Source organism: Nicotiana tabacum, chromosome 21 (assembly GCF_000715075.1).
Source record: "Nicotiana tabacum cultivar K326 chromosome 21, ASM71507v2, whole genome shotgun sequence".
Taxonomy (NCBI): domain Eukaryota; kingdom Viridiplantae; phylum Streptophyta; class Magnoliopsida; order Solanales; family Solanaceae; genus Nicotiana; species Nicotiana tabacum.
Window position 1 is genome coordinate 15,975,901 of NC_134100.1, and position 72,089 is coordinate 16,047,989.

Genomic DNA, 72,089 nt, shown 5'->3' on the forward strand with positions numbered 1-72,089 from the left:
AGAAAAATCTAGTTTAGAGTAGTAGACTTAAAACAAACGAAAATATAAAAGAAAAAAAATAAAAATGGCTTGAACTTTTCCCAACGATGGATCCTTTGGACAGTTTTCTTCAGGGATTAAGGTCCGGTTAAAAATACCAAAAAGATTTTTTTTTGGATAGTTAGGTAGTATCCTATTGTTTTTCTTTGGATGCCGGTTCTTTTCCAAGGGTGTAGCTTGAACCGGGTATTTTTTTTTAATATTTCTTTTAGGAGTATGATAGGAAGAAAACTGAGTTGCTCTAAGATACCTTTTGACATGTTTGGTGCTGACACATTAGGCTATGGAATGCGTTTTATCTTCATGTATATTTGATGTGAATTGTGATGCCTAAAATGAAAGAAATAGCCTACTCTGCGATGCCTTTTTCTCAGTTGTTTGACTTGTATGTCACCTAGTACAATATTGCCTAAAATTTTTCAATTATATGTGCTTGCTTGACTTGAGAGTTGAATAGAACCATCTTGATTAAGTCATGTGCAATGTGTGTATAAGGATTCGTGGTATTTTGTGTTATCCTCTTACTAATTTGTGCTAGTGGAGATGTAGAGTGCTTAATTGATAAAAGGGCTATGTTTTGTATGGTTTGTGGTGAGTGAATTGGTTGAGAAGAAAAAGTGCTCGATTCTTGAGTATAGTATATTAAAGTGCTTAAGAGAGTTAATTATTATTCCTAAATGTATCCTACTCGTCCCTTAGCCTACATTATAGCCTTAAAGTCCTAAGTGATCCTAGATTTGGCTAGCTTAGATTAGTAGAAATATACACTATGGGCAAGCTTATGATATGACCACGGGATGCACATGAAATTCTTTATGAGTGTGAGTGAATTTTGTTCAATTGTGTGATGTCCTTAATTAATGTTCAATGTCATATTTGAACGTATGTATTATTTCTATATTCACTCTTTTATTTGTGGGTGAGTGCACTTGATCTCATGACAGGATTGGTAATATCGTAAACTTCTCTTGTTTGGTGAGTGTGCGAGTTGAAGGTGCTTATTTGTAACAAGTCGGCTCTTGAGGTAGGGTGGTTGTGGATAAGTTGTTTGAATTAGTTGAATTGCATTGTGTATACTTGGTCATGTGTAAAATGGGAAGAATGTGAAATTCGTATGTTCATGCTTGATTGCCTGTATCAACCATAGTCAAAGGTAGAGTGTATGATTGAAAGAAATTTGAATCACTCTTTCCTAGTGAGATGTACGTTGTTGGGGTGTAATTATAGTTCCATTGTTCGAGGAAAAGCAAGAGTTTAAGTGTGGGGTATTGTTATTCGGCTTAAAGTATGTATATTTATATGCATATTGCTTTGCAATTTACTCATGTTTCGTAAATTTTGGATGTGTAATGTAATAATTTATGCTAATTAGTGATATTTTTATGTGCAACAATCATTCTAAGGCTATTTGGGATGAAGGTGCATGAATTGAAGTGAAAATGGGAAGAAACAAGAAAAAGCCACAAAGTAGCGCCACAGGTAGCAAGGAGCGCTACATGTGGCGTAGTTTCCAGAACCTCCAAATTTCCAACGCCAGGGCTAGCGCCCCATTCTATCCTGGGCTCTAGTGACGTGAATTTGTCCTATCCCGGGACTTGGTTATTTTGACCCCAAGAGCACCCAAATCGTATAAAGCAAACCTAAGCCTATTTTGGCGAAAGAGACACGACTTTGAGAGAGAAATACAAGTACAAAACACTTGGGAGCACAAAATTCATCCATTCTTCCATTCTCCTTCTAGTATTCATAGTTTTTATGTTTAAAAATAATATTTTTATGATTGTTATGAACATGAGTGGCTAAGAACCTCATTATTCTGGGTTATAGTTTGTTCTTGACTATTGTAAATTGACGGTTGATTGTTTTGCTTGATTTTATAATATTAATTTGTTTATTTAATCTTGCACTTAATTATTCTATTGTGTAGCTAACAATAGAGTACTATCTACGAATTTATAGATGAACTCGAAAGTGGGAACTATAAATTACATATAGGATTGAATAGAGTAAGTTCCTGAATTAGGGCATCGGAGAATAGATTCGTGATTAGGATATACATATTCTAGTTGCCTTACTTGGATATTTTTGCAGGAAATATACATGCGTTCTTGTCAAGTTAGATTCTATAGACATATAGTCTTAGGTTGGCTTGAATAGGAGAACGAAGCGTCGAAAGAACTTCACGAGCATAATAAACCCTGCTAATCAACAAATTAGATAAGTCAAGTGATTACATCAACATGAAAAATGCAATAGGAGAGATGTCAGTCCCATAACCTTGGAATATCTCCATCTTATTGAATTCTTTATAAGTGTTTGTTTGCTCTATTTGCGATCTTATTTTCTTTCTTCCTTATTAGTTTGTAGTAATTTAATTAGTTCTAAAAATTACAATCATCTTCTTCACACTCACTTGAGCATTAAATATATAAATAGCTTAGATTGGAGAATAATTGATCATAAATCCTTGTGGGAACGATAGAACGATACTTTCATATCACTTTATTATTTATCGAGCGCATATACTTGCATGTGCGTTTGGACCCAATATATATTAGTATTATGTTTTAAAAGAAATTGATATATAAACACACAAACACAAACGAGAATTATTAGTTTCAATGATGTAATCAAGTTTATTGTTTGCTGGGATAAAATGATAGGACCCAACATATATTAATATTATGTTTTAAAAGAAATTGATATATAAGCACACAAACACAAACGAGAATTATTAGTTTCAATGATGTAATCAAGTTTATTGTTTGATAGGATAAAATGATAGTAGTCTTATAAGATGAGAGGAATTGTTGAACACAATATTCTTTTGGGCACATGCTAGTAGGACCCCTATGACTATATTACTTTCCAATCAATAAAATGAATTAGACTTTCCAAATAAAATAATCATTGTCCATTCTCTGTTTAGTTGTCAAGTCTGAGACGCAATACTTAATTAGTTGAAGACAAAAGTTAAATTGGAATGGGAAGAAAGCCAAACATCATGTGAGTGATGTATCTATTTGACGTAAGAGAGATAACGATCTCTCACATTAAATCTTATCATAATAAGTGTGTAAAATTATATAAATAAACTTATATGCCTGCAACACCAACAAACCCAGTATATTGTGTATACAAATTTTATTCTTATCTTGTGAGGGTACATAAACTGTTTAAGAAAAGCATAATCACAACAATTGAGATGAGAAAATACGGTAAAGGAGAATCCACGTAAAGAGAAGCAATAACCCTATCCAGAGAAAAGATAATCAAACCAAAAGAAATAACATGTAGTATCAGAAACCAAAGAATAGGAAATACGAGAATACACTAGCACTACAGGTATAGAAAAGTAATACTGGTACGAAAAAAATTGTGTTCAACTACTTACTAACTTACTTTCCTAATCGTCGATCTCCACACATGCTATCAAATGTCATGTTCTCGGCAAGCTGAAAATGTGCAATATCCTATCTAATCACCTCTACGGACAAATATATATTATGTATATATACAGAAGCGGATCTAGGATTTCTAGTACATAAGTGCTCTACGAAAAAAAAAGGAGACAAAAATATATTTGGTCTCCACGAACTTTTCCAAAATTACTCATCAGGTAATAAGATTGTAAATGAATACAATCAACATGGAACAACTTCAGTACCACCGTACGTACTAAGAACAGTTAGATTGCTATTTGTTAGTTTGTAGTAGTAACATTTAATATGGGGACAACAATGTTGCATTTACCAGCTACTGATTATCACTAGTCATGAATTAACAACCTCAAGTTTTAGATATTAAAAGACAATATCATATGTTTAAACCCTTTTTAATTTCCAGTTTGAAGATTGAGATGAACAGACTTCAAAAAGATATATATCTGAACTCAAAGAAATATCTCCAGAGATATCAGACAAAATGCAATGGTACGTAACTTTTTGTATGGATGATACTGTACAACACTGTTATTAGTCTCTTCTAGTTTAGTGTATGTCTTTCTTTGTAGAGGCAAATCCAACGATAACAACAACAAAGTATCCGGATTGATATTCATTTTTTCCCTATAATATTTTTTGAAATGCATATATGCCTTTAAAACTATGCATTAGCATCAATGAGTATTTTTCCATAATTTTTACATTTTAAAATTAATTTCTAATTACAAATAATTATAAAATTATTGATGCTAATACATCTTTTGATTTATGTTAAAACTCCAACTGTCTGGTGTTTTGCGTTGATTCTGAACTTTTCAAAGTTACTAGTCGTGTTGGTTCATTCTATATTCTAATTTAGATGTCTTTCCTTAGTCAGATTCCTTACTTTGTGACTTTTTATCCTAATTAACCTTTATCAGGGTTTTGAATTATTTTCCGCCTAATTTCTCTGTGTCCCTAAAGTTTATTTTAGCCTATTTTATTTATGGAAATTGATATATTCTTTCCAGAATTGTTGAGTGATTTGCTCTGTTAACGTTCATATGTATGATTCTTGATTGTTACCTTGTTGATGACTTTAATTGATTTTCTTGCCTTATTTAGTTGCCTATAGTATCTACTAATTCTTGGCATGATTATTTCCTTAATTAGATTCTTAATTATTCACTCTTTGCCTAAGTCTGATTTGAATTTCTTTCCTTAAATATTTCTTGTCCTTACCGTTGGTTAATTACCCTTAATTAGGGGAAGATTATGTTGATTTTTTGTGTAATTGGTTCTGTGATCTTCCCTTGATTAACTGAAGTTGATTCTTTTACCTTATTGGCTCTACTCTTGAACTAATATATAGACTCCTCTATTTTACTTCTCAACACACGAACATCAGTTCACAACACACACATACACTCAAACTCTTCTCCTTCTTTGTTACTTGTGCTATTGTAGGTCTAGCCAGCTGAAAGTCAAGGCTAGATAGTGAGACTACACTTGCTCTATATTCTGCACTCTTTTTTCTTCAACTGGTTTGTCTCTAGCTAAATTTAAAACCCAAACTCTATGTGTTTTATTCCTACATTAGTTCATTGACTATGAATTTAACCTATCCTCTTATTTACTTCCTTGCTTGGCATGCCTAAATTCTGCCGTGTTAAATATATAATTAGTATGTCTACACTTCACCAGTTATCTGATGCTTGACCAGCCTGTTTTTGATTTATGTTTAATCCCTTAACTATATGATCATTGTCGCGCCCCCTTTTTTTCCTTTTTGACGGGGAAGCCCGGGTTTCGACATTCATGGGGGAATAACTCATTTCCTTTTGGGAATTGGGTATTTGAAGAGTCGCCACCTAACGGATTATGGTGCGTTAGGGCACCTAGAGCGATTAACTCATGGACTAGTTTGCATTACCAGAGATATAGGGTAAGGGCTTAAAATAACCTTGAGGGGAAGGTCTTAGGCACCCCTCGCGGTCCACAACAGTGGGTCCCACCCGAACTTAAACTATGTGAATTAGTCATTTTAATAGATAAACAGTTTTAACACGTACTTGCAAGTAAAGACATGTTTTGAGCTTCTAAGCACATGTGTGATTCAAGTAATGAAACAAGGGAAAAGACTTGAACAAGTTGCACATATATAAAGAAAAGTAAATATATTTAAACAACGGAAGTTGGGAAAGAGAGGTCCTAGTTTGGTTATCCTACAGGATCATACCCACACAATGCCCGGTAATCACTTCTCAATGAGGGGATACACGTGATATTAGCGCGTAGTCATCATATCCTTACTAGCCAATTCCCTCCCATTTGGTCATGGCCTAAAGTGTTCTAGCAACCTTGAAAGATACCCTATGCGGGCACTACCCATCCCTTCTGGCCCTGGAGGTAGTTAGGACCTCTAATTTAGGTAGTTCTAGACCATCCTGAGGTACTTAAAGGAGACAAATCTAGGGGCCAATCAAAAACAGTTAGGACTGCATTAGAAAGAACAATTAAAGGCTCACATTTTTACCTCCACAGACAGAACAAGTAAGTGCACGTCTCAAACAATAGTTTCAGGCATTTAAAAACCTTACATCATGATATCTAGGTGAGCAGAAAGTATAAAGCATTGAATTAGAACCAGAGTGTCAATGACTGTTTAGTTGCCTACTGTTTTTAGATAGTTGAATATGAGCAGTCATAGATAACAGAGCATAGTTTTATAGTTGCAGGATTTTAATCGCCCTACAAGCTTGCCTAGGCATATAATAGTGATATCCTATAAGCATGGTATCTATTTTTGATTAGGAATGCAGTAAATCTGTAAACGATTTTTAAATGGACAACTTGGATCCTATAGGCATGCTTTCTAGCAATATTAATTAAGGCAGCATTTGAAAACTTATTAAGGAAGCAGACAAATTAGTAAATTAAACCGATTCAGAATAAACAAACACGAATTAAACTGTTTTTCTAGCTAAACTGGTTTTAAGTCCTATAGGCATGATTTCTAGTTAAGCATAAGGTGAAATAAACAACATTCATTTAACCAAAGTGAAACCCCTAGAGGCATGATTTCTATTAAAACTGATTTTAACTCCTATAGGAATGATATCTAATTATTAAAAAGCTGATTTAGATCCTATAGGCATGGCCTCTAATTGTGTGGAAGTAAAGCAAACCGAACTTATTATAAACCAAAGTAGATCCTATAGGCATGTTATCTAACAAACACATTTGAATCAATAAAGACCTTATAGGCATGGTATCTACCCAATTTTTACCTACAATATATAACTACCCTCCCTTTTCACTAATCACCCTACTGTTTGTTTATAATTAATTATTACAGACCGATGAATTGAATAAAAATTACATAAATAGAACATAAACTAATCTATAGGGAGCCTAAAGTAGGCCCAAATGATTTCCAAGCCTCCATTAGTCTCAAATGCCCAAAGTTCCATAGCCAATTTCATGTCTAGGTGTGTCAGAGTTCCCTAAGAACCTCAAGGATCCCGGGCAGTGCTCACACCTAGACCTTTCTCAAATAACAACTGATTTAGGTACAGTGTGAAAGTGCTAGCCCTGATATACCAGAGTTCAAAGAGATCTCAAGGGTCTCTAAGCAGTACACATACTAGAGGGGCAGGACCTAGTATTCTAAGAGTAAGTGAAAGTGCATAATAATTTGAAAGAAAGGTTTTAGGACTGAAAAGAACTTCTGAAAAAACATTAATGATAAAACAGTTTGAGGAAAATGTAAGAAACCATTTGCAATCAGAACACAAGTCATAGAACAAACAAGCTTTAGGAAGCACTTTCGCAAACAACTTTCACACAAGGGAAGAGGGATTGGGAGCATCGAGAGTACACCTTAATGGAGCACACAAACAACAGGATACATAGAGTTTGAGGGGGTTCTATAGAACTAGTAGATTAGATAGAAGCAGGCCATGCAACAAAGGATCACAGCAGAAACATGTTGAAGCCACTCTAGAGAGAGTAACTAACTTAGCAGGAGTAAGGCAGAACAAACAAAGGTTTAAATGGACATGCTAGGCAAGTGTTAACAATTACAGACATGCTAGTTGCACAAAAAGCAGAGTTTAGGCATGCTAGAGAAACAATAGTTAGTAAAACAAGCTAGTTATATATGTAGACATATTAATCAAGATAGCAGACAAGCAAGTAAAGTAGAAACATGTTAATCATAGATTTCAATAGGCAGTATTTGGTATGCTAGTAACCAGTAAACAGAAGCAAGAATGGACTCAAGCCACATGAACTAAGGCACATAGGTTTGGATTCTTAAAATTAATTAGAAGCATACCTAGTTAAGAAACAAAACACAAGATGTGAGAAAGGTATTGTGCAATTTCCAGCCTTGGCTTGCAGCCGGCTAGAATAACAGGGATCACAAGTAGCAAAGAGAGCAGAGACAGAGCCTTTTAGAGTGTAAAGTGATAGTTTCTAAACTATTGTTCGTGTCAGAAGTGAGAATAGGAGGGAGTTTATATAGTAATCAAGAGTTAAACAAAATAAGGTAAGGGATCAATTAAGTAGCAATTAGGGAAATTCACAGAATCAATCACACACGTAAAATCAGTAAGTCTTCCCCTTAATCAAGGGATAATCAATCAATAGTAAAAGCATGATAGATATTTACGGAAAGGAATCAAGTAAGGTTTGGGTATTGAGTAGGTAATTAGGGGTAAATGAACAAAAATTTCAATTAAGGAAACAATCAATAAGAATCAGCAAATAACTAATAAGGCAAGGGAAAAACTAATTAAGTCAAGGAGTTCAATCAAATCCAGTAGAGAAATAAGAATCATAAGAACTTTGTTAGGGAAAAGGGCTCAATTCAAACTGAAAATAAGAACTTCAAAATAATCAAGGGTTTAACTAAGGAGAATCACGTAAAGAGTCAGCAAATATCGCAAACAACTTAAATAAAGCAAGAAAAGAATAGTCAGAATGAACATAGACATATAGAATTAGTATAAAAGTTGAACCAAGAACATAGTAGAGGCATATTAGGATAAGAAAATCACGACACATCTAAATGGCTAAAGAAAAATCACAAGAACCAAGGCAAGAACAAAGGCAATACACAAGTAACTCAAAAACCAAACAAAAAAGTCGAAAAAATTAGGGTTTTAGTATAAATGAGTTGAAGTTAGAGAAAACATAACGAAATCGGTTAAAAAATATAGGAGACAAAAGATTAAAAAGCCAAATCATCAAATGTTTTGGAAAAAGAAATTTCCTAAAACCCTAGTTTAGAGAAAGATGAAAAATCATTTGAAAATCAGACGATTCGTGTAAAGAATCAAAAGGTTATTGTAAAACTCATATGAAATAGGTCCAAACCATCTCAGATCTGTACAGATCTACAAAGTTTAGAATGAAGAAAATAGGGTTTCGAGAAGAACAATCACATAAATGAAGAAGCAAGCTTAGAAACCCCTAGATTCATGACGATATAAGAAGATCTTACTCGGAACCAAATCGAAACAGCCTGAAATCAGCGAGAAAGGGCCAGAGATGCAAACGGACTGACCATGGTCCCTCAAGGACCTTAGAGATGGCAATACCAGCGTGAGGGAGGCCATTAGAGGCCTGGTGGTGGTGGGGAAATACTATGAAAGACAGTAGATGACCGGCGATGTGGGTAAATTAGGGTTAGGGTTTGAGAGCTTTTGAGAGGAAAGGGATTTCAAGGTGACTGTGTGGTGAGTAATGAGAGGGTTTGGGGGGGGGGGGGGTCTTTTAGTTTAATGGTGAATCCGGACCGTTGATCAAAATGATCAACGACTAGGATTTGGCCGGGTATTGGGTTGGGGCAGATGAGTATTGGGCCTGAGATTTCTGGGCTATTTTAAGGGGTTAAAATTGAGCTGAGTGTTGGGCTGGTTTGGGTAGCTTTAGGTCCGAAATTAAATAAAGAATGGGACCAGATTTTAAATAGCTAAGTTTAATAACTAAATAATTTATAAAAATAATAAATGAGTAACAAAAAATATTTTTGTGTACTAAAATAATTTAAAATAGTTATTTATCATTTTAAAAATATAAATGACCATTTTATGCATAAATAATGTAATTATACATTAGTATGAGCTATTATTGCAAAGATGTGCAATTTAGCCAAAAAATATAAATGTAATTACAAAAATACACTAAAAATATTTAAACACTATGTTGGCATAAATAATGAATTTACATGGCTAAATCATCACAAAAGTAATATGAAGGATAATTATTGGACATTTATATAATAAAGAGAGAAGAAATAAATTGATTTGGAGCTTTTAAAACTATAGAAAAATTATAAAATACTTATGCATGCTTATAACTGCATATGTACTATCTAAAAGTATATATATGTGATAAAAAATTGGGTATCAACTATCATGTTGGTTACTTAATGCATATGGTTGATCCTACTTGTGTGTCTAATTCTGCCCACTACATCTTTACTCCATGTCTTAATTACCTACTATCCTGGTTAATTTGTTAAGGGTCTGAAGCTCCTAAGTGTTCCATGCATATTGTTGTCTACATGCCTCCTTGAACCCTATTCATGTACCATCAATGAGATTTCTATATATTCTCAATCCCTTTCACCCATGTGTGCAAACCTGCTTGCTGAAGTGCCTGTGAATCTGAAACTTCTATGATTGACTGGCTGTCTACTGAATTTACTCCCTCCAAAACTGTTTCAAAATGTTATCAGTATTCTTCTAAAAACTGATTTTCATTCCTAGCATTTTCTTAAAATTGGTCTATTCCAGAAAATCTTTTTCACTCCTAAAAAGTTATCTCCACACTGTTCTCACTAAGTCTTTCAAACTATGTCAAACACTCTCATTTACTCTTAGGTTATTAAGTTCTGCCCCTCTGGTATGTGTACTGCTTAGGGATCCTTGAGATATCTATGAACTCTGGCATATCAGGGCTGACTCTTCCACACGGCACATAACCAGTCCCTATTTGAGAAAGGTCTTGGTGTGAGCATTGCCCGGGATCCTTGAGGTCCTTAGGGAACTCTGACACACCTGGAAACTTGTTGGCTGTGAGATTTCTGAGCATTTGAGACTACATTGAAGTTCTGGTACTCCCAGGTTTACTTTGGGCCTGCTTCAGGCTCCCCATAATATCATTTAACATTTCCTCTATGTAATTTATTTAATCATGGTCTGTAATAACTATTTGTAAACAGATATTGGGGTAACTAGTGAAAGAGGAGGGTTGCTATGTGATTATGTGGGGAAAATTGGGTAGAAACCATGATTTAGGTGTTACATTATGTTGAGTTGCTGTAAAAATCATGTTATAGGTTTGTATCACACATTAGATATCATGCTTTAGGATTGCTATGATTACTCGCATTAAACCATGCAAAATTTGTGCATTAGATACCTTGATTTAGGACAATCACGTTTATTGCTTCTACATATCACATGTTATAGTTCATCATCTCACTTCTGATTTTGTATAAGTCACTGTCACTTAGAAATCCTGCCATTAAGTTACTAATACTGTTTAATAAAATAACCTTCTCCATGTACATTAGATATCCCGTTTTAGGACAATACGTGCATTTGCCTTGAGAGATGTCGCTAAAATAAATAGGTTAAAACAGCTCTCACACATATGTATCATGTCCCTAGTATGAATCAGTATAAAATCACCTGCTATAATATTCACCACTTAGATCAACATGCCTATAGGATGAAAGAACTTCAAACTGTTCAGGTAGTCCCCAGATTGTGACTGCATATACACACCTAGGCAAGCCTTAGGCCGTTAAATAACTATGAAACCAGTTCTGTTTATGTGTGAAATTATCAAGGCTTAACAAGCTATAAAACCAGTAGGCAAACTTGTTAGGATTCTGCCATTTCCCTTAAAACAAACTCCGCATATCCTGTATCTGTGACGTTCATCTAGATATCATGTTCCTAGGATTTCTGAACTTCTTCAAAATCAGCTACTTGAGACGTGCTGTTTATTTGCCTATGTATCTATGGAGGTAAATATGAGCCTTTACCCGCTTCCTTATTTGACAGTCTTATGTGTTATTTGTTGTCGCCTAGACATTTCCCTTTTAAACACCTTAAGATTGTCTAGAACTGCCTAAGTCTAGAGGTCCTAAATTCCTCCGGGGCCACAAGGAAGGGACAGGTAACAGCGCGCTTAGAGGTCGTTAATCAAAATCACTTATATAACCATTAAGGGGTGGTAGGTAATGGGTAGTAAACGGATATGATGACTTGCGCGCTAATGTCACGTGTAGCCCCTCTAGTTGAGGAGGATTATCGGGTGTTACACAGATTGATCTTGTTGGCTAATAAACTTAAGACTTCCCTTTCCCAATTCCTATATGTGTTTAAATTATCTAAACTTCTCTCAATATGTGCATTGGACCATCTCAACTTCCTTGGTCATTTATGTATTTAGACTGTGAAACTACCTTTATTTGCAAATATGTGCTAAGACTACTTACTTATTAATTGACTAATTCGTATAGTTTAAAGTTCGGTCGGGACCCACCATTGTTGACCGTGAGGGGTGCCTAACACCTTCCCCTCAAGGTTATTTCGAGCCCTTACCCTAATCTCTGGTAATACAAAACTGGTTACATGAGTTAATTGCTCTAGGTGCCCTAATGCACCTTAATCCATTAGGTGGCGACTCTTCAAATACCCAATTCCTAAAAGGAAACGAGTTGTTCCCCCATGAATGTCGAAACCCGGACTTCCCTGCAAGAAGGGAAAAAGGGGGCGCGACAGCATGGCAACTCTGATGGAAATATTTTTAGGCGCTTACCATAACGAACTTGTTTTTGTGAATTAGTCTTAAGTATGTTTTATTTTGTTAATACCTATGCACCCTTTTCCCTTTCCCCTTTACTTGGATTTAATTGCTTATTTCCCAAACATTTACGATTTTCTTTATTTCCTGAAATTGACTTGTCTCTCTGTTTTCTTTTTCCGTAACTGTCTTTCAATTATTTAAATACTATATTTATTATTTTCACGTGCAAATACATGACACCATGCTATTTATTGTTGCATAAATCATTCTTAACATCATATTCCACTCGTGCGTAATAAATACTATGGAAATACTTGATGAGTGTTTGCGCTCTTCCTATATTTCACCTTTTTAAATTTGGAAAGGCGTATTTACGGTAAAACTAGTCGATCAACGATGTGCTCGACGGTTCTGTGCCTTTCCCCCTTAAGTTATCCGCTTGAGGGTCTCATTCTAGACCTTTACATCAATCTTACTCTGATTAATTGTACATGCATCATGGTCAAACCTAGCCGGGTTAATATGTTGTCCACATAATGACCCTTTAAGACAAACCTCACCCAAAAGTCCATCGTATTTTCCATAATCCCAATGGATGCAACCACAATTGCGTACATTAATTTGGAGAAATAAGTGCCAATATGCTAATCATTGTTGTATAAATAGACGAATGTGGAGGGGGAAATGGCCTAACTATCTTTTGTTTTGCAGAAAAATGAGGCACGAAGTCCCCAGATTCGATATAGTCGGTAGCATACCATCACTTTTGCTAGATTGGTGGAGAGATCTTCCTTCATGTGACCAAAACCAAGTGAAATGAGTCTTAGGAAACTTGCCTTCTCTGTTGGATCTTCAGCCCAACAAAATGTTAATCGAGGCTGCCACTATATTTTGGGACAAGGAAAAGGCTGTGTTCCGCTTTGAGGACATAGAAATGACTCCCCTTCTAGAAGAAATAGGAGGATTTGCTGGGTTGCCTTGGGACATTCCTGGTTTGTTAGCACCGAAAAATTGCACTACTAGGGGATTTCTGAAAATGATGATGCTAAAGAAGAATGACGACTTGAAATGCCTGAAGGACTCCAACATACCTTTTGACTTCCTTTATGAACGATACGGTCATAGTCTCTCTCTCATGATATTTTTGATGATGAGTTCTCAATTACCTCCTTGGGTTGGATTCATCATGGGGTCTTCATGTTTATTGTATGTTTCTTGGGCATGCTAGTGTTCCCGATCCAAAGGGATAGAATCCACACCAAGCTGGCCAAAACTTTAATGGACAGGATCGAGGGACAGACATATACCATTGTCCCTATGATCATTGCGGACATTTACCAGGCTTTGGAATGATGTCAGAAGGGGTTCAGATTCTTTCAGGGTTGCAATTTGCTGTTACAAGTTTGGTTGTTGGAACATCTCCAAAAGGGACAATACCGTCAAGAATTTCTGTGAAGACTCCAAAAGAATGAACTATATTCCATACATGTTTGCTCAACCAGAGGACGCTGTGGGATGGGTACAACTTTTCAATAATTTGACCGAGGATCAGGTCCAGTGGATGTTTGAGTGTTCCCTACCGACGAGTTCATCATCAGATCCAGGGATTTTCCACACTTGGTGTTGATTAGGTTAAGGGGCATATACCCTTACACTCCTCTCAGGGTCATAAGACAAGAAGGCAGGAGACAGGTCGTACCGCGGGTCGCCAAGATGAGTCACTTCATAGCTGATTTTTAGGGTGACGCTATCCCATATAAGAATGAAGCACAACATATGTGGACTTTGAAGATCATTGTGGAAAAGGATACCATCGAGCTAGACCGATATCATGCGAGCCACTCATACTTGCACCCATCGTGGTTGGATGATAACATAGCAAGAATCTTCGAGCCAAGGGTGGGTCCAGGAAACAGGGTCATAGATGAGGTTGCTGAAGCAGAAGTGAAGTATAACAAGCTGCGCAAAAGGGTTCATGAGTCTGAAGCTGAGCATATGGAGCAGCATAAGGCCGACATGGAGATGATCAATGAGTGGAAAGAGAGAGCCACTAAATCCAGTGAAAGGCTGGAATATTTGGAGTATAGCCTGATGGAATTAGAAGGAAAGATGAGAAAAAGGGTCACCGATTGCCAAAACGCTGAGGGAAATGAAGTAGGACATTTGGCAAGGGCTTTCTTACTGCTGAACTTGCGCGAGCTGGGGGAGCTGATCGACAAGAGTATCCAGTCTAGAGAGGGTCCTTCTAGGACCAAGTAGATTAGGTTTACTTGCTTTTCTTTTAAATGTAATAAGGCCAAGTTCCATTAGTAACATTATCTTATTTCGTGTCATTTTTTGGGCGTTTATTTTTACATTTATGAAATGAGGTAATTATTGGCACTGAATTTCTCCAAATCTGTTTGTCTCGCTAGGCCTACCTTGGGCATAACGAGGCTCCCAAATTGGGACACAAATTTACATTCCCGCAATATGTCTTTATGTACTGCAAACATTTCAGGATCCTTACTGACTGGTTTACCTTTTTGTTTTTCTTTATTCTCTATTATTCCCATCCCCTAAGGTTGGTTTGCACATACTGGCATCATCAACATATCATACCAGATCTAGAGTCCCTCCACCTTATCCTCCTCCAAGTAATACGAGAAGCAAAGGGAAGGCTAAAATGGACGACTTAAGTGGTGTTCGAAAGGAAGATGTTGAGAATGCAGAAACTTCAGATGGTCGGAGTACTCCGACACCAAATGATTTGGTTTTACGGTTGGAACAAAAGATACTGGAGCTACAGGGAGAACTTGAGCAGGTCCGCAACTTAGGAAACCTATCCCTCACCCTGAATGTCCCCGATATCAACTAACAAAACACCAAAAACCCAATGCCTCCACAAAATACACCAAACCAACATCCACCAAAACCCTCCTACACCACATCAATATGCAACTCCACCTCAAAATCTGAATCCCTTACCGATACCAACTCTACCACAACATCATCTTCAACCTATCTAGTACCCATAAGCCTCTACCTATCATACTTCCCAGAACACACCACAACCCATTCTCGATCCTCAAAATTCAACCAATGATTACCACTACACCCCAAGTCCCTGACACTCACCAAAACAACCCTATATATAGGGAAACCGTACCTCACTCTACCCAACCAGTCTCCTATACACTAGAATGCGCTGAGAAGGACCTTTTCATCAAGAACATGGCTGAGGAACTCATGAAATTGACAAGTTGAGTTCAGGGTGTCGAAGGAGACAAAGGGATAAACGGGTTGGATTATGAAGACCTATGCATATAGCCAGATGTAGAACTGCCAGAGGGTTACAAACCTCCCAAGTTCGAGATGTTTGATGGTACAAGTGATCCTAGGGTTCATCTAAGGACCTATTGTGAAAAACTTGTCGGAGTCGGAAAGGATGAGAAGATCCTGATGAAGCTTTTTATGAGGAGTCTTACAGGAGATGCTTTGTCTTGGTACATCAGCCAGGATCCTAAGAAATGGTCCAACTGGGTAAGTATGGCGCCTGACTTCATGGACCAATTCAGGTTCAACACAGAGAATGCACTAGATGTCTTCTACATTCAAAATCTCAAGAAGAAGCCTACCGAGAATTTCCATGAGTATGCTACTCGTTGGAGGTCAGAAGCAACCAATGTCAGGCCATCTTTGGACGAGGAGCAGATGAACAAATTTTTCGTCAGAGCACAGGATCCACAATACTATGAAAGGTTGATGGTTATTGAAAATCATAAATTCTCTGATATCATCAAACTTGGGGAAAGGATAGAAGAAGGCATCAAAAAACGGATGGTAACAAACTTTGAGTCACTACAGGCCACAAACAAAGCATTACAATCAGGTGGCATATCAAAGAAGAAGGACATGAGGGCAGTAATGGTGGCTCAAGGCCCAAAATCTCCACTCACATATCAAACACCTCCACCCACATACCAAGCACCTCTGCCCGCATACCAAACACCTCCACCTACATATCAACCCTCACCTCCCAGATATTCCCAACCAGCCATTGTCTATCATACCTATAATTCCCAACCATCTCATTTCCAGTCACCTCCAACTAGCCAAAATTATCCAAGACCACGACCCAATTTTGACCGCAAACCACCTAGACAATACAACACTATTGCTGAACCCATCGACCAGCTATATGAAAGGTCGAAAGTTGCTAGTTACGTCACTCCTATTCCCATCGTGGCAGTAGAGAATCCCTCTCAATGGGTTAACCAAAACAAAACCTGTGCATATCACTTTGGTATGAAGGGGAACACCATCGGTAAGTGCCAAACATTGAAAGACAAAATCCAGACATTGATTAACAACAAGGTCATACAAGCAAAAAACGTTGCACCCAATGTCTACAACAATCCTCTCCCGGAGCATAGGGGCGGTGGAATACATGTGATAGAAATAGATGAAAAATGGGATCCTGAGGGTTCAATCAGGCTTATTCAAGAAGGTGTTGACTTTAAGCCTGCAGTCACACTTACTCCTATTATAGTACAGACTCAGCCACCAGTTGAGGTTGAAGTAGCCGCATCGGTCCCATTTGAAGTAGAAGTAGCTCCACCTGCAGCCACCCCTCTTCCATTTGAAGTGGAAGTGGCCACACCTTTCACAGTAACGGTATCAGCCACACCTCCTTTCAATTCAAAAGCAATACCTTGGGATTACGTTGCTAAAGCTAGGCAAAAAGGAAAGGCAAAGATAGAGGAATCCAATGCTGCACAAGGAATGGCTAGGACTGGATGAATCTATACACCTGAACACTTGGGAGGACCAAGTAAGGATACCACTACCAAGCAGCCTGTCATTGAAACAGGGCCAGATGACCTTTGGAGGAAAGTACAAACAAGGGAATATTCCATCATTGATCATTTGAACAAAACCCCAGCTTAGATATCCATCCTATCACTATTGCAAAATTCAGAGGTGCACAAGAATGCTTTGATGAAGGTGTTGAGTGAAGCTTACGTACCCAACAATATCACCTGCGGAGAGATGGCCAACATGGTAGGGCAGGTACTGGAAAGTCATAAGATAATCTTCCACGAGGATGAGCTACCGCCTGAAGGGTTGAATCATAACCGAGCATTACATATCATGGTACAATTTGAAGACAAATTCATTGCCAAAGTTTTGATCGATGGAGGTTCAAGCCTCAACATTTGACCGTTGGACACTCTGAAAATGTTGGACAAAGGTTTCCATGAAATACGGGCAGAAAACAAGAACATATAAGCCTTTGATGGGTCTCAAAGGGCCACGATTGGGGAGATTAATCTTTGTCTGCAGATGGGGCCAACTTGGTTTGACGTTGAATTTCAGGTGCTTGACATATCAGCTTCATACAATCTTCTATTGGGCCGACCATGGATACATGCCGCTGGGGCTGTGTCTTCCACGCTACATCAGGCCGTGAAGTTCGAATGGAACCATCAGGAGGTGATCATTCATGGGGACGAGAGTAATCCCATTTACACCAGTCAAACTATCCCGGTTATCGGGAACAGAAGAAGGCTAGGAGGGGAAACATATCATCACATCAAACGTGTCAATGCCGTTGAGAAAGACAAATGGTGGAGTAACAAAATAGAAAGCATAATGGCTTGGTCTGGGTATAAACCCGAGAAAGGGCTTGGGAAGAATCTCTAGGGTATTACCAAACCGATACAGCTAAAACGTCATGGTACTACCTTCGGGCTTGGATACCAGTATACATGAAAAGCGTATGATGATTGGTTGCCTCCATGGCGTAGACCCTATTACCCTTTCGAGCAACCAGTGCCACATCTGGGTAAAACTTTCCACCAAGCTGATACAATATGGGGAACTGCAGAAGAAGAAGTATTAGATGGCCTGAGGAATTTAATCCTAGAGGACGAAAACATGGATTGTAGTGTAATAATCGAGGAGGAGGAAGAGGAAGGCCTCACTATTTAGACTGTGGAGAAGGGAGTTGTTCTCAGGAACTAGACTGGCACACCATCCCGGGCCCGCCAAGTCCCTAGGTAGCTTGGCAGATTTTATTTTTATAGCCATTCTAGGCATCTAAGATTTTCACTAATTTTGTTTTAAAGACTTACTTGTTTCAAAATAAATGCTCGATTCATCGAGCCGTACTTGTTTGGATGTTTTTAGTTTTAATCAAATGTATTGCTCTTTATTATTCATTATTATCTTCCACACTTTTTCTTTCTACAACGTTATTATTACTTTTCCTGATGAACCGATGACTGTGACACGTAATGAGGCAATGCATTATGAGGATAGTGACTCGAATGAAGAAGATGAAATACTTGAGGAAGTTGTTAGGGAGGTTGAGAACTTTGAGAATAAGCCTAAGTCCAACTTGGACAAAACTGAAGTAGTGAATTTGGGAGACGCCGAGACCGTCAAGGAGACTCGCATCAGTATTCACTTATCACCGACAGAGAAAGGGGAGTACATTCATTTCTTAAAGGAGTATGACGACATCTTTGCTTGGTCATATGATGACATGAACGGTTTAAGCACGTCCATAGTGGCTCATAAGTTGCATACTAATCCCATGTGTCCGCTAGTGAAGCAGAAACTCAAAAAATTCAAACCAAATATGAGCCTAAAAATCAATGAGGAAGTTACTAAGCAAATCAAAGCCAAATTCTTCAAGGTGGTTGAGTACCCAACCTGGTTAGCCAACATTGTACCAGTTCCGAAGAAAGACGGAAAAGTCAGAGTATGTGTTGACTATCAAGACTTAAACAGATCAAGTCCCAAGGACGACTTCCCACTACCAAATATACACATCCTGATCGACAATTGCACTAAGCATGAACTCCAATCCTTTGTAGATTGTTTCGCGGGTTATCACCAGATCTGGATGGATGAAGAAGACGTAGAGAAAATAACTTTTATTACACCATGGGGGATATACTACTACAAGATGATGTCATTCAGCCTAAAGAATGCAGGGGCTACTTACATGAGAGCCATGACAACCATCTTCCATGATATGATACATAAAGAAATAGAGGTGTGTGTGGACGGAGTCATTATCAAATCCAAGAGGGCGTCGGACCACATAGCGGACCTGAGAAATTTCTTTTACAGGTTGAGGAGGTACAACTTAAAACTGAACCTCGCAAAGTGTGCATTCGGGGTTCACGCAGGAAAGTTACTGGGATTCATTGTCATCCGTCGAGGGATCGAACTAGACCCGTCTAAAGTTAAGGCTATTCACGAGTTACCACCGTATAAGAGCAAAAGGACGTGATGAGCTTCCTGGGATATCTCAACTATATCAGTCACTTCATAGCGCAGTCCACAGTTATATGTGAACCCATCTTCAAAATGCTAAGGAAGGATACCGAAACAAGCTGGTCCAAGGATTATCAAAAAGCGTTCGACAAAATCAAGGAGTACTTGTCCACCCCACCGGTCTTGGTCCCACCAGAGCCAGGTCGACCTTTGCTACTCTATCTATCGGTATTAGATGGAGCCTTCGGATGTGTTCTAGGACAACATGACGAGACGGGGAGAAAGGAGCAAGCCATATACTACCTAAGTAAGAAATTCACACCTTATGAAGCACGATACCCTCTACTGGAACGCACCTGCTGTGCTTTGACCTAGGCGGCCCAGAAATTGAGGCATTACTTCTGTGCCTATACCACATACCTCATATCCAGGATGGACCCTCTGAAGTACATATTTCAGAAACCCATGCCAACTGGGAAGCTAGCCAGGTGGAAAATACTGTTAAGTAAGTTCGATATCGTCTATGTAACTCAAAAGGCGGTCAAAGGACAAGCATTGGCAGACCATCTTGCTGAAAATCCAGTAGGAGGAGAATACGAACCCTTAAAAACGTATTTTCCTGATGAAGAGGTGTAATTCATATGAGAGGAAATTATAAAAGCATACGACGGTTGGAGGATGTTCTTCGATGGAGCTGCAAATTTCAAAGGAGGCATTGGAGCGATTTTGTTATCAAAAACAGGTCAACACTACCATGTATCTGCAAAGCTTAGATTTTCATGCACTAACAACATAGCAGAGTATGAAGCCTGCGTACTTGGGCTCAACATGGCAATCGACTTGAATATTCAGGAGCTGCTGGTAATCGGTGATTCGGATTTGCTTGTGCAGTAGGTACAAGGAAAATGGGCCACAAGGAATTCCAAGATATTGTCATTTCACCATGTACAGGAATTGAGAAAAGGTTCACGAAGTAGAGTTTCGGCATGTACCCAGAATTTAGAATGAGTTTGCCGATACATTGGCCACTTTGTCATCCATGATACAACATCCGAACAAGAATTTCATTGATCCCATCCCAGTGAGAATTCATAATCAGCCGGCGTATTGTACCCATGTTGAAGAAGAGATGGACGAAAAACCTTGGTTCCATGACATAAAGGAGTATTTGGCCAAAGGAGAATACCCGGAGCATGCGAACCATACTGAAAACGCACACTCCGGAGATTGTCCAACACTTTTTCCAAGCGGAGGGAACTTGTACAGAAGAACCCCTGATTTGGGATTGTTAAGATGTGTTGACGAAAAGAGGCTTCTAAGCTACTTGAGGAGATACATGCTGGGACCTGCGACTCGCATATGAATGGTTTTGTCTTTTCCAAGAAAATACTCAGGGTTGGTTATTTTTGGATGACCATGGAGACAGATTGCATCCAGTATATCCGAAAATGCTACCAATGTCAAGTGCACGCCGATATGATAAAAGTTACACCAAATGAGCTCAATGCAACAAGCTCACCTTGACCATTCGCCGCTTGGGGAATGGATGTCATCGACCCAATCAAGCCCTCTTCTTCAAACGGGCACAGGATTATTCCAGTAACCATCAACTACTTAACAAAATGGGTACAGGCTGTGTCCTACAAGGTAGTAACTAAGAAAGTTGTGGCAGATTTTGTTCTCAATGGTATTGTTTGCTGATTTGGAGTTCCAGAATCAATCATCACTGATAATGCTGCCAATCTCAACAGTGATCTAATGAAAGTCATGTGCGAAACTTTCAAAATCAAGCACAAGAACTCCACAGCGTACAGACCTCAGATGAATGGAGCCGTAGAAGCCGCCAAAAGAAACACCAAGAAGATACTAAGGAAGATGGTAGAAAACCACAAACAAAGGCACGAGAAACTACCCTTTGCTTTGTTGGGATACCGCACTACAGTCCGCACATCAACCTGGGAAACTCCTTACATGTTGGTTTATTGTACCAAAGCTGTCATCCCAGCCGAGGTAGAGATTCCTTCTTTAAGGATCATACAAGAAGCCGAACTCAGCGATGCATAATGGATAAGAAGCCGTTATGAGCAATTGGCCTTGTAGATGGGAAAAGAATAAACGCAATATGTCACATTCAGCTTTATCAGAATAGAATGTCCAGAGCTTTCAACAAAAGGGTCAAACCAAGACAGTTTGCACCAGGAGAGCTGGTGCTGAAGAAGATCTTCCCACATCAAGATAATGCCAAAGGGATTTCCCAACTAGCAAGGTTCTTACATGGTTCACAGGGTTCTAACAGGAGGAGCGCTCATACTTGCATAAATGGACGGAGAAGTCTTGTCACGACCCGAACTGGAGGGCCATGACTAGCACCCGACCACACTTGCCGAGCACCAACGTACATTTCATCTAACCTTCATTATTATCTTTTAGGGCTGACGAGATCAATATAAATGGTAGACCTAGATCATGGACAACCAGCAATAAAATATGACGGCATGAACATACATAGCAGGGGATGACCAGATAATCAAGAAACTACTTATAAGGTATGAGCTACCACGCTACTATGAAAGACTATACAACAATAACTAGCCGACAAGGCATACCAAACTATACATGAGCCGACACCTGTCTATGAGCCTCTAAAAGAACATAAGTGCTGCAACATAGCCGGAACAGGGCCCCGACATACCTATAATGTCTATAACAAAAATGCATACCAAGACCAAGGCATGTCCGTAGAAGGGATCTCACCAATCACCGCTGAACTGGACAGCCTACTGTGGTGGGGGAGCTGCACCTGCTTGTCTATCAGGACCTGCAGCACAACATGCAGCGTCCACAAATAAAAGGACGCTAGTACGAATAAAGTACTGAGTATGTAAGGCAGGGAACCATAAATACGATCAGTAATGTAAGCAAGGATAGAGAATATACAACCTGTAACATCTTAGTACCTCTGAGGGCTACTTACATGAAATGCATGATACATATGTATAAATACATAAACCCTTAAAACATTCGCCTCTGTGGGCATCATCATCATCATATCGTACCCGGCCATAATAGGCTCGGTAAAAAAAACCGTACCCGGCCATCATAAGGCTCGGTAGAATCGTACCCGGCCACGTGGAGCTCGGTAAAACCCAACTGATCAGTGGTTGCACAATAGGTGCCGTACCCGGCCAACTATAGCGTGGCTCGATAGAGTAAAATAGATATATATATATAATGCATGCTCGACTCATGGAATCACATTCTAAACCTTTTGGAGTGACGTAAGGTCGGTATCCTCTGTACACGTTATTAGGACTAACTCTTCACTATGAACCTTATAAGAATCAGGAAGTACCAACAACATTGATAACATAAGAATAAGAGAAGCAACCTTAACATCAATCGTTCCATAAGAGGGAAAACAATGTAAGTATTACTAGCTTCTAAGAGTAGAGTATCTTGGAAGCTCGTTCATTACATTATGTACAATCGGAGTCGTGCAAAAGAAGGAAAGGGATAGACTCACATACCTTGTATATACTGCCCCAATCTCAAGCTATGCAATTGTCAAAACTCCTTAGTCTACAATAAGAGAAACGATACTATCGTTATCATTTAAGCGTCATAACTATTATGTATCGACCACAACCTATTTTACGATGAAACGGACAACACCTCCCCTATATATATGACCTCACACCATTCAAAATAGTCACTAAACTGCCCAAACAACATCAATAATAAACATATTGAGCCTCCCAAAATAGTCCACACACAGCCTAATCACTCCATACATACGACGACCACCGTAGTCGTGTCAAACAACCTGGAAATGTTACGAATAACTATCATCCCATAACCCTACATGTATATGGTGTTTCTCCACACCATTCCTCCTCCAAAACTCCACAAGATAGTAGTAAAATACGCAGCCCAACAGCAATGCAAAACAGTCCACAAAACAATAACATTACTACCAAGCCTTTCGATATATATTTCACAAGTTCTAGCTTCAATGGCTTAGCCGCAACTTGGATAATCTTAAATACATATAGATGAAGAGGTTCCTTACCTTTATACAGAAATAACAACTCCAATTTGACCTTAAATTTCCATGAAATATCCCTCCAATGCTGCCACAACAACAAAAAAGCGAAACTAGCGATCAATTAGTGTTTTTCGGCACTAGAATCACTTTAGAAGGCTTGAAATCACCTAGGATTGATATTAAGAACACGAGGGAGTATTTACAGAACATAAACCCTTTAAAACAACCTCCCACACGAGCTGGAACGACACAAAAATGAGCAACAACAAGAAGAACAAGAGACTTACTAGCGCCACGGAATTCCCGACACTTGATTTGTGTTGTTTGCCCTTTTTTGGGTCTTGAATATTGAGAGAACCTTGAGAGGATGTTCCTAGGGTTCTAAGGTCTGAAAATAGTGAGAAGAAATGACTTAAAACGGGTTGGAGGCATCCTATATAGGTCCAAATATCTTAAACCGCCTTAGTGGGCCCCATAGAGAGGTGTTTGGCGCAGTCTCGCGAAAACGTGAATATCTCTCTACTCCAAGATCGTATCGATAAACGGTTTAATGAGTTAGAAACTAGACTCATAGATATTTAATTTTGTTGGTAGATCACCCCGTAATTTCTTGTAAATTATGAGAAAAGATTAGAAACATTTGACCTAATGTTTAAGTAAAATTATGAACCTAAGTTGCGACAACTTTTGTCGACTTTTGTTTCATAACTCGTTTGACTTCAAGACTTATGATACAGATATTATATGAATAAAATACCTTAATAAATGACCTCTTGAGTGTATTAAGCACCGCTAGATTACCTAAAAATACAAGTTACAACATCCTTGATTCGTTTAACTTCTAATACTGGTTAATCACCCTTATACACTCTTGTATCACTTAAGACCAATAGGATTGACTTCTTATCATCTCAAAGATAATTCATTCTTGGATTTATGTTAACTAATATATGGCATGAACTAACACATGTGGATATGGGTTGTAACACCCTCCCCCCCTTAGGAACATTCGTCCTCGAATGTAAGGGTTTATGGGGAGTTTAAATCATCGTGGATTCCAATGGAAATTTCCGATCAATTTTCCCCTATAAAATGGTCACTAGCAAAACTTGCAAGTAATTAAGCCCAACATATGGCTTCACAAGGCTACACAAAGCATTATGCGTATTTACATTATCTACATATCACTATTTTGTATTAAGGAGGAGTATTCTCAAATTATTGCTTACCTCATAGAGCCGTTTCACCTTCCAATGTATCCTGTCTTCCACCAGCATCCTTGTTATCTTCATTCTGGAATAAGTAAGGGTATTTAGACTTCATCCCCTCTTCTGCTTCCCATGCCATTTCTTCCATATTTTTGTTCCTCCACAATACTTTGACGGAAGCTACATCTTTTGTTCTCAGCTTGCGGACTTGCCGATCTAATATCGCCACTGGCACTTCTTCATATGATAGGTCCTCTGTAACTTGTACATCTTTGATAGGGACGACTCGAGAAGGGTCTCCAATACATTTTCTCAACATAGATACATGGAATACCGGGTGGACAAATTCCAATTCGGATGGCAATTCTAACTCATAAGCAACCTGTCCAATCCGTCGAAGAATTTTATACGGCCCGATATACCTTGGACTCAGCTTACCTTTCTTCCCAAAATGCATAATACCCTTCATTGGTGAGATCCTCAGGAAAACCCAATCACCAACCTCAAAACTCTAGATCACGACGTCGGACATCAGAATAAGATTTTTGCCTGCTTTGTGCCGTCCTCAATCGCTCCTGTATCACTTTCACCTTCTCAATAGCTTGGTGAATCAAATCTGGCCCATATAATTTTGTTTCACCGACTTCGAACCATCCAACTGGTGATCTACATCTCCTCCCGTATAGTGCCTCGTATGGGGCCATTTTAATACTGGAATGGTAGCTATTATTATAGGCGAATTCTATGAGTGGAAGATGATCATCCCAATTCCCCTTAAAATTTAGAACACATGCTCGTAGCATATCTTCCAGTGTCTGAATGGTACGTTCAGCCTGTCCGTCAGTCTGCGGATGAAATGCAGTGCTGAGATTTACTTGTGTGCCTAAACCCTTCTGGAAAGACCTCCAAAAGTTAGCCGTAAATTGAGCTCCTCGGTCTGATATAATAGATACGGGAACACCATGAAGCCTAACAATCTCCTTGATATACAACTTCGCATAATCTTCAGCCGTGTAAGTTGTCTTCACTGGCAGAAAATGGGCACATTTTGTAAGTCGATCAATTATCACCCAGATGGAGTCAAACTTATGATAAGAGCGAGGTAATCCAATAATGAAGTCCATATTAATCACCTCCCACTTCCAGGTCGGAATCTCTATATTTTGAAGCAATCCACCGGATTTCTGATGTTCTATCTTTACTTGTTGACAATTGGGACACTGGGCTACAAATTCTGCAATAGACTTCTTCATATTATCCCACCAATACTGCTCCTTGACATCATGATACATCTTTGTCGAGCCGGGATGGATGGAATATCGGGATTGATGAATCTCATTCATAATCTTCTCTCGCAACCCTGCCACATTAGGCACACACAATCGGCTCTGGTATCTCAGTGCCCCGTCTTTTCCGATCCCAAAAGCCATACTTTTACACTGTTGAATGCTTTCTCTTAATCGTACTAAGATAGGATCTTCATATTGTCGTGTTTTTACCTCGGCTACCAAAGATGATTCTGATGTATTCTGTACAGTAACACCTCTGTCATCAGAGTCTAACAATCTGATTCTCATATTGGCTAGCTGATGAAGCTCTTTAATCAACCCCCATCTACCTGCCTCAATATGTACTAAGCTTCCCATTGATTTACGGCTGAGAGCGTCTGCCACAACATTGGCTTTACCGGGATGATACAATATCTCGACGTCGTAGTCTTTCAATAATTCAAGCCACCTACGCTGCCTCAAATTCAACTCTTTCTGCTTGAAGATGTATTGTAAACTCTTGTGATCTGTGTAGATGTCAACATGGACGCCGTATAAGTAGTGCCGCCATATCTTCAAAGCATATATTACTGCAGCCAATTCCAAATCATGGGTTGGATAATTCTTTTCGTGCTTCTTCAATTGTCTTGATGCATAAGCAATCACATTCCCACGCTGCATCAATACGCACCCCAAACCTATACCTGAGGCATCACAATATACCACATAACCTTCTGTTCCTTCAGGAAGAGTGAGCACTGGTGCAGATGTCAATCGATTCTTCAGCTCCTGAAAACTACGTTCACAAGTGTCAGACCACTGGAATTTGGTAGCTTTCTGTGTTAACTTAGTCAATGGTGATGATATAGAGGAAAATCCTTCCACAAACCGCCTATAATATCCTGCTAGCCCTAGAAAGTTGCGGACTTCTGATGGTGTTGTAGGTCTCGGCCAATTCTTTACTACATCGATCTTCTGAGTGTCGACACTAATACCCTCATTAGATATCACATGGACAAGGAATGCTACTGAGTTCAGCCAGAATTCACATTTGGAGAGCTTAGCATATAACTTACGATCCTGAAGCGTCTGTAATACTATCTGCAAGTGGCCCGCATGTTCCGCCTCCGAACGAGAATACACTAGAATGTCATCAATGAATACAATCACGAACACATCAAGATAGGGCCTGAATATAGTATTCATGAGATCCATAAAAGCTGCTGGGGCATTTGTTAGCCCGAACGACATCACCAAGAACTCAAAGTGCCTATATCTTGTCCGGAAGGCCGTCTTTGGAATATCCTTCTCCCTAACCCTCACCTGATGATACCCTGAACGTAAATCAATCTTAGAGAAATACTTGGCACCCTGGAGTTGGTCAAACAGGTCATCAATTCTTGGAAGTGGATACTTGTTCTTTATAGTAGACTTATTCAACTGTCGATAGTCGATACACATCCGTAACGACCCGTCTTTCTTCCACACGAATAGGACTGGTGCACCCCAAGGTGAAGTGCTAGGCCTAATAAAGCCCTTATCCAGCAAGTCCTTCAACTGCACCTTCAACTCTCGCAACTCTGTCGGGGCCATTCTGTATGGAGGAATAGAGATCGGTTGAGTGTCAGGCAACACATCAATGCTAAACTCAATCTCCCTTTCAGGAGGAAGGCCTGGGAGTTCATCTGGAAAAACATTTGGGAATTCGTTGACCACAGGGATTGATTGTAAAGTAGGCGGTTTCGCCTCTGCATCCCTAACACGAACGAGATGATAAATGTAATCTTTTGAGATCATTTTCCTTGCCTTAAGATAGGAAATAAACCTACCTTTCGGTGTAGCAATGTTCCCTTTCCATTCAATGATGGGTTCACCCGGAAATTGGAACCTAACCATCTTCGTATGACAGAACATTTGCATAGCATGAGGCCAACCAGTCCATTCCCATTATCACATCAAAATCAACCATTTCTAACTCAAATAAATTTGCCGAGGTTTGACGACTACAAATCATCACAGTGCAACCTCTATATACCCTTCTAGCAATCACAGAATCTCCTATCGGAGTAGATACCACGAGAGGTTTACTTATCAATTCAAGTTCAATGCCAAACTTATTAGCTACAAAGGGTGTAACATATAATAATGTAGATCCCGGATCAATCAGTGCAAATACATCATAAGAAAACACAGATATAATACCTATAACAACATCTGGAGACGACTCGAGATCCTGTCGACCTACTAGAGCATAGGTTTGATTTTGAGCACCACTCAAACTCGGCACTGCACCTCTACCCCTACCACGACCTATCGACTACTGAAAACCCCGTGCTGGAGGTCGAACTGATGAGGAAGAACCAGACACAGATCCAGTCGGCTGAGCCATACCATCACCTCCTCTATTAGGACAATCCCGCATCATATGGCCAGGCTGTCCGCACGAATAGCATGCATCAGAACCTCGACGACACAGTCCAAAGTGGGCCTTGCCGCACTGATCACAATGTGGTGTTGGAGGTCTCATCTGACTAGTATCCCTGTGATGTTGCGAGCCAGATGCCCGCAAACTCTGACCTAGACCAGAATAGGATCGATCATATCAAGGCCTCTGAAACTATGGAGAAGCAATAGCTACAGGTGGCGCCGAACTCCTCGAAAAATGTGGCCTGATGCTGCCTCTGAAGTCATCAGAATACCCTGCATATCTCGCCCTCTTATGCTGGCCCCTATCCTGCTCCCTAACTGCCATCTGCTGGCGCTTACGATCCTCTAGGGTCTGGGCATAAGCTTGAATACGGGAAATATCCATGCCCTCCACCAAGGAGGCTGTCGTACACTCATTTATCAGATGTGGTCCCAACCCATTCACGAACATATGCACCCTATCACTCATCTCGGCCACCATATGGGGAGCATACCTTGCCAAAGAATCAAACTGCATACTGTACTCTCGTACACTCATATTACCTTGTCTAAGGTTCAAGAACTTATCAGCTCTAGCTCGTCGTATCTTAACTGGCAAGTAGTGACGAAGAAAGGCCTCAGAAAATTCCTTCCACACAGCTGGAGGAGGGTTCGGACCCCTGGATCTCTCCCAACTATCATACCAGAGAACCGCTAAATCCCATAGCCGATAAGAAGCCAACTCTACTGCCTCTGTATCACTAACATGCATAACGCGAAGTGTACGATGAACCTGGTCAATAAAAGTCTGTGGGTCCTCCTTGGGGTCTGATCCGGTAAACACTGAAGGGTCTAAATTAATAAAATCACGAACTCTTATACTAACTGGTTTCTCAGCAGCACCTGTATTCTGCCTCTGAGCCTGAGCAGCTACCAAGCTAGTTAATAACTGCAAAACACTCCGCATATCCTGGTCTGGAGTGCCAGACGGAGGAACTGGAGGCGTTGGGTGCCTTCTAATATCCTCTGGAGGAGATGGAGTAGATAAGGTATGAGAGGGAATCTCACTCTAAGCCTCACTTTGTCCTGCTCTGACTTGGGGCACCTGACTGGTACCCTCTCCCGCTGCTGTATCAAGCCGTCTACTAATCGTTTGCTTCCTAGTCGAAGGCATCACTAAAAAAAACAAGGTGAATATTAGAGACGAACACTTACGACTCAACTCTATGCACGATCTAGATTCAGGAAGAAGGTAACAACCCTAGATGTCATGTAGCCTCCTGATTATAAATGTGGCGCGCTACACATCCATAATCAAGAATCTACTAGACACGGCTCATAGACAACCCCTAGGACAGACTTGCTCTGATACCAAGTTTGTCACGACCCAAACTGGAGGGCCATGACTAGCACCCGACCACACTTGCCGAGCACCAACGTACATTTCATCTAACCTTCATTATTATCTTTTAGGGCTGACGAGATCAATATAAATGGTAGACCTGGATCATGGACAACCAGCAATAAAATATGACGGCATGAACATACATAGCAGGGGATGACCAGATAATCAAGAAACTACATATAAGGTATGAGCTACCACGCTACTATGAAAGACTATACAACAAAAACCAGCCGACAAGGCATACCAAACTATACATGAGCCGACACCTGTCTATGAGCCTCTAAAAGAACATAAGGGCTGCAACATAGCCGGAACAGGGCCCCGACATACCCATAATGTCTATAACAAAAATGCATACCAAGACCAAGGCAAGTCCGTAGAAGGGATCTCACCAATCACCGCTGAACTGGACAGCCTACTGTGGTGGGGGAGCTGCACCTGCCTGTCTATCAGGACCTGCAGCACGACATGCAACATCCACAAATAAAAGGACGTCAGTACGAATAAAGTACTGAGTATGTAAGGCAGGGAACCATAAATACGATCAGTAATGTAAGCAAGGATAGAGAATATACAACCTGTAACATCTTAGTACCTCTGAGGGCTACTTATATGAAATGCATGATACATATGTATAAATACATAAACCCTTAAAACATTCGCCTCTGTGGGCATCATCATCATCATATTGTACCCAACCATAATAGGCTCGGTAAAAAAACGTACCCGGCCATCATAAGGCTCGGTAGAATCGTACCCAGCCACGTGGAGCTCGGTAAAACCCAACTGATCAGTGGTTGCACAATAGGTGCCGTACCCGGCCAACTATAGCGTGGCTCGGTAGAGTAAAATAGATACATATATATAATGCATGCTCGACTGATGGAATCACATTCTAAACCTTTCGGAGTGACGTAAGGTCGGTATCCTCTGTACACGTTATTAGGACCAACTCTTCACTATGAACCTTATAAGAATCAGGAAGTACCAACAACATTGATAACATAAGAATAAGAGAAGCAACATTAACATCAATCGTTCCATAAGAGGGAAAACAATGTAAGTATTGCTAGCTTCTAAGAGTAGAGTATCTTGGAAGCTCGTTCATTACATTATGTACAATCGGAGTCGTGCAAAAGAAGGAAAGGGATAGCCTCACATACCTTGTATATACTGCCCCAATCTCAAGCTATGCAATTGTCAAAACTCCTTAGTCTACAATAAGAGAAACGATACTATCGTTATCATTTAAGCGTCATAACTATTATGTATCGACCACAACCTATTTTACGATGAAACGGACAGCACCTCCCCTATATATATGACCTCACACCATTCAAAATAGTCACCAAACTGCCCAAACAACATCAATAATAAACATATTGAGCCTCCCAAAATAGTCCACACACAGCCTAATCACTCCATACATACGACGACCACCGTAGTCGTGTCAAACAACCTGGAAATGTTACAAATAACTATCATCCCATAACCCTACATATATATGGTGTTTCTCCACACCATTCCTCCTCCAAAACTCCACAAGATAGAAGTAAAATACGCAGCCCAACAGCAACGCAAAATAGTCCACAAAACAATAACATTACTACCAAGTCTTTCGATATATATTTCACAAGTTCTAGCTTCAATGGCTTAGCCGCAACTTGGATAATCTTAAATACATATAGATGAAGAGGTTCCTTACCTTTATACAGAAATAACAACTCCAATTTGACCTTAAATTTCCATGAAATATCCCTCCAATGCTGCCACAACAACAAAAAAGCGAAACTAGCGATCAATTAGTGTTTTTCGGCACTAGAATCACTTTAGAAGGCTTGAAATCTCCTAGGATTGATATTAAGAACATGAGGGAGTATTTAAAGAACATAAACCCTTTAAAAGAACCTCCCACACGAGCTAGAACGACACAAAAATGAGCAACAACAAGAAGAACAAGAGACTTACTAGCACCACGGAATTCCCGACACTTGATTTGTGTTGTTTGCCCTTTTTTTGGGTCTTGAATCTTGAGAGAACCTTGAAAGGATGTTCCTAGGGTTCTAAGGTCTGAAAATAGTGAGAAGAAATGACTTAAAACGGGTTGGAGGCATCCTATATAGGTCCTAATATCTTAAACCGCCTTAGTGGGCCCCATAGAGAGGTGCTTGGCGCAGTCTCGCGAAAACGTGAATATCTCTCTACTCCAAGATCGTATCGATAAACGGTTTAATGCGTTAGAAACTAGACTCATAGATATTTAATTTGGTTGGTAGATCACCCCGTAATTCCTTGTAAATTATGAGAAAAGATTAGAAACATTTGACCTAATGTTTAAGTAAAATTATGAACCTAAGTTGCGACAACTTTTGTCGACTTTTGTTTCATAACTCGTTTGACTTCAAGACTTATGATACGGATATTATATGATTAAAATACCTTAATAAATGACCTCTTGAGTGTATTAAGCACCGCTAGATTACCTGAAAATACAAGTTACAACATCCTTGATTCGTTTAACTTCTAATACTGGTTAATCACCCTTATACACTCTTGTATCACTTAAGACCAATAGGATTGACTTCTTATCATCTCAAAGATAATTCCTTCTTGGATTTATGTTAACTAATATATGGCATGAACTAACACATGTGGATATGGGTTGTAACAAGTTTGGCCAAAACCAATTAATTCAGATGCAGTCAAAAGATAATATGTTTAGACTGTTTGCATTTTTTATTTGATGTAACTAAACTACACATGACCTGATTCCCGTTTAAGAGGGGATACGTAGGCAGCCCTGTGGGTTCGGTCATATCTTAATAAAATCTTCTATTTCCCCCCAGGATCAGAAATTGGGGCAAAATTTTGAGGATGACCCTCAAAATTCTGGAGCAAGTCCAACCAACGCCATCACATGCCAGAAAGTCAGAAATTGGTTAAGAAACTGGGGCAGAATTTTGAGAAGGATTATCAAAATTCCAAAGAAGGTTCAACAAGTTTCGTCACTCGCAAACGACCGAAGGATAATCTATCAAACTAGGGTAGAATGTTGAGGAGGACCCTCAAATTCTAACAAAATAAAGCCGTAATGTCTCTAAAATATGTTACAATCACTAGTTCATCTAAAAATCACTTGATATGTCACTATGTTTTCGAATATAAATCTATTTTTTACAAATAATTGCATATTTTTGATAACTCTATAACAGCCAGGTGTTACCCAGGGAAACTCAAACAAGGCATCCAGAATGGAGGAGCAAGGCCAGCAGACGAAAGGCACGAACCAACCTCCCCTTACAAAACTTACAATTTTTCTTTGAGAGCAGGCACATATAATGTAACAGTAGCATTCGCAATATATATATATGCAACGAAATCACTATCAATCGGGCTACCAAACACCGAATATATCTCCAGCTAATAAATACTCTACTCCTATTTGCTAACTGTTCACTGCATAAGGCTAAGCTCTGCCTTCCATCTGCATGGGACTAAGCCTTGTCCCGCATCTTGCATGAGACTAAGCTCTGTCTCCATCCGCATGAGGCTAATCCCTGCCTCCATATCTGCATAAGGCTAAGCTCTGCCTTCCATCTGCATGGGATTAATCCCTGTCTCCATCTTCATGAGGTTAAGCCCTGCCTCCATATCTGCATAAGGCTAAGCACTGCCTTCCATTTGCATAGGATTAAGCCCTATCCTGAATCTTGCATGAGGCTAAGCCCTGCCTCCATATCTGCATAAGGCTAAGCACTGCCTTTCACTATTATGGGACTAAGCCCTATCCCGAATCTTGCAAGAGGCTAAGCCCTGCCTCCATACCTGCATAAGGCTAAGCACTGCCTTTCACTTGCATGGGACTAAGCCCTGTCCTGAATCTTGCATGAGGCTAAGCCCTGTCCCCATACTTGCATAAGGCTAAACAATTCCTTCATCCTTGCATGAGGTTAATCTCTACCTCCATATTTGCATGAGGCTAAGCATTACCTTCCACTTGCGTGGGACTAAGACCTGTCCCGCATCCTGCATGAGGCTAAGCCCTACTCCATATTTGCATAAGGCTAAGCTCTGCCTTCCATTTACATGGGACTAAGCCTTGTCCCGCATCTTGCATGAGACTAAGCTCTGTCTCCATTCTGCATGAGGCTAAGCCTTGTCTCCATATTTGTATAAGGCTAAGCTCTGCCTTCCATTTGCATGAGACTAGGCCCTGTCTCGCATCTTGCATGAGGCTAAGCCCTACCTCCATATTTGCAAAAGGCTAAGCTCTGCCTTCCATGGGACTAAGTGGTGTCCCTCCTTACTTAAATATTGCTCTATTTCAACACTATCTATTTGCTCCTCTTTCAGGATAAGCTCTGCCCTTAATCTCACAAGACTAAGCCTTGTCTTGTTAATTTTAGCATCATATTATTACAACTCATGGGCTGAAATATTGCCAATTTGTCCAAAGGTGTCATTGTCTAAAGGCATCATCCTCAAAGCCCGAAGACACCATACCATGGCCTGAGGATCTCACAAATTTGCATATTATTATTCAAAGGCGTCATGGTTCGGAGGCACCATTTTTATGGCCCGAGAACATCATCTCATGGCCTACAAATCTCATATCTCACAATTCATGGCCCAGGACATCATGGTCTGAAGACGTCATCCGCACCGTCTAAAAACAACTTTCATGGTCCGAAAGGAATCTGCATCATAATTAAATTTTTGCACAAATAAATGTTCGTAGCATCTCTTTGTCTGCAGGTAACCAGTAAGCAACCGCTATCTCAGCAGGAGCGACCTTGCTCCAGTTCCTTCAACTATCTCAAACTTGACCACTATCTTACACATCCCGAAATCTCGAGTCCGTTCTTGTAATGACTTCATCGGTATATTCCGCCGATGGATCTGTAACTACACATGGCCTGATTCCTGCAAAACTAGGGATATGTAGGCAGCTCAAAGACCAGAGTCTGGCCTCTATCTTTTAAAATATCCCATTCGGTCAAAATTGGTCATCATTTCTTTACCGGAAACTCTTTCATCATTCCCGGGTAAAGAGGAGCAACTGTTGATACCTAATTTATCCCTATAATATTTTTTGAAATGCATATATACCATTAAAACTATGCATTAGCATCAATGGGTATTTTTCCATAATTTTTACATTTTTAAATTAATTTATCTCAATATTTTCTTCATACAAATAATTATAAAATTGCATCACAGATGATTATAAAACATCTCTTGTTTTAATATTACCATTTATGGTCTTGTTAAGTTCCAATTTTTTAACAAATAGCCAAATTTACACCATTTGGTTACAATTGCACTGATTTTGCAATTATAGCCCATGTACACATCACTGCATAATTTTGCCAGAAATTGGTCCCTTATTTTTTTAAAATATCGAATAATTATTTTGAAGCACTTCTATGCATGAAAATTATTTTTAAAATAAGTTTATTCAATTATTTGGATATTTAACAAATAGCCTTTTAATTTCCCTAATTTTTGGACCCAAAAACCAGCCCAAATCCCTAACCCAATTCACCCCAGGCCTAAAATACAATTAGACCCGACCCAGGCCCCCCTAATCCTGGCCGTTGATCTCTGAGATCAACTGCCCATATTGATTCTTACCAATTTTAACTCCAAACGACCCCCTCCTAACCTAAATCATTTTCCACCATACATCATCGTCACCCGTTCCCTTCTCTCTCAAACGCTCCCCACCTAAACCCTAATCCTCAGGCGCCTTCATCGGTTTAACCCTCCGTTCTATGATGTTTCTCTATCGTCTCAGGCCTATATTGGCCTCCTACTTGCTATGGTTCATCAGTTTCTTAGATCCTTGGGAAGATCTCAAGGGACCTAGGCGGTCTGGTTTGTACCTTTGATTTCTTTACCTGTTTCAAGCCATTTTCTCGACCATGAGTACGAAGCCTCTCTTATTTTGATATGAATCCGTGATTTTCTAGACCTATGTTCTCGTCTCTGTCATGCTTTCTAAAAAGCTTAATTTTTTTATCTCCGATCTTCTCTGATTTGTATAGATTTGAGACGAATCGAACATAGCTCACATGTTTTCCTCAAAAGTTTCTGGTTTTCCACTGACTCCCCGTTTTCCTAAACTAGGGTTTACCCTAAGTCATCTTCCCAAAAGGTTTTTTGGACTTTTGAACGCTTAGTCGTTTGTTCTTAAGTGTTTTGATTAATTTATGCTAAAGTTGTATAAGCCCTAAGTCGGTTTGTGTTAAAACTCTAATTGTCTGGTGTTTTTCTTCGATTTTGAACTTTTCAAAGTTACCAGTCCTGTTGGTTCATTCTGTATTCTAATTTACACGTCCTTCCTTAGTCGGATTCCTTACTTTGTGACTTTTTATCCTAATTAACCTCTATTAGGGTTTTGAATTATTTTCCGCCTAATTTGTCTGTGTCCCTAAAGTTTATTTCAGCCTATTTTGTTTATGGAAATTGATATATTATTTCCAAAATTGTTGAGTGATTTGCTCTGTTAACATTCATATGTATGATTCTTGATTGTTACCTTGTTGATGACTTTAATTAATTTTCTTGCCTTATTTAGTTGACTATAGTATCTATTGATTCTTGGCATGATTATTTCCTTAATTAGATTCTTAAGTATTCACTCTTTGCCTAATTTGATTTGAATTTCTTTCCTTAAATATTTCTTGTCCTTACCGTTGGTTAATTACCCTTAATTAAGGAAGATTATGCCGATATTTTGTGTAATTGGTTCTGTGATCTTCCCTTGATTAACTGACGTTGATTCTTTTACCTTATTGGCTCTACTCTTGAACTACTATATAGACTCCTCTGTTTTACTTCTCAACACACAAACATCAGTTCACAACACACATACACTCAAACTCTTCTCTTTCTTTGCTACTTGTGCTATTGTGGGTCTAGCTGGCTAAAAGCCAAGGCTAGATAGTTAGACTACTTGCTCTATATTCTGCACTCTTTTTTCCTCAACTGGTATATCTCTAGTTAAATTTGAAACCCAAACTCTATGTGTTTCATTCATGCATTAGTTCATTGACTATGAATTTAACCTATCCTTTTATTTACTCCCTTGCTTGGCATGCCTAAATTTTGTCGTGTTCAATACATAACTAGTATGTCTACACTTCACCAATTATCTGATGCTTGACCAGCCTGTTTGTGATTTATGTTTAATCCCTTAACTATGTGATCATTTTGGTTACTTAATGAATATGGTTGATCCTACTTGTATGTCTGATTCAGCCCACTACATCTTTGCTCCATGTCTTAATTGCCTACTATCCTGGTTAATTTGTTAAGACTCTGAAGCCCTAAGTGTTCCATGCATATTGTTGTCTACATGCCTCCCTACACCCATTCATGTACCCTCAATGAGATTCCTATATATTCCCAATCCCTTTCACCCCTGTGTGCAAATATGCTTGCTGAAGTGCCTGTGAATCTGAACCTTCTATGATTGACTGGCTATCTACTGAATTTGCTATCTCCAGAACTATTTCAAAATGTTATCAGTATTCTTCTAAAAACTAGTTTTCATTCCTAGCATTTTTTTAAAACTGGTCTATTCCAGAAAATCTTTTTCATTCCTAAAAAGTTATCTCCACACTGTTTTTCACTAAGTCTTTCAAACTATGTCAAGCACTCTCACTTACTCTTAGGTTATTAAGTTATGCCCCTCTGGTATATGTAATGCTTAGAGTTCCTTGAGATCTCTCTGAACTCAGGCATATCAGGGTTGGCTCTTCCACACTGCACATAACCAGTCCCTATTTGAGAAAGGTCTTGGTGTGAGCACTGCCCGGGATCCTTGAGGCCCTTAGGGAACTCTGACACACCTGGACACTTGTTGGCTATGAGATTTCTGAGCATTTGAGACTACATTGAAGGCATGTTACTCCCAGGTTTACTTTGGGCCTACTTCAGGCTCCCCATAGTATTATTTTACATTTCATCTGTGTAATTTATTCAATCCTAGTCTGTAATAACTATATGTAAATAGATATTGGGGTAACTAGTGAAAGAGAAGGGTTACTATTTGATTATGTGGGGTAAATTGGGTAGAAATCATGCTTTAGGTGTTATATTATGTTGAATTGTTGTAGAAATCATGTTCTAGGTTTGTATGACACATTAGATATCATGCTTTAGAATTGCTATGCTTACTAGCATTAAACCATGCAAAATTTGTGCATTAGATACCTTGATTTAGGATAATCACATTTATTGCTTCTGCATATCACATGTTATAGTTCATCATCTCACTTCTGATTTTGTGTATGTCGTTGTCACTTAGAAATCCTGCCATTAAGTTACCAATACTGTTTGATAAAATAACCTTTTCCATGTGCATTAGAGATCCTATTTTAGGACTACACGTGCATTTGCCTAGAGAGATATCGCTAAAATAAATAGGTTAAAATAACCCTCACACATATGTATCATGTCCCTTGTATGAATCGGTATTAAATCACCTACTATAATATTCATAACTTAGATCAGCATGCCTATAGGATGAAAGAACTTCAAACTGTTCAGGTAGTCCCCAGATTGTGACTGCATATACACACCTAGGCAAGCCTTAGGCCGCTAAATAACTGTGAAACCAGTTCTGTTTATGTGTGAAATTGTCCAGGCTTAACAGGATATAAAACCAGTAGGCAAACTGGTTAGGATTCTGCCACTTCCCTTAAAACAAACTCTGCATATCCTGTATCTGTGATGTTCATCTAGATATCATGTTCCTAGGCTTTCTGAACTTCTTCAAAATCAGCTGCTTGAGACGTGATGTTTATTTGCCTATGTATCTGTGGAGGTAAATATGAGCCTTTACCTGCTTCCTTATTTGACAGTCATGTGTGTTATTTGTTGTTTCCTAGACTTTTCCCTTTTAAACACCTTAGGATTGTCTAGAACTGCCTAAGTATAGAGGTCCCAAATTCCTCCGAGGCCACAAGGAAGGGATGGGTAACAACACGCTTAGAAGTCGTTAATCAAACTCGCTTATATAACCATTAGGAGGGTAATGGGTAGTAAAAGGATATGATGACATGTGCGTTAATGTCACATGTAGCCCCTCTAGTTGAGGAGGATTACCGGGCATTGCACAGAATGATCATGTAGGCTAATCAACTTAGGACTTCCCTTTACCAATTCCTATATGTGTTTAAATTATCTAAACTTCTCTCATATATGTGTGTTGGACCATCTCAACTTCCTTGGTCATCTATATATTTAGATTGTGAAAACTACCTTTATTTGGAAATATGTGCTAAGACTGCTTACTTGTTAATTGACTAATTCGGATAGTTTAAAGTTCGTCCAGGACCCGCCGTTATTTCGAGCCCTTACCCTAATCTCTGGTTATGCAAAACTGGTTACATGACTTAATTGGTCTAGGTGCCCTAACTCACCTTAATCCGTTAGGTGGCGACTCTTCAAATACCCAATTCCTAAAAGGAAACGAGTTGTTCCCCCATGAATATCGAAACCCGGACTTTCGCGCAAGAAGGGAAAAAAAGGGGTGCGATACCTAGTATAATTCCACAAGTAGGGTCTAGAAACGGTAGTGGATACGCATTTTATTAATCTATGTTCGAATAATTTCTGCAAAAGTAAAATAGAAATAAAATCAGAAATTGAAACAAAAGATTTAAAAGTTCCGAGCCCAACAAAAAACTGTGTTTCCTTAAGGAATTTAATCCCCTTACTGTTGCTCAAGGTTATTGGATTAATTCCTCCTAGGATAGAATGGAACAACTATTTTGTAATACCGGCAATAGAGATTACAGAACTTTGTTGAACTAAACAAATGGCAGTAAACCACACTGATGCTTACTTTTGCTTTGAAAATACAGAAATGCAAAAAAAGAAGGGATATTGTAAGGTGTACAAAACAAGTTGTTATTGCATGACATTATTGTTCCCATTTCACATGGCAATAAATTATTATTAGCTTTGTACACAAATTGTAATTAAACTCTTTCTAAGTGAGAAGGAGAGCCTTGAAGCAACGGTTCATGTTTATTTTAAATTTTGTATCCTTTCAAATTTGTTGTATGATTCACACCTGCCATTTATATCAAATCAAGCATTAATCATAAGAGTCACAAATACTGAGAGTTTCTTTCTACCCAAGCGTCTCCATCGGGTTGCTACCACTCAGGACAAAAAAGGACAGTTCGGCGTACAAAGCATCTCACGTTCACTCGAGATATGAGAAAAGGCCGCACTTCAAGGGGTGTAGTATAGATAGCTATCCTAATGTAAGCATCAGTGACTGATTCCATGGCTCGAATCCATGACTTATAGGTCACGATAAGAATGCCATGGGGCATGCCACCTCAGCGCCCCTAACCTATTTTACCCCTCCCCACTATTTGTTTTTCTAACACTAAAATTTTCTTCCCTTCTACCATCATAACCACCACCATGAACAATATTGAATTTCTAGCTAGCCAACTCAGACCAAATTGGAGTATCTGGTTAAACATTTGGAGCTGGAATATGTGGGATTTGTTTGATACTCGAAAAACGGAAAAACCTTTTAGTAGGACTATAAGAACAAAGGTCAAAAAGAATCGAGAATGTCCCACTTCATCTAAGGTAATAAATATCGTAGAATCCAACGAACTTGAATCACAAACAGGATACCTTAAAATCCAACGAACTTGATAGTTTTCGACAAAGTAACTATATTATAATTATATATGCAGGTATAAAATGTATCATCATTACCCCTTATATACTACCCTGCCACCTACCATGACTTACATACTTGCCTGCAAAATACTTTTTCATAACCCCGTTGCTATTTATTAAAAAAGTTGGTTCAGCGCACAAGACCTCCAGCATTCACATAAAAACCGGAAAAGGATCACACTCCAAGTGATATGACATAGACATCTTACCCTAACCCAAGTATTAGTGGCTTCTTCCAATAGACTCAAACCTGTGACCTATAAGTCGCATGGAGACAATTTTACCATTACTATTTATATTATATTAAAAACCTTTTACCAATCAAAGCCTTGGTGCAACAGGAAGAGTCAATTTCATGTAAGGTTACAACTTCAAGTCGTGAAAATAACTTTATACATAAACATGCAAATCTTTTTCACATACAATATATTCAATGTGATTTGTCCCTTTTCAAAACCCTACTTATAGCGTGAGCCTAAGTGCACCGAGTTGGCCTTGTATTAAGGATAAAAGTAACACCAGTCCCCCTTGCCGAAAAATTACACTATATATATAAGGCAAAATCTATTTTTTATCTCCATATATTATGTTTGAATCCCCTTTACAGAGTATAAAGCATAGCTTAGTGGTCAAAGAGGTTTAAAACCTTTGTAAGGTCGTTGGCTCAATTCCCCGAAGGGTTCACATAGACGACATTAGGCCCAAATATGGCATTCAACCCAAATAATGATGATAGCAAATTGTTTTCAATCAAATACGCTGTAAAATCATCAATCGGGACGAATCAGGTCACAATCCCCAATAGTGCACGACCCCACGCTCGTCATCAAATGTGTGTCTCACTTCAATATAGCACTATGATGTGCAATCCGGGGTTTCAAACCCTCAGAACATCATTTACAAAAATTTACTCACCTCGATCCGGTCCAAACTCTAGCCCGCGATGCCTTGCCCGCATGAATCGACCTCCGTATGCTCCAAATCTAGCCAAAATCAGTACATAATCATTAAAATATGCAAAGGGAACGAAGCGCACTCAAAAATATTCAATATTACATCAAAATCCCGAAATTGCTCGAACCCGGCCCCCCGGGCCCACGTCTCGGAATCCGATAAAATTAACATCAATGGAATCCTCATCCTCACACGAGTCTATACATATTAAGAACATCAAAATCGGACCTCAAATGACCCCTCAAATCCCCACTCAAAGATCTCTTAATCTAAAGCCCTAATTACCCATTTTTACTACTGATTCTTCCATGGATTTCAAGCTTACAATGATAGAATTCATCATAGAAACAAGTTTAGGGTCCAAAAATCTTACCTCCATGAAATCCTCTATAATTCCCTCTTTAATTAGCTCTCCCAAGCGTCAAAATCGCCCAACAATGGAGGTACTTAGCCTCAAAATCGCGGAATAGCCCTTTTAAATCATTCTGCCCAGGCATAAAAATCCTTCTTCGCGAACGCGGTCAAAGCCTCGCATTCGCGAAGCACAAAATTACTTGACCAAATTTCCTCTTTCGCGATCGCGACAAAACCATCGCGAACGCGATGCTCTACTCAGACAGGCCTTCGCGATCGTGTTACACCAATCGCGAAAGCGATGAATAAAATGCCTCAGACCTCAGCTGGCCACTCTTCCTCTACGCGAACGCGATACGTACCTCGCAAATGCGATGAATAACTTCCTAGACCTTTGCGAACCCGGAGCCTCCCTCGCAAACGCAAAGGCTAAAATCTCCACTCACCAGCTAACCCTTCGCGAACGCGAGGGCCTACTCACAAACGCGAAGGCCAAATGCGTGCAGCACTGAACAAAAATTTTCTGCAACTTTGCAAAACATGAAATGGACCGATTGACCACCCGAAACTCACCCGAGGCCCTCGGGACCTCAACCAAACATGCCAACATATTCCATAACCTCATTCAAACTTGTTCAAACCTTCGGAACACTAAAAACAACATCAAAACACCAAATTCACATCAGATTAGAGCCTAAGAATTCCAAAACCTTCTAAATTATGCTTTCGATAAAAAACTCAACCAAACCACGTCCGAATGACCTGAAATTTGCACACACATACCAAATGATATAACGGAACTACTGCAACTTCCGAAAATCTATTCCGACCCCTATTTCAAAATCTCACCTATCAACCGGAAAACGCCAAAACCTCAATTTGGCCAATTCAAGCCTAAACCTTCCGCGGACTTCCAAAATGCATCCCGATCATGCTCCTAAGTCCCAAATCATCCAACAGAGCTAACCAAATCATAAAAATTCCAAACCGAGTTCATATACAAACAAGCCAAATCTTGGTCAAACCTTTCAAATTTCAAGCTTCAACTGAGGACTGTTTCTTCCAAATTCATTCCGATTACCCTGAAAACCAACGATTTACATAAGTCATAATACATTACATGGGGCAGGTCATGCCTAAGAAATGATGAGCAAAGTGCAAAAGCTCAAAACGACTGGTCGGGTCATTACACTACCCGACCGAGGTTAGGCTTGACACTTACTGAGTACCGCTATGGTATACTCATGCCCTTTTTGCGCATGTTTTTCATGTGTAGATCCAGGTACTTCTACTCAATCTTATCATGCTTAAGACGAGGCGCTTGTAGAGACTCTGAGGTATATCTGCCACATTGGCAAACCGAAGAGTCCCTTTCTACTCTCCCTTTTGTATTAGCCCTTCTGTACTTTCGTTTCTTTGTTAGATATTCTGGATTTAGATGCTTGTAGACATTCAAAGGCTTGTGATCATAAGATTCCGGGTTTAGGGATATGTTATTAGTTTCGAGAGTTGTTATTGTGTATGCCGAGTGGCATTTTAAACACTATTTTATTTCACTATTTCATTTTTTAAATTATTTTTTCCACAATTATTGTTTATATTCCGCATTGTTAGTATTACCTAGTTGTAGAGACTAGGTGCAGTCACGATGGTTCACGAAGGGCAAACCGGGGTCGTGACAAGTTGGTATTAGAGCTCTAGTTTCATAGGAGTCAAGAATCATAAGCCGGTTTATTAGAGTCTCGCTGATCGATATAGAGACGTCTGTACTTATCTACAAGAGGCTATGTAACTGTTAGAAAAATTCCACTTTATTTGATTTCCTTGTCGTGCGAGATTTTGATATCACAATTCTAAATTTCTATCTTCTATTCTCTCACAAATGGTGAGGACACGTGCTACCCGAGATGATCATGCACCCACACTCCCTACTGTAGCCATCAGAGGTCGGGGTCGAGTAGAGGCTGAGGATGTGCACGAGGTGCAGCTAGAGCACCCGCGTGAGCTGCCACCGAGGTACTACCAACAGTTCCAGTCGGAGTCCATGCATCTTATACGCCTACTGATACTACTACTCTAGCTTTTTAGGAGACTCTTGGACAGTTCATGAGCATGTACACCACACTAGCTCAGGCAGGGTTGCTTCCCCTTGATGCAGCCACATCTCAGGCCGGGGAGGAGCATAGACTCCTGCCGCCTGCAGTCCTAAGTAGCGAGTGCATGTTGATCAGGTCCTAGAGATTATTCCTGTACGACCTATGGTCCCTAGTCAGCCCGAGGACAGGGCAGCGACTTCCGAGGATGAGCAGCGGAGGCTTGAGAGGTTCAAGAAGTATAATCCTCCTGTATTCAGTGGGTTAGCATCAGATGATGCCTTGGCATTTCTGGAGGAGTCTCACCATATCCTCCGCACTATGGGTATATCAGGATCGAGTGGGGTTTCTTTCACTTCCTTCCAGCTTCGAGGAGCCGCCTATGCGTGGTGGCGCACCTATGAGTTAGACAGTCCGGACAAAGCTGCTTCACTGTTTTGGACCCAGTTTTCAGATATGTTCCTACGAGAGTTTGTTCCTTAGAGCCTCAGGGACGCATAATACGTAGAGTTTGAGCATTTGCGCCAGGGTACTATGACTGTCTCGGAGTATGTTGTCCGTTACACTAGCTTGGCTAGACATGCCCTAGCCTTGGTTTCTACTGTTCGCGAGAGGGTTCGCTGGTTTATTGAGGGGCTTATTCCCAACATCAGGTCTAGCATGGATCGTGAGTTGGAGATGGATATTTCTTATCAGCATGTGGTGAACATTACTAGGAGGATTGAAGGTATGCATGCTAGGGAAAGAGAGGAGAGGGATGCCAAGTGGTCTCGAGAGTCAAGCCATTATTTTGGTCTTCGTGCCCCAGCTGCAGGTCGTCATGGTAGGGGTTATATGAGTCACCCTGTTCATTCAGCTCTTCCAGCAGCCAGTGGTATTCCAGCTCCTCCTAGGCCTTAGGAGCCTTATTATTCACCTTCAGTATCTAGTGTGCCTCTTGTGCGGGGTGCTTTCAGTGGTCAGTCTAGCAGACCTGGCCCGAGCCAGTCACAACCACCACATCCTCTCAAATCTTGTTTTGAGTGTAGTGATACACGCCATATGGTGAGGGATTGCCCCAAACTTAGGAGGGGTTCACCTCTACAGACTTCTCAGCCACAGCGTACCCCGTAGAGTTCTCAGGCTATGGTTACAGCTCCAGTTGCTACCCCACCTGCTCAGCCAGCTAGAGGTGGAGGTTGGGGAGGTAGAGGTCGCCCTAGAGGGGGAGGCCAGGCCTGATACTATACCCTTCCTGCCCGTACCGAGGATGTTGCCTCCAATTCTATCATCACAGGTATTATACTGGTTTGTCACAGAGATGCATCGGTTCTATTCGATTCAAGCTCCACTTACTCTTATGTGTCTTCTTATTTTGCTCCGCATTTGGGTGTACCTCGGGATTCTTTGAGTTCCCCTATTTATGTTTCTACTCCTGTGGGAGATTCTCTTGTTGTGGATAGCGTTTATCGGTCATGTTGGGTTGATCTTAGTGGTTTTGAGACCATAGCTGATTTATTGTTGCTTAGCATGATAGATTTTGATATTATCTTGGGCATGGACTGGTTGTCGCCCCATTATGCTATTCTTTATTGTCACGCCAAAACTGTGACGCTGGCTATGCTAGGTATTCTAAGAGTTGAGTGGAGGGGTACTTTAGATCACACTTCCAGTAGACTTATTTATTTCCTTACGGCTCAACATATGGTTGAGAAGGTGTATGACGCGTATCTAGCTTATGTGAGAGATGTCAGTATTGACACCCCTACAGTTGATTCAGTCCCAGTAGTACGGGATTTTCCTGATGTGTTTTCAGCTGATCTTCCGGGCATGCCGCCTGATAGAGATATTGATTTTGACATTGATCGGTTGCCGGGCACTCAGCCCATTTCTATTCCTCCGTATCGTATGGCTCCTCCTGAGTTAAATGAGTTGAAGGATCAAATACAGGAATTGCTTGATAAGGGTTTTATTAGGCCCAATGTATCACCTTGGGGTGCTCCTGTCTTGTTTGAGAAGAAAAATTATGGTTCTATGCGTATGTATATTGATTATCGCCAATTGAACGAAGTTACAATGAAGAACCGTTATCCTTCGCCTTATATTGATGATCTGTTTGACCAGCTTCAGGGCACAAGAGTGTTTTCTAAGATCGACTTGCGTTTAGGGTACCATCAGTTGAAGATTCGGGAGCCAGATATCCCGAAGACTACTTTTAGGGCTCAGTATGGTCATTACGAATTCCTTGTTATGTCATTTAGGCTGGCCAATGCCCTAGAAGCCTTTATGCATTTGATGCATAGTGTGTTCTGGCCATATTTTGACTCGTTCATCATTGTCTTTATTGATGATATTCTGGTGTATTCCTAGAGTCAGGAAGATCATGAGCAGCACCTGAGGAGAGTGCTCCAGACTTTGAGGGAAAAGAATTTATATGCTAAGTTCTCAAAATGTGAGTTTTGGTTGGATTCCGTGGCATTCTTAGGCCACGTGGTATTGAGTGAGGGTATTCAAGTGGTTCCAAAGAAAGTAGAAGCATCACAGAGTTGGCCCAGACCATCCTCAACTACAGAGATCTGTAGTTTTCTTGGCTTGGCGGGTTACTACCGTCGTTTTGTGGAGGGGTTTTCCTCGATTGTAGCCCTTATGACCAGGCTGACCCAAAAAGGTGCTCTGTTCCAGTGGACAGAAGAGTGTGAGGTGAGCTTTCAAAAGCTCAAGACAGCTTTGACTACAACCTCAGTTTTGATATTGCCTACAGGTTTGGGGTCTTATACTGTCTATTGTGATGCATCGAGGATTGGCCATGGAGAGATTTTGATGCAGGACGGTAGGGTGATTGCCTACGCATCCAGACAGTTGAAGGTACATGAGAAGAATTATCCTGTCCATGATCTCGAGCTAGCTGCCATTGTTCACGCCCTGAAGATCTGGCGTTATTATTTGTACGGTGTCCCTTGTGAGATTTATACTAATCATCGGAGCTTGCATCACCGGTTCAAGCAAAAGGATCTAAATTTGCGCCAGAGGAGGTGGTTAGAGTTTCTGAAGAACTATGATATCACTATTTTATATCACCCGGGCAAGGCCAATATGGTGGCCGATGCTTTGAGTCGTCGGGTAGAGAGTTTGGGGAGTTTGGCTTATTTACTAACAGCGGAGAGGCCTATGGCGATGGATGTTCAGGACTTAGCCAACCAGTTTGTGAGATTGGATCTTTTGGATCCTAGTCGGGTTCTAGCTTGCGTGGTTTCTCGATCTTCCTTATTTGATCGTATCAGGAAGTGTTAGTATGATTACCCTTATTTGCTTGCTCTCAAGGACAAGGTTCAGTATGGTGATGCCAGAGATGTGACTATTGGTGATGACGGGGTATTGAGGATGCAGGGTCGGATTTGTGTACCCAATGTTGATGGGCTTTGGGAGTTGATTTTAGAGGAGGCCCATAGCTCACGGTATTCCATTTATCCGGGTCCCACAAAGATGTATCAGAATTTGAGAGAGCACTATTGGTGGAGGCGGATGAAGAAAGATATAGTTGGATTTGTAGCTCGATGCCTCAACTATCAGCAGGTGAAGTATGAGCACCAGAGACCGGGTGGGTTGCTTTAGCAGATAGATATTTCGGAGTGGAAGTGGGAGCGGATCACCATGGACTTTGTAGTTGGGCTCCCATAGACTTCAAGAAAGTTCGATGCTATTTGGGTGATTGTGGGTCGGCTGACCAAGTCCGTGCATTTCATTCCTGTGTGTACTACCTATTCTTCGGAGCGTCTAGTGGAAATTTATATCCGAGAGATTGTTCGTCTGCATGGTATTCCAGTTTCCATCATTTTAGATTGAGGTACTCAATTTACATCACGGTTCTGGAGGGTCGTTCAGCATGAGTTGGGTACTCGGGTGGAGTTAAGTACAACATTTAACCCTTAGACGGACGGATAGTCCGAGCGCACTATTCAGATTCTTGAGGATATGCTCCGTACATGTGTGATTGAATTTGGAGGGTCTTGGGATCAATTATTGCCACTGGCGGAGTTTGCTTACAACAACAGTTATTAGTCCAGCATTCAGATGGCACCGTGTGAGGCTTTATATGGTAGGCGGTGTAGATCCCCAGTGGGTTGGTTTGAGCCGGATGAGGACAGATTATTGGGCACAGACTTGGTTCAAGATGTTTTGGAGAAGGTTAAGGTGATTCAGGATAGACTCCGTACAGCCCAGTCTAGACAGAAGAGTTACACGGACCGGAAGATTCGTGATGTTTCCTATATGGTTGGAGAGCGGGTTCTGCTTCGGGTTTTGCCTATGAAGGGCGTTATGAGATCTGGGAAGAAAGGGAAGTTGAGTCCTAGGTTTATTGGCCCTTTTGATATATTGAGGCGTGTTTGGGAGGTTTTCTTATGAACTTGCCTTACCTCCCAGCTTGGTAGGAGTTCATCAGGTATTTCATATTTCAATTCTCCGAAGGTATCACGGTGATTTGTCGCACGCGTTGGATTTCAGTTCAGACTAGTTGGACAAGGATCTATCTTATGTTGAGGAGCCAGTGGCGATATTGGACAGGTAGGTTCGAAAGCTGAGGTCAAAGAACATTGCATCAATAAAGGTTTAGTGGCGGGGTCAGCCGATCGAGGAGGCGACCTGGGAGAACGAGCAGGATATGTGCAGCCGTTGCACTCATCTTTTCACTACTTCAGGTATGTCTCTATGCTTGTTCGAGGACGAACAAATGTTTAAGTGTGGGAGGATGTAATGACCTGGCCGGTCGTTTTAAGAATTAATGCCCTGATCCCCTATTAACTACTTTCCCCGTGTTTATTTCTGCTAGTGTGGGTTGCCAGGAGGGTTTAATTGGAGTTTCAGAGTGTTTTGGGACACTTAGTCCCTAAATGAGAGCTTAAGTTTTTGAAAATTTGACCGTAGTTGGAACAGTGTGAAGACGGCCTCAGAATGGAATTATGATGGTTCTGTTAGCTCTGTTGGGTCATTTTGGTTTAGGAGCGTGTTCGGATTGTGTTTTGGAGGTCCGTAGCTAATTTAGGCTTGAAATGCCGAAAGTTGAATATTTGAAGTTTCCGGTTCGATAGTGAAATTTTGATATTGGGGTTGGAATGAAATTCTGGAAGTTGGAGTACCTCCATAGTGTTGAATGTGACGTGCTTGGAAAATTTCAGGTCATTCGGACGAGGTTTGATAGACATTTTGATCGAAGGCGCAAATTGAGAGTTTTGGAGTTCTTAGGCTTGAATCCATGGTTAATTCGATGTTTTGATGTTGTTTTAGGTGTTTTAAGGATTGGTATAAGTTTGGATAGTGGTATATGACTTTTCTGTGTTTTTGGTTGAGGTCCCGGGGGCCTCGGGATGATTTCGAGTGGTTAACGGGAAGTTGGAATGTTGAAGTTTGCAGCTGAAGTCTTTGGGCCGCTGTCATAACCGCATCTGCGGTTGAGAGGCCTCATACGCGACTCCTGCAGATGCGGAGTCAAGCCGCAAAAGCGGCCAAGAGGAACAAGGCTAAAAATGCAGATGCGGAAGTTTAGTCGCATCTGCGAGCCCGCAGATGCGGTGACTGGGGTGCAAGTGCGGAAAAGGAGAACTTATGGGAAACTGCAGAAGCGGTAGTTTTTGCGCAGGAGCGGTCCGCAGGTGCTTAAATTTGGACCGCAGATGCGGTATCACTTGGAAGAACATATAAATAGTTGCCTTCGCGAATTTGAGTTATTCTTTCACCATTTTCATCCGGGAATTGAGCTTTTGGGGAGATTTTTGAGAGGGAATTCAAGGGATCTTCGAGGAGGTAAGATTCTTGGAACCTAAACTCATTACAATGGTCATTTTATCATTCTAAGCATAAAAATTTAAGGAAAATCAGTGCTAAATTGAGGGTTAGGGCTTGATTAATTGGAGGGCTTTGAGTGATGATTTGAGAGGCCATTTGAGGTCTGATTTTGGTACTTTTGGCATGACTGAACTCGTGAGAGTGTGAGGATTCTGAAAATATAAATTTTACCCTATTCCGAGACGTGGGCTCGAGGGGCATTTTGGTTATTTTACCTAATTTCGCATATTAGCTTAGAATTTATTTGTAGAATCAGTTACTTGAAGTGTTATTTACATTATGCAATTGAATTGAATAGATTTGGGCCATTTGGAGTCGAGTACTCGTGGCAAAGATGTAGTTTCGGGTTGACTTTGAGCCGGTTCGAGGTAAGTGGCTTGCCTAACCTTGCGTGGGGAATATTCCCCTTAAGATTTGGTATTATTGATAATTCAAATGCCTTGTACGTAAGGTGACGAGTGCGTACTTGTGCTAATTGTTGAAAATCCAATTTTCATTAAGTAATTACTAGTATGTTTCTTTTCCTGTTTATACTACTTGCAATTTAAGCCTGTTGTTAGCTTAGGAAATCATGTCTAATTGACTTAATTGTCTTACTTGCTCAAACTGCCTTATTTGGATTACGTCCAGCATGCTAGGTTAGAAATACCTGTTTTACCTTGGTATGGAACTTGAATTGAACTGTGTACTCTTCTTGTTGTTGTTGTGTGTTTACTTTGGGACTACAGAACGGTATCCCGGGAGATCCCCATGTATGTTTACTTTGGGACTACGGAACGGTATTCTGGAAGATCCCCCTGCACATTTACATTGGAACTACGGGACTGCACCCAGTAGATTCCCCCGGTACTGAGTATTTACATTTGGGACTAAGGATCAGTATTCCGGGAGATCCTATCGCAGTATGAGTTGGACTACGGGACGATATCCCGGGAGATACACTGGATATTTATATTTCGGACTACAGGACGGCATCCTGGGAGATCTTCGGTTGTTATCTTTGTGCTGAGCTTCATTTCTTTCTGTGTTTACTTTGCCTCTGTAATAGTTATAGACATGTGATTTTTGACCCTCCCCAAGATTTTTCATATTTTAGCACGTAAATATTTAATTTAAGCCTAATATAACTATTTCAACTAATATTTACTCTTTTACTTTATTACAAGAAAAATAAAATTACAAAAATTATTCCATTAATGTTTTGTAGTCATTTTTAATCTTGAAAAATTCCAAAAATAGTTTTGTTTAACGGCCAGTCTTATTTTAATAGTTATTTTACTTAAGTAGGATTAATTAATAAATGAGATCGTATTTTTAGTCTCGTTCGCGGGGAAAGAATAAAACTTGGGTTCGAGCAACCCATTTTAAGCCTAATTTTGGACCTAGCCCATAATTCTCAAGCCCATAATTCATAGGCTCATACCCCTAACATAATCTCTACCCCTATATAATAGTACCTAATGCCTAAATAGAGGGGGAGACACTCAAAAAACCATCCGCCGTTTTAGAAGGACCCCTTCCCCATCAGATTGTTCGTCTCTTTCTCCAATAAGATACAAAAAAACAGAGTGAAGATCCCTGCACCAAGCTTCAGCCGTGATTTTTCATAATTTTGGACTACACAACCCTTTAGCACAAAAACAAACAAGGAGACCATCTACTTCTTCACAAGAGAAAACTCCATTGAAGCTCCTAGCCGCACCCCTCACATGGACACACCTTAAGAACAAAAAAGATAGCTAAGAAAGCAGCCTCTCAATTGCTCTTCTTCTCCAACCCATCCTATCTCCTTCTCCTCCACACACCAGCTGTAAAACACCACAAAGACCCCCTGAAACTCTCACAAAAACAGCTGCAAATACTGTTAAAAAATAGCCCCAAATCCTAGTGTTAACCACACCTCCAAACACCGAAAATATAGCACAAGAACGTAGATCATCAATGAGTTCGATTTGAGTCCGTTCGAGTCGTCGGTTTCGGTTTGAAGTTCCGTTAGCAGCAAAGTTCTTAATTCAGCTCGTTGAGGTTTACGACGAGGTCTCCAATTCGGGTTTCGTTGATGAGATTCACTGTTTAGCTAGCTGTCCTAAGCTCTATTTGTCGAGTATTTTAGCTGTGGTCTTTGCATTTGTTTGGCCCGTATAGATGTAAGTTTTTTTTCAACTTCAACTTCATTTAATACAAGGTCTTTATTTCCCTCTTTCAATATTTTTTATGTTTGTTTCCATGATGTTTACCGAGATTATGTTCGCATGAGTTTAATTTAGATGATACTCTTGTTATTATGTGGGGTTAAATGTGTTAAAGTTGTAAATCTGTTTGAAAGTTCTTTTTTCCCTCTTTAGTGCATGCTAATTAGTTCTATAAATCTGATGTTATGTGTAGAATTAAACAGAATATTATCTTTTGGCGTATTTACTTCGCTTTAGGTTATTGCATCTTTTTGTTTCCTTTTTCAGAACTCTGCAATTAACTTCTCTAGTGCTTTTGTGCTAATGTCACCTAATATACTTACTACTTTTGAGGAATGAATTGAAACATGTTAAAGCAAAATGTGTTGGCCAGTGAAGTTGTATATCTGGGTCATGATGGCTAATTAAATTTAAAGGGAATTGTGTGTGTTTAAATGAAGCATGCCCTGCTGCAAATGTGCTAATCTCTTTTGACGTTAGCCTGCGGAAATCTGTATTGGAATTTTTAATTGTCTTATGTTCTATTCTGCCACTTCTTGGTAATTCAATGACGTGGGTGTCAAATGAATTTCCCATAAGCCAACGAATTAAAATCGTCTCAAAGCTTTGGGGTTTAAATTACATGCATCAAAGATTTAGTCCATATGAAAATAACTGAAATCTCAACTCCAACAGCTCCTTTGCCATACTACGTGACCTTACAACAAATCTCAAAACTAGTTTAGGAAATAATTACAAAGTGTGTAGTTGCTTTAGGCGCGTTATTTTTAAAAAGTTACCTTCCTAAACTCGGGTGTGCATTTATGTGACCCAAATCTAAATCCCAACAACGTTAAATAAAATGTGTCGTGGATCGCGGGTGCATTTATGTAACGTGGTTCATGACGTGTTTTAGATGACGTTGAATCTTTTCTAAAAATAATATATAAAACTGGTTTTAAAGTTAAAAATACACAATAGTTTTAAAACATGTAGTAAATCAGATAATAGGCCAATTAATAATAGTTTTAGCAACCGTGCTAGAACCACGGAACCCGGGAATGCCTAACACCTTCTCCCGGGTTAACATAATTCTTTATTCAGAATTTCTGGTTCGCAGACTTCAAAAGGAAAGTCGAATTTTCCTCTATTTGGGATTTTAAAATAAACCGGTGACTTGGGACACCAGAAAACAAACCATCCCAAGTGGCGACTCTGAATAAAAAAAAGGAATAAATAATCTCATTTCGAATAATGTCACTTAAATTGGAAAAACTCTCTTATATCTACCTTCGGGTGTATAAAAAGGAGGTGTGACAGTAGTTGTTGTTGTCCTTTATATCCTGTGTTACTTTTACTGTTGTACTTATTTATATTTTTCTGTTCTACATTGTTGAACCTTATATTTTATTTAACCTTAATAGGGCCCCGACATTCCTCGTCACTACCCGACCAAGATTAGGCTTGACACTTACTGAGTACCGCTGTGGTGTACTCATGCCCTTTCTGCGCATGTTTTTCATGCGCAGATCCAGGTACTTCCACTCAGTCTTATCACGCTTGAGACAAGGCGCTTGTAGAGACTCCGAGGTATATTATTGCCGCGTCCGCAGACCGAAGAGTCCCTTTCTACTCTCCCTTTTGTATTAGCCCTTTTGTACTTTCGTTTCTTTGTTAGATATTCTAGAGTTAGATGCTTGTAGATATTCAAAGGCTTGTGATCATGAGATTCCGGGTTTTGGAAAATGTTATTAGTTTCGAGAGTTGTTATTGTGTATGTCGAGCGGCATTTTAAGCACTTGTATTCCACTATTTCGGTTTTTAAATTATTTCTTCCGCAATTTTGTTTATATTCCGCATTGTTAGGCTTACCTAGTCGTAGAAACTAGGTTCCGTCATGGTTCACGAAGGGCGAACCAGGATCGTAACATTTAGGTTGGAAGAAAGAACAAAAGAGACTCGGTGCCTATAAGACTAATCCCTAAACAAAACCTATTTAGTTCCTTTGTTCCCACACAATCCATGTGCCTTTGTTTTTTTATTTCCCCCAATTCTTCCCCACACAACTCAAAAAAAACAAAACTTTAAGCCACCCCAATTGAACCTTTTTTCCCCTTAATTCTTCTCATATCAAGAACCAAAATGGCTCTAAAGAAATCAAGCAAACACTTTACTAAAACTGCAGCTTTCAAACAAATTATGAAAATGTGTTCAAGCCTTGGAAAGAATGAGAATGGATACCCTCAAGGTGTCCCAAAGTCCACTTTGTTGTATATGTGGGTGAAAATAGAAACATATACATAATTCCCATTTCTTGGTTGACAAACATTGAATTTCAAAGTTTGCTTCAAATGGCTGAAGAAGAATTTGGATTCAATCATAATATGGCACTTACTATCCCCTGTGATGAAGAGGATTTTTGCTCCCTAAATCAATGTTCAGATAAAATATTGAAGGACTTGAGTTGAAGATCTTTTCTTATATCATTTTTTTACTTGGAAATTATCAACCATCATTGAAGAGATAAAAAGTAAGACTGCGTACAAAAAACATAATATTGTTTATCCCTTCTCTAGAGTCTGGATTATGCGCACAACAGGAGCTTAGTGCGCCGAGGCATCCTTTATTAGTCAGGCACAATGGCATCAAGTGAATAGTTAAATTTAACTAAAAAAGAAACCCCATTTAACTCTTTAGGGGTGAGTTTGTACAATCACATGTACTATATATTTTGATCAGCGGTGTTAAATTTGCACCCGTTTATAAATGAGAAAAAGAGATATTTCACATATATTTTTTATGCAACTACCCGTTTGTGTTAGAATTTGCACCTGATAAATTTCTATGTGACGTTTATGAATTAATGGCAAGATGAATTTAATTCCTTCTTTCTTCATTTTGGTCAAAGATAGTGCACAGCAAAACAGTCTTTGTAATACCAAAGGAATTTTGTGCCAGATTGACTTACCAAAGGCATTTTGTGCCAGATTGACCTGAATGGAAGGTTGACTCTTCATTTCAGTCAATGAGAGGATTTCCCTTATCCAAAGTTCTTTGTATGGCACTTTAATTTATAAATATTTTTTGTCACTCGACACAAAAACATAACTACCAAAACTCTTTAGAAAATGAGGAGGTATTCGACTTGACTAAGGTAAATGATCACTAGAGGCGCGCGGATGTAATCAATATACAATGTGTTCAAGTTCAACTGCACCTAGTAATTTCAGGACATAAAAAAATTGATATAACATGCAAATACAAACAAGAATTATTAGTTTCAATGATGTAATCAAGTACATTGTTTGATAGGATAAAATGATAGTTTGATAAGATGAGAGGAAGTGTTGAACACAATATTCTTTTGAGCAAATGCTAGTAGGACCCCTATGACTATATTACTTTCCAATCAATTCAATGATTTAGATTTTCCAAATAAAATAATCATTGTCCACACTGTTTAGTTTTTCAATTCTGAGACGCAATACTTAGATACAAGTTAAATTGGAATGGGAACAAATCAAAACATGTGAATGATATATCTATTTTACGAAAAGAGAGATAACGATCTCTCACATTAAATATTATCATAACAAGTACGTAAAATGATTTAAATATACCCACGCATGCCCAACATACTATACAAATATATAGTAATATGTATATATGTGTATTAGTTTTACGTGTATGCGCATGCACATGTACGCATGTGTTTATGCTAATTATAACTTGCAGGGCGGCTCAACCTCAAGGCAGCTGGCAGCTAGTTAAGCCAAGGCTTTAGGCTCCAAAAAATATAGGGTCCCAAATATCGCTCAAATTACATATATAATAAGTATGTTAAATAATTACTCCTATAATTTTTTAGCATGGTAAGTAAATCTACTGATCTATCATTTGCTATGTCAATAATCATTATGACATATTTTCAAATATTGAATGGCATGCACTTAAATGATTACCTCCTTTCTTTCTTTTATTCTCTTCAACTTGGATTAGTTTTTACTTTACAATGGCTTTTGTACATAGTTTAATCTAACTAACTTCATATTGATTTTTGGGTTTAATTTTGTAACAAAAGTACTATGAAAAACTATACACACTCTAACTGATGTACTCAAAAAAATAAAAAGATTTGATTCTTCTTTCAAATGCCTATATAATATTATTCATAGAAAAATGAAGAAATTTTTCCTAAGGAAAGATGTTTTTCAAAAGTGAAATTAATAAAAGTTTACCTAAGATCAATAATATCTCAAGAATAATTAAATAAATTAGCTAGATTATCAATTAAAAAGAAAATATTAGATGAAGTTAACCATAAATTATAATAAATATCTTTGCCTCTAAAGGCCTCTAATAACAATTCCGCTTTAGGCCCCGTGCTCATTCGAGCCACTGATTAACTAACACAGGGCAGAGCTAGCCCTTCGATATGGGTTTGGCTGGACCCAGTAACTTTTGTCCAAATACTATATTCGTCTTAAAAAATTATTGAATTTTAATTTAGAACCCAATAACTTAAAAGAATAAAAATACAGAACCCATAAGCTTCAAATCCTGGCTCCCTCTCTGACCTAACACAGCCTTCGTTAGATACGTTAGATATTTTCTGAGGTAGATGTTGTCTAACTAATCTTTGCTTTGTACCAACGGAAACTTTAGATATGTGGGACATCAATGTTGCATTTACCAGCCATTGATTATCATTAGTCATGAATCAACAACCTCAAATTTTAGATATTAAAAGACAATATCATATGCTTAAACCCTTTTTCCAGTTTGAAGATGGAGATGAACAGGCTTCAAAAAGATATATATATATATATATGAACTTTAAGAAATATCTCCAGAGATATCAGACAAAATGCTTGGTTCCATACCTTTTTGTATGGATGATACTTTACAACATGACTGTTATTAGTCTCTTTCTACTTTAGTGCATGTGTTACTTTGTAGAGGCAGCTCCAACAACACAACAATAATGTATTTTCACAAGTAAAGTATGCTTCCGATAGAACCTCGGCTCTAGCAAGCACAAGCACAACAGTTAAGAAGGAAAGTAAAAAAAAAGGAGCAGTAACAACATGTTAAGAATAAAAACGTGGCAAAAGCAATATCAGGAAACTACAAATCTGAGAAACAGAAAAGACGAGAATAGTAGAGGCGAATCCAAGGTTTAAAATTTATGAATTTAAAATTCTAGTTATTTTATGTTATTTGGTACGTACTCCCTCCGTTCTAATTTATGTTAACCTGTTTGACTGGGCACAGAATTTAAGAAAAAATGAAGACTTTTCGAATTTATGGTCCTAAACAAGTCAAAAAAGGGCCGAGAATATTTGTGTGGTTATAAAAGCCTCTCATTAAGGGTGAAATTATAATTTTAAGCTAAATTGTTACCAAATTTAGAAAAGAATTACTCTTTTTGGAACGGACCAAAAAGAAAATAGATTCAATTTATAGTATATTATAAATGAATTTTTTTTAGACAAATATAAAAGGTGGACTAAAATAACGAAGTTTGATCAAACTCGTAGTTTTTGAGGAAGGACAACTTTTTTTATGTGGATTATTTGATTTTATAAAAGACAAATTGAGGATGAGAATCACTAGTTTTAGAGTCTTGCCTTCTTGTCCAATGCATCTAATCTCTTTTGCTCATCTCATTGTCTGCCTACATGTATGTCCCCTTCAGTTTTCCTACCAAACAAATACAGTACGGACAGACCAGTCTAAAAAGCAGGTTGGTGTTCTAAGCTCCCGCTATGTGCGGGGTCTCAGGAAAAATCGAATCACAGTAGTCTATTGTGCGCAGTCTTACGCTGTATTTCTGCAAGAGGCTGTTTTCACTACTTGAATATGTGACTTTCTAGTCACATGCCAGCAACTTTACCAATTACGCCAAGACTCCCTTCAAACAAGACCAGCCTAATATCTCCAATTTGTCCAATTTAATCTAGGCGAAAGAGTCAAATTTGCTTCCCTATTATTTGAAAAAGAGTAATTTTGAATCTTATTAGTTAGTTAGACAATCTTATTTTTATCCCCGATTATATCAGTGCTTTAACCTAAACGTAAATTTAAACCATATTATTCAAAAGTATAGGTAAATATGAACCTTTTTTTTCCTTAAAGAATTTGCACATGTAGAGTTCATGTTGTTTACCCTTAAAACGGATGTCGACGCTCCCTTTTTCCTCTAACCGTGGGGTCAGAAATCGGGTATACGACATTGGGAGGACAACTCTATTCCCTTTCGAGAATTGGGTTTGGAAGTTGAAGAGTCGCCACCTAATGATTATAGTGCATTAGGACACTCTAAGAAGGGCTTGAGATGAAGAGACCAGAGATTAGGGTAAGGGCTAGAAATTATCTCGAGGGAAAGGTATTAGGCACCCCTCAAGATCCACTAGTGTAGTTCCCGGCCATGCTACAATTGTGACTTTAAGAAGACAAGTAAGAGAACAAGCAAAGGAATTCACATAGCTTAGCAAACAAGCTTAAGAGTTGAAGAAATAAAGTGTTTAGAAAATTAGTCTTAAAAGAAAACTAAAAAAATTAACAAGTAAAGGGAAAGGTGGTCCTAGGTTTATTGATAATATGGATCACATCAATGCAATATCCAGCAATCACTCCTCAAAAGAGGGGTCGCACGTGATATTAGCGCATCGGTCATCATATCCATATTCTATCCTTCCCACCTCGTTAAGGTATTAAAGCGCGTTTAGTCTCGTTTACTTATTGCATGCTAATACCCGTCCCATCAGTCCTGGGGTATTAGGACTTCTAATCCTAAAAGGGGAGAGAAAAGGGGTGGAGGCATATATGGAGTTTCAAAAGGATAAAAAGACTAGGACGTCAATCAAAACAAGTAGCAAGTAATGGGGAATAAACAAACATACAAAGGCTTCACATAACCCCTTTGAATCACATAGCAACTAGTTTAGCATGACTTGCACGTACTGATTTGGTCTTAAGTTAAAAATTAAGCGGCGAGCGGACTAGTTCAACACATACATTTAAACAGAAAGTCTACATTAGGCAACTCAGATCCGATTGTCAGAGATTAAGGTATTTCAAGCGAGTGATTTAAAAGGTACTAGTTTCAGGAAAAAGTAGTCCAATGCAGAGGAGTTTTGAAAAGAAAGTATGGACTGCAGTAAAAATAAAACACAGAAATGGTTGTGAAAGAGTTTCAGAGATAGAAATATCTAAGGAAAGGGTAAGTTGCAACTGTTTTAAAAGACAATTTCAGGGACTGAGTAAAACGTTTAGGCAGAATGTTTAAAAGAACTGTTCAGGAAAAGATGCATATTTGAAGAGTTTAAAAAGCATACTGGTTTACAAGAGTTTTATTGAAAGCATTACATCAAGACATTAAGGACCAATTAACGGACTGTTACTACTTAAATGAATCAGATAGGTTTGAGATGAAACCCTATAGGCATGGTATCTATACTTGATTTTAAGGCATGTTAAAGAGTTGGTAAATAGATGAATGTTTAATTACCCTATAGTTTGCCTAACGCATATGCATTTCCTATAGGCATGGTTTCTATATGCAATTGATTACATGAATGTTAGAATCCTATAGGCAGGATCTCTAGTGATTTGCAATATAATTAAACGTTAAACCCTATAGGCATGGTATCTAGGTGACTGAATTAGGGACATTAAACAAACCTATAGGCAGGATTTCTAGAAAAATTTAAAGCACAAAAGACCTATAGGCATGATCTCTACCCTTTGATTTATGCAGGCAACATAAACCCCTCCCACACCCTTTACTAATATTTTCCCCGAGTTTCTTTTACAAAGTTATTACATAACTGGAAGGAAAAGACTAAAAATAAATACATCAAAACTACAGACAGATCCGAGGAAGCCCAATGCAACCTTAATGCCCAACAACATGTGATTAACCAATTCCGAATTTCCAAAGCCTTCTCCTTAATCAGAATGTTTTCAAAGTTCCAAGGAGTCTTAAGAACTCCAGGCAATGCTTAACACTCTGAGTAATTATAATAGCAATAGAGTAGTGCAGTGTGGAAATGCCAGCCCTTAGGCATCCAAGTTCAGAGGGAGCTCAAGGGTCCCAAAGCATGCCTTACCAAAGGGGGGCAGAACTTAAGGAACTAAGAGTAAGTGTAAAGTGAGGGGAGTTGAGGAAATCAGAGCAAAGGGTGGTCATACCCAGCCATGAGTATAGGCTGCCACATCCCTGACCCTTTACTTGATCCAAACAAATAAAGAGAAGACTTTTTAAAGTCAGACTTGAGCCTGGATGGTGATTAGGACACTACCAGACTCTAATCAAGGCTCAGCACATAAAGGGGGAAGAAGGGAATGGGACTGATTTGAGTAAGGTTCAAGAGAACCTGGTCCGAGGTCATGGATAGAAATGGGATGCTACCCTAACCTAGAATAGTACTCACACATAAGGGGTCACAGGGAAAGGGTTCGCATGGAAAGTGTGTATAGAAAACATCAAGGAAGGACAAGAAAGCATAACAAAACTTAAAGGTGCAGAAACATGAAGAAAGAACATAACAGACTAAAGTATAGCTACAGAATGCAGGAAAGCACAATACAAACATATAGTGAGGGACATTTGAAAGGGAGAAGTAAACACATAGTTTTGGAGAATGTTATTTAACTTATGGAGACATACCAGTTGAAACTTTCAAACAGCAGAACAAACAAAGCAATAAAACAGCCAAAGAGTCCACTCAAGCCTCAGCAAACACTTGAGAAGAGCAAGCAAGATTCTATAGTCTAGCCTTGGCTTTCAGCCGACTAGACACAGCAGTAGTACTAATAGTGGTAAAGAGAAGAGAGCTTTTAGTGTGTGTGTGTTTTTGAACTCTATTGTTCGTGTTTTTAAAGAAAAAAGAGCAGGGTATTTATAGTTTAAAAACCAGGCAAGTAAGCAAGGCAAAAAATAATTCAGTATCAATTAGAATCAATCAGGAGAAGGGGATTCCTTTAATTAAGGAGTCCAAATTTGAACGGTAAAAGGGTAGAATTTTATTTAAGGAAAGAAAATCAAGTAACACATTGGGTAATAAAGGGTAAATACATAAGGGAAGTTTAAAAATGCACGGTTAGGTAAATAAGGTAAGAAGTAAATCAATTAGTACATAGTAAATCAAGGAATCAAGGATTCGAAATCAATAATGAACCAAGTCAGAAAAAGGTCCAATTTAGACAAAGAAAGAATCAAACAAGCTCACATAATGGTAGTCTGAAATCAATCCCCAAAATTAGGGTTATTTCGAGAGGGAAAGGTCTGACTATAAAGAGTGCCTAGCTTTAAACATGTGAGGCTGGAATTAAACAAACAGAGTGGTCATGCAATCAAGAGTAGAAGAACATAGCTAGAAGAGAGTGTCAGATAGCATGAGAGAAATCAGAAGGTCTTGCAAAGCTTAGCAAGAATCAGAGAACATGAGACGAACTTAGAAATTAGGGTTTTTGAAATCAAACTACTTTAGACACAGGAAGCAAAACAATCGCCCACAAGTATTTTGAAAACCCCCAAAATCTAGGGTTTCCTCCATAGATCAAATGTAAAGACGAAAGCGTAGAAAATCAAGCAAAGTAAACTCAGAAAAATCCAAGGAACATAAACATTTCATGGAATCATTGTGAAAGAAAACACAGTAAAGGAAATCACTAGCAGACCCTAGGAGGAAATACAGTAAAAGAAAAATACATAGAAACCATAGTGAAAACACTTAGGAGTTACAACAAAGCAAAATACGGTAAGAAATCACAGTAGAACAAGTAAAAATCAAGGAAACCCTAGGTCCGAGAAGACGAACAGTTTTGAAAGCAAAAACTTGAAATGATGTAAGGAATACTTTAAAAACCTCAGAAATAGCACGGATCTAAAGTAGATCTAGGGAGAAACAAGAAAACCTCGAAATGGCATAGGGTTTCAGAGAAACCCTAGAAAATGAGAAAGGCCTGGAAAAGGGGCTGGTCCGAGTCGAGATGGATTCATAAGGCTAAGACACGCCGGAGATGAGCCGGAGATGGCCGTATATGGCCGTAGAACTTGAATCGACAAAGGTCCAGGTTCGATTTTTTGTGGACAAGGCCATAGAACTTCAGTAATCAAGTGCGAAGAGCCTTAGGAGACTGGTGGGTGGTGAAACCACCATGGATTTAGGTCAGAAAATGGCCGGAGAAGGTGAAGGGAGCTCATCGAAGAGGTGTGGAGGTGGAAGGTTCCAGAGAGAGTGAGAGATAGAGAGATAGAGACGAGTGAGTGAATGAGAGGGGATTGGGGGTCGTTAGGTTAAAAAAGGAAAGGGCAACGGAGGCCGTTGATTAAAACAATCAACGACCAACGATTTTAAAATGGGATCCAGGCGGGTTCGTTTAATTGGGTTTGGGTCGGGTAGAAATGAAATTGGGTTCGGAATTGGGGGGTTAGAATTAGGCTGTAATTGAAATCGAAAAGAGGCTAAAATTGAAATAGCCATTTTTCCCTTTTGAATTTATAAAAATAGTAAAAGATGTTAAAAATCAAATTGAAGGCACTGAGTCAAATAATAATATATAAATATTAATTCAAAAATATTGGGATCAATTTTGTAATTATAAAATGCTATTAAATCTTAAAGAGGCTAGTATTGCAATTATATGCAATTTAGTTTTAAAAATACCAAGCGAATTTGTAACAATATGCAAAAATCATGCCGACTATATTTTGATGTAAATATGAGAATGAAATAAATTATTTTCCAAAATGGCAAGCTTTGGGAACAATTATGGGATTTTATGGTGTAAAAAATAGGCCATAAATTGGTTTAAAATCGTTAAAATGCCAAAACCCTTTGGGGTGCTTATATATGCACATATATGTCATTTTAAAAATATGTAGGGAAAAATTAGGTATCAACAGCTACCCCTCTTTACCCGAGGAGGATGAAAGAGTTGTCAGGTAAAGACAAGATGGCCAATTTTGACCGGATCGGTGATTGAAAAGAGTTTTGACCGAGCCCTGGCTTCTGAGCTGCCTACATATCCCTAGTTTTACAGAAATCATGCCATATGTAGTTCAGGAACCATTGACGGAGTGTGTCGATGGTGACTCGAAAAGAGGGATGAAATGATTAGGTTTGAAAAGGTGTTTGGAGTCGGATAGGCCGCAGAGGACCGGAGCGGGATCGCTCCTACTGAGACGGCCGTTTGTTAGCCGGTGTACCTGTAGATGAGCATATGCACATATTGTGCGTAATTTAAACATGATGCAAATTCCGTTGGACCATGAATGCTTGTCTTTGGACGGTTAGGATGACGTCCTCAGACTATGATGTCCTGGGCCATGAAGAGCATAAAATAAAAATTTGCAGGACAAGAAATGGTGTTCTCGGGCTATGCAGATGGTGCCTCCGAACTATGACACCTTTGAATAAGTTGGCGATTTTTCAGCCCATGAGAAGGTGGCAATCTTTCAGCCGAATGAATGCAAAAAGTGGCGATTTTTCAGCCAAGGCGTGAATTTGAATGCAGGTGGCGATATTTCAGCCGAAGCGAGAATTTAAATAAAGTGGCGATATTTCAGCCATGCAGGATGGAGACAGAGCTTAGTCTCGAAAGGCAGATAGATAGCCTTATGCAATATGGAGGTAGAGCTTAACCTCGAAAGGCAGAGAATAGCCTTATGCAAAATATAGATGGAGACAGAGCTTAGTCTCGGAAGGCAGATAGATAGCCTTATGCAATATGGAGGTAGAGCTTAACCTCGAAAGGCAGAGAATAGCCTTATGCAAATATATAGATGGAGACAGAGCTTAGTCTCTAAAGGCAGATAGATAGCCTTATGCAATATGTAGGTAGAGCTTAACCTCGAAAGGCAGAGAGTAGCCTTATGTAAAATGTAGATGGAGACATAGCTTAGTCTCGAAAGGCAGAAAGATAGCCTTATGCAATATGGAGGTAGAGCTTAACCTCGAAAGGCAGATAGTAGCCTTATGCAAGATGCAGATAGAGACAAAGCTTAGTCTCGAAAGGCAGAAAGAAGCCATATGCAGTGCAGGAATGTAAAGGAGCAAATAGTAGTAATTTTCTTAGCTGATAGGCGGTTGCGATATCATGACTGCTGGGGAATGTTGGGTGTAGATAGTAGACCTTTGTGAGTTGAGTGATTGTTTCGAGGGTTTCGACTTTGAAGAGTGAATGTGTTTTGCATTGCGATCTGAGTTCCTACATCCAAAGAAAAATTGTGAGTTCTGTAGAGGGGAGGTTAGTTCGTATCCTCTAGCTCTTGGCGTAGTGTATCACGGGGGTAGCGTCGCTAAACGATGGTGATTCAAATGATATTTGTGCATGACTTAGTAAATGCAAGCAAGTATATATATATAAATGATTTTATTTTGGATGAACCAACAACTGCAACGTGGTTCAAGACGCGGCGACCTTGCTTGCTCTGGAATTTTGAGGGTCCTCCTCAAAATTCTGCCCCAGTTTACTGGGTTGGCACTACTGCCGGCTGTGTTGGATAACTGAACGCGGAATGATTCCAGAATTTTGAGGGCCCTCCTCAAAATTCTGCCCCAGTTTATCGTGTTGGTGCTGCTGAAAAGACTGAAAAACTTACTTCGGAATTTTGAGGGTCCTCCTCAAAATTCTGCCCCAGTTCCAATTAAGGGGGGAAGATGGAATTTTTATTAAAATGTGACCGAACCCATAGGGCTGCCTACGTATCCCCTCTTAAACGGGAATCAGGTCAGGCGTAATTCAAATTACATCATAAAGAAGAACATACGATCAAATGTAGTATCTCTTTACTGCGTCTGAGTTGATCGGCCCTGGCCAGACTTCTCCGTCCATTTCTGCAAGAATAAGGGCTCCTCCGGTTAGAACTCGATGAACCATGTATGGACCCTGCCAATTGGGAGAGAATTTCCCTTTGGCTTCGTCTTGATGTGGAAATATCTTCTTCAACACCAGCTGTCCTGGTGTAAACTTCCTTGGTTTAACTCTCTTGTTGAAGGCTCTGGACATTCTGTTTGGTATAACTGAACGTGACAAACTGCATTCATCCTCTTTCCATCTATGAGGGCTAACTGCTCGTAGTGACATTTTTCCCATTCTGCGTCATCTAACTCGGCTTCTTGTATGATCCTTAATGATGGAATTTCTACCTCAGTGGGAATGACCGCCTCTGTACCATAAACCAGCATGTAGGGAGTTGGCCCGGTTGATGTGCGGACTGTGGTATGATAACCCAATAAGGCGAATGACAACTTCTCATGCCATTGCTTGTGCTTTTCAGTCATTTTCCTTAGTATCTCCTTGATGTTCTTATTGGCTGCTTCTACAGCTCCATTCATCTGCGGTCTATAAGTCGTAGAGTTCTTGTGTCTGATCTTGAAAGTCTCACACATTGTTTTCATCAGGTCGCTATTAAGATTATAACCATTGTCGGTGATGATTGACTCCAGAATTCCGAACCGACAAACAATACGGTCGCGGACAAAATCTGCTACCACCTTCTTGGTAACTGCTCTGTATGATGCTGCTTCAACCCATTTAGTAAAATAATCAATTGCTACCAAGATGAACTTGTGCTCGTTTGACGCGTTAGGCTCGATTGGACCGATAACATCCATTCCCCAAGCGGCGAACGGCCATGGTGAGCTTGTTGCATTAAGCTCGTTTGGAGGCACTTTTATCATATCTGCATGTATCTGACAGCGATGACACTTTTGGACATACTGGATGCAGTCTGTTTCCACAGTCATCCAGAAATATCCTGCTCGGAGTATCTTCTTTGCTAAAACAAAACCATTCATGTGCGGTCCGTAGGTCCCTGAATGTACTTCCTCCAATAACTTGGTTGCTTCCCTTGCATCGACACACCTTAGTAAACCCAAATCAGGAGTCCTCCTGTACAGGATTCCTCCGCTGTGAAAGAAATTATTGGATAGTCTCCGAAGCGTGCGTTTCTGGGTAGCATTGGCAAGCTTTGGATATTATCCTGTGGTCAAATACTCTTTGATGTCGTGGAACCATGGTTTCCCGTCGGCTTCTTCCTCAACATGAGCACAATAAGCTGGTTGGTCATGAATATTGACCTGGATGGGGTCAATGAAATTTGTATCTGGATGCTGAATCATAGATGACAAAGTGGCAAGTGCATCAACGAACTCATTCTGTACCCTAGGAACATGCTGGAATTCCGTCTTTCTGAACCTCTTTCTCAATTCCTGTATGTGATGCAGATAAGGGAGTATCTTGGGATTCTTGGTTGCCCATTCTTCTCGAACCTGATGTATGAGTAGGTCCGAGTCTCCGATTACTAGTAACTCCTGAATGTTCATATCAATGGCCAGTTTAATCCCTAGAATGCAGGCTTCATATTCGGCCATGTTGTTGGTGCATGGGAACCTGAGCTTGGCGGATACCGGGTAATGCTGACCGGTTTCTGATACCAGGATGGCTCCTATGCCAACTCCTTTGAAATTTACAGCTCCATCGAGAAACAACCTCCAACCATCATAGGATTCTGCAATATCTTCTCCTATGAAAGATACCTCTTCATCGGAAAAATACGTTTTTAGGGGCTCGTATTCTCCGTCTATGGGATTTTTGGCGAGATGGTCCGCCAAGGCTTGCCCTTTGATTGCTTTCTGGGTTACGTAAATAATGTCGAATTCACTTAGCAGGATCTGCCACTTGGCGAGCTTGCCAGTGGGCATGGGCTTCTGGAAGATATACTTTAGAGGGTCCATTCTAGATATGAGATAAGTAGTGTAAGCACATATGTAATGCCTCAACTTCTGCGCGGCCCAAGTCAGAGCACAACAAGCGCATTCTAAAAGAGAATACTAGGCCTCGTACGGTGTGAACTTCTTACTGAGATAGTAGATGGCTTGCTCCTTTCTCCCTGTTTCATCATGTTTCCCCAAAACACAACCAAATTCTCCATACAACACTGCGAGATAGAGCAAGAGGGGTCTCCTTGGTTCAGGCGGAACCAAGACTGGCGGCGTAGAAAAGTATTCCTTAATTCTGTCAAAAGCCTTTTGACATTCATCGGTCTATTTGGTGGCGACATCCTTCTTCAGCATTTTGAAGATGGGTTCACAAATGACCGTGGATTGAGCTATGAACTGGCTGATATACTTGAGTCTTCCCAGGAAACTCATCACGTCCTTCTTGTTCTTTGGCGGCGGCAATTCTTGGATAGCTTTGACCTTTGATGGATCCAATTCTATTCCTCGACGACTCACGATGAAACCCAATAATTTTCCAGCAGGAACCCCGAATGCACACTTGGCAGGATTCAGTTTCAGATTGTACCTCCTCAGTCTGTTGAAGAACTTTCTTAGATCTTCCATGTGATCCCTGGCTTTCTTGGATTTGATGATGACGTAATCCACATATACCTCGATCTCCGTGTGTATTATGTCATGAAAGATGGTAGTCATGGCTCTCATGTAGGTAACACCAACATTTTTCAATCCAAACGGCATCATTCTATAACAGTACATCCCTCATGGAGTGATAAACGCCGTTTTCTCTGCATCTTCTTCATCCATTCATATCTGATGGTACCCAGAGAAACAATCAACGAATGACTACAGCTCATGCTTAGCGCAGTTGTTGATCAAGATGTGTATATTCAGCAAAGGAAAGTTGTCTTTGGGACTGGCCCGGTTGAGATCTCGGTAGTCAACACAAACTCTAACTTTCCCATCCTTTTTTGGCACTGGCATGATGTTGGCTAACCATGTCGGATACTCTACTACCCTGAGAACCTTGGCTTTGACTTGCTTGGTAACCTCTTCTTTGATTTTCAAAATCATGTCGGGTTTGAATCTCCTGAGCTTCTGCTTTACCGGCGGGCATGTTGGATCTGTTGGCAGTTTGTGAGCTACAATGGATGTGCTGAGACCAGTCATATCATCATATGACCAGGCGAATATGTCTTCATATTCCTTTAGGAACTCCGAGTACTCTTTCTTTTCTGATGGTGACAAGTGAACACTGATGCACGTTTCTTTGACATTCTCTGCATCTCCCAGATTAACGACCTCAGTTTCATCCAAATTAGACTTAGGCCTATTTTCAAAATTCTCAACTCCTCTAACGACCTCTTCTGGTATATCATCATCTTCGGAGTCTGTATCCGTTTATTGCGTTGTCTCGTTGCAAGTCACAATCATTGGTTCATCATCAGGGCAAGTAATAGTAATGCTGTGTAAAATAAAGTGAATGATAGAAAAAATAATAAGAGAGAATGCTTCGATTGAATTCATAATTTTTTTGAATATCAGAGCTCTTTTCAAAATTAAAAGACAATGCGGAAATAAAATCAGCTAGTAAAAGGTAAAAATGTGATGCATGGTGCTTTTGTTTAGCCTTGCTACCCTAAAACTTTCCGGGCCCTGGTGGTTCACAACTTGTATAGAAGGGCCTTCCTCCCCTTCGTCCTCGAAAATAACACATCAGTCCACTTTCTGGCGCTTGAATCTCCCATTCTACCTTTGTTCTTGTTCCGGACAAGACTCGGAGGAGGAGGAGGTGGAGGGCCCTTGGATCTTTTACTGTATGATGATGGTGCCAGAATGCAAAACTAACCTTTAGGGAGGGGAATAATAAAAGAAAAAAAAACAAAAAAGGTGACAAGTTAGTGCGGGTTATGAGGAAAAATGTTGCAGTATTTAAACACATTGTGCAAGAATATAAATCGCGTCCTAATTTGAGTGCCTCGTTGTGCCCGAGATAGGCCTAGCGACAAGTTAATTTGGAGAACTTATAATGCTAAATGCCTCATTTTATTGACAAAAATAAGACGAATCCCAAAACGACACTAAAATAGCGGAAAGTAAAATGTCACTAATGGCCATTAGCCTTATTACATTAAAAGCGAAAAGAAAGACTCCTAACTACTTGGTCCCAGAAGGACCTTCTTCAGGTTGAATGTTCTCTTTGATCAAGTCCTCCAGCTCGCGCAGATTTTCCAGTAAAAATGCTATCGCCAGACGTTCTCCTTTGCCTTCCTCAACATTTTTGACAGTCGATGACTCTTTTCCTCACTTTCCCTTCCAATTCCAGCAAACTGTACTCCAGGTATTCTAGCTTCTCACTAGCCTTGGTGACTCTCTCTTTCCATTCGTTGATTTGGTTGCTCGATGGGAGGTTTCTCCACCAAGACTGCAAGAGTGAAGGTATGTTTACCATACCGAAGTCAGGAACTTTGTCATTCATTTTCTGCAAAAACAAAAGGGTTAGGACCTCACCCTCACCAGACTCGACCATTTAATACCAATAATCAGCATAACAAGCATTTAGTTCTCCAAATAAATGCACAGAACATATAAGTGTCCATTTGGGTTTCAGGGAAACCCGATGGACTTGGGACAAGGCTATCTTAAGGAGTTATTATGCGGACAACATAACTGACTCGGCTAGGTTTGACCATGATGCATGTACAATTGAACAGAGTAAGTTTTCTATTGGGGTATTAGACAGGTACCTTTGAGCGGACAACTCAAGAGGGAAAGGCACGGAACCGTCGACTGCACCGCTGATCGACTGGTTTTACCGCAAATACGCCTTTGCCGAATATAAAGGGTGATAATATTGGAAGAGCGCAACCACTCATTATAAGCGTTGCTATGGTGTTTGTTTGGCACGAGTGGAATATGATGTTGAAGATGTAGTTTACAAGAATGAAACAAATTGACATGTATTTTCACGTTCATAAGATAAATAATTACAATAATTGTAGTAATTACAACAGCATTGAAATAAAGCTATAAAAGAAAAGCAACTAAAGGAAAGAAAAGACATGAAGAGTCAAGTCAGTTTAGTAGTGAAAGAATAAAAGATAGTAAATAAAGCAATTAATGAGATAGTAAAGTCACAAGCAACATGCAATGGGACTAACAATTGCCCTCAATACGAATGCATTGTCGACGCCCCTTTTCCTCTAACCGTGGGGTCAAAAATCGGGTATACGACATTGGGAGGACAACTCTATTCCCTTTCAAGAATTGGGTTTGGAAGTTGAAGAGTCGCCACCTAATGATTATAGTGCATTAGGACACTTTAAGAAGGGTTTGAGATGAAGAGACCAGAGATTAGGGTAAGGGCTAGAAATTATCTCGAGGGGAAGGTGTTAGGCACCCCTCAAGATCCACTAGTGTGGTTCCCGGCCATGCTACAATTGTGACTTTAAGAAGACAAGTAAGAGAACAAGCAAAGGGATTCACATAGCTTAGCAAACAAGCTTAAGAGTTGAAGAAATAGAGTGTTTAGAAAATTAGTCTTAAAAGAAAACTAAAAAAATTAACAAGTAAAGGGAAAGGTGGTCCTAGGTTTATTGATAATATGGATCACATCAATGCAATATCTAGCAATCACTCCTCAAAAGAGGGGTCGCACGTGATCTTAGCGCATCGGTCATCATATCCATATTCTACCCTTCCCACCCCGTTAAGGTATTAAAGCGCGTTTAGTCTCGTTTACTTATTGCATGCTAATACCCGTCCCGACCTATCAGTCATGGGGTATTAGGACTTCTAATCCTAAAAGGGGGGAGAAAAGGGGTAGAGGCATATATGGAGTTTCAAAAGGATAAAAAGACTAGGGCGTCAATCAAATCAAGTAGCAAGTAATAGGGAATAAACAAACATACAAAGGCTTCACATAACCCCTTTGAATCACATAGCAACTAGTTTAGCATGACTTGCACGTACTGATTTGGTCTTAAGTTAAAAATTAAGCGGCGAGCGGACTAGTTCAACACATACATTTAGACAGAAAGTCTACATTAGGCAACTCAGATTCGATTGTCAGAGATTAAGGTATTTCAAGCGAGTGATTTAAAAGGTACTGGTTTCAGGAAAAAGTAGTCCAATGCAGAGGAGTTTTGAAAAGAAAGTATGGACTGCAGTAAAAATAAAACACAGAAATGGTTGTGAAAGAGTTTCAGAGATAGAAATATCTAAGGAAAGGGTAAGTTGCAATTGTTTTAAAAGACAATTTCAGGGACTGAGTAAAACGTTTAGGTAGAATATTTAAAAGAACTGTTCAGGAAAAGATGCAGATTTGAAGAGTTTAAAAAGCATACTGGTTTACAAGAGTTTTATTGAAAGAATTACATCAAGACATTAAGGACCAGTTAACGGACTATTACTGCTTAAACGAATCAGACAGGTTTGAGACGAAACCCTATAAGCATGGTATCTATACTTGATTTTAAGGCCTGTTAAAGAGTTGGTAAATAGATGAATGTTTAATTACCCTATAGTTTGCCTAACGCATATGCATTTCCTATAGGCATGGTTTCTATATGCAATTGATTACATGAATGTTAGAATCCTATAGGCAGGATCTCTAGTGATTTGCAATATGATTAAACGTTAAACCCTATAGGCATGGTATCTAGGTGACTGAATTAGGAACATTAAACAAACCTATAGGCAGGATTTCTAGTAAAATTTAAAGCACAAAAGACCTATAGGCATGATCTCTACCCTTTGATTTATGCAGGCAACATAAACCCCTCCCACACCCCTTACTAATATTTTCCCCGAGTTTCTTTTACAAAGTTATTACAGAACTGGAAGGAAAAGACTAAAAATAAAAACATTCTTTTAAAAAGAGCAGGGTATTTATATTTAAAAACCAGGCAAGTAAGCAAGGCAAAGAATAATTCAGTATCAATTAGAATCAATCAGGAGAAGGGGATTCCTTTAATTAAGGAGTCCAAATTTGAACGGTAAAAGGGAGTTTTATTTAGGGAAAGAAAATCAAGTAACACATTGGGCAATGAAGGGTAAATACATAAGGGAAGTTTAAAAATACACGGTTAGGTAAATAAGGTAAGAAGTAAATCAACTAGTACATAGTAAATCAAGGAATTAAGGATTCGAAATCAATAATGAACCAAGTCAGAAAAAGGTCCAAATTAGATAGAGAAAGAATCAAACAAGCTCACATAATGGTAGTCTGAAATCAATCCCCATAATTAGGGTTATTTCGAGAGGGAAAGGTCTGACTATAAAGAGTGCCTAGCTTTAAACATGCGAGGCTGAAATTAAACAAACAGAGTG